The 60,000-nt window shown below is 45.0% G+C and overlaps 1 protein-coding gene across 1 annotated transcript; it reads right to left on the bottom strand.

The window, feature by feature from the left end:
- Positions 1-9,319: 9,319 nt before the first annotated feature.
- Positions 9,320-40,455, bottom strand: LOC139764089 (tyrosine-protein kinase Src42A-like). The gene is given in 11 exon segments (XM_071690579.1): positions 9,320-15,838; positions 23,885-24,041; positions 24,350-24,528; positions 30,936-31,094; positions 32,141-32,309; positions 34,565-34,728; positions 38,282-38,403; positions 39,495-39,552; positions 39,555-39,606; positions 39,839-39,986; positions 40,344-40,455. Coding segments are annotated over 10 exon segments (1,338 nt in total). The 5' UTR covers positions 39,914-39,986; positions 40,344-40,455; the 3' UTR covers positions 9,320-15,635.
- Positions 40,456-60,000: the final 19,545 nt, after the last annotated feature.

The following is a 60,000-nucleotide window of genomic DNA, read 5'->3' on the forward strand; positions in this document are numbered from 1 at the left end:
GATCGACAGGTTAGGGTGCGTCTGGTGTGCTAGGTGGCTGATCGACAGGTTAGGGTGCGTCTGGTGTGCTAGGTGGCTGATCGACAGGTTAGGATGCGTCTGGTGTGCTTGGTGGCTGATCGACAGCTTAGGGTGCGTCTGGTGTGCTTGGTGGCTGATCGACAGGTTAGGGTGCGTCTGGTGTGCTAGGTGGCTGATCGACAGGTTAGGGTGCGTCTGGTGTGCTAGGTGGCTGATCGACAGGTTAGGGTGCGTCTGGTGTGCTTGGTGGCTGATCGACAGGTTAGGGTGCGTCTGGTGTGCTAGGTGGCTGATCGACAGGTTAGGGTGCGTCTGGTGTGCTAGGTGGCTGATCGACAGGTTAGGATGCGTCTGGTGTGCTTAGTGGCTGATCGACAGGTTAGGGTGCGTCTGGTGTGCTTGGTGGCTGATCGACAGATTAGGGTGCGTCTGGTGTGCTAGGTGGCTGATCGACAGGTTAGGGTGCGTCTGGTGTGCTAGGTTGCTGATCGACAGGTTAGGGTGCGTCTGGTGTACTTGGTGGCTGATCGACAGGTTAGGGTGCGTCTGGTGTGCTAGGTGGCTGATCGACAGGTTAGGGTGCGTCTGGTGTGCTAGGTGGCTGATCGACAGGTTAGGGTGCGTCTGGTGTGCTAGGTGGCTGATCGACAGGTTAGGATGCGTCTGGTGTGCTAGGTGGCTGATCGACAGGTTAGGATGCGTCTGGTGTGCTAGGTGGGTGATCGACAGGTTAGGGTGCGTCTGGTGTGCTAGGTGGCTGATCGACAGGTTAGGGTGCGTCTGGTGTGCTTGGTGGCTGATCGACAGGTTAGGGTGCGTCTGGTGTGCTAGGTGGCTGATCGACAGGTTAGGGTGCGTCTGGTGTGCTTGGTGGCTGATCGACAGGTTAGGGTGCGTCTGGTGTGCTAGGTGGCTGATCGACAAGTTAGGGTGCGTCTGGTGTGCTAGGTGGCTGATCGACAGGTTAGAGTGCGTCTGGTGTGCTAGGTGGGTGATCGACAGGTTAGGGTGCGTCTGGTGTCCTTGGTGGCTGATCGACAGGTTAGAGTGCGTCTGGTGTGCTAGGTGGCTGATCGACAGGTTAGGGTGCGACTGGTGTGCTAGGTGGATGATCGACAGGTTAGGGTTCGTCTGGTGTGCTAGGTGGCTGATCGACAGGTTAGGGTGCGTCTGGTGTGCTAGGTGGCTGATCGACAGGTTAGGGTGCGTCTGGTGTGCTTGGTAGCTGATCGACAGGTTAGGGTACGTCTGGTGTGCTAGGTGGCTGATCGACAAGTTAAGGTGCGTCTGGTGTGCTTGGTGGCTGATCGACAGGTTAGGGTGCGTCTGGTGTGCTAGGTGGCTGATCGACAGGTTAGGGTGCGTCTGGTGTGCTTGGTGGCTGATCGACAGGTTAGGGTGCGTCTGGTGTGCTTGGTGGCTGATCGACGGTTAGGGTGCGTCTGGTTTGCTAGGTGGCTGATCGACAGGTTAGGGTGCGTCTGGTGTGCTTGGTGGCTGATCGACAGGTTAGAGTGCGTCTGGTGTGCTATGTGGCTGATCGACAGGTTAGGATGCGTCTGGTGTGCTTGGTGGCTGATCGACAGGTTAGAGTGCGTCTGGTGTGCTAGGTGGCTGATCGATAGGTTAGGGTGCGTCTGGTGTGCTAGGTGGCTGATCGACAGGTTAGAGTGCGTCTGGTGTGCTAGGTGGCTGATCGACAGGTTAGAGTGCGTCTGGTGTGCTTGGTGGGTGATCGACAGGTTAGGGTGCGTCTTGTGTGCTAGGTGGCTGATCAACAGGTTAGGGTGCGTTGGAGTTGCTTCAGGAGTGTTGAGAGTATGAGTGTGTCAGTCAGAGTAACACTTGAAGAATTTTGCACTGTCCGTGGGAGTCACAGTTGTAGTTAACATTACCTGTCCGTGGGAGTCAGAGCTGTAGTTAACATTAACTGTCTGTGGGAGTCAGAGCTGTAGTTAACATTAACTGTCCGTGGGAGTCAGAGCTGTAGTTAACATTACCTGTCTGTGGGAGTCAGAGTTGTAGTTAACATTACCTGTCCGTGGGAGGCAGACCTGTAGTTAACATTAACTGTCTGTGGGAGTCAGAGTTGTAGTTAACATTACCTGTCCGTGGGAGGCAGACCTGTAGTTAACATTAACTGTCTGTGGGAGTCAGAGTTGTAGTTAACATTAACTGTCCGTGGGAGGCAGACCTGTAGTTAACATTAACTGTCTGTGGGAGTCAGAGTTGTAGTTAACATTAACTGTCTGTGGGAGTCAGAGTTGTAGTTAACATTAACTGTCCGTGGGAGTCAGAGCTGTAGTTAACATTAACTGTCCGTGGGAGTCAGAGCTGTAGTTAACATTACCTGTCCGTGGGAGTCAGAGCTGTAGTTAACATTAACTGTCCGTGGGAGTCAGAGCTGTAGTTAACATTAACTGTCCTGTGGGAGTCAGTTACAGTTAACGTTCAGGTCTTGGGTATTAGGACGTCGTGTGGGTATCCGGGAGTTTCCACTATAGATTCCTTCTCTTTTTATTCACATATTTGATTAATACAACGTTCCCTCCTGCTGACATCCAACACATGGCTATACCCAGCTGAGGGGGTTTTGACATGATAATACATCACGTATGATATTTTGCAAGACGTTATATCTAATGTGGACGATGTATCCAGAATTCTCTACAGGTTTCTCTCTCACATCTACTCACAAATTCATTTTGAGTGGTACATCTGCCATGTATAAGTTACAGTATGATTTTCCGTGAGGCAATTACTTTATACATGTAGAGTAGGTCATTAGCCACTACATAGGAAATGATTCTCATGATTTGGTTTACACAAAGCAGATCATAACCCACTGTACAACATCCCTTGTCCTCTCCACTACTGGGATCGACCACCCTGACACTCCTAGAGCCACGCTTGTCCTCTCCACTGCTAGGATGGACCATTCTGACACTCCTAGAGCCACGCTTGTCCTCTCCACTGCTAGGATGGACCATTCTGACACCCCCAGAACCAACCTTGTCCTCTCTACTGCTAGGATGGACCATCCTGATGGCCCCTCGCAGTTGGGAAGAATCACCTGGTTCTCCCATCAGTCTGCAGGCGCCCCATCTGCCGCCCTTCCTCCCAGAGTGGGTAGATATGTCCCAGCGCCCCAGCATCCTGGAGGAGTATACCCTTTCGTGCCCCCTCACTCCTGCCTGGAATGACCAGTCCTATCACAGACCACAGACCTGACGGAGGGACCAGTGCAGGTGTCCTCCAGAGACGGTCATGGTTGTGCGTTATTATACAATGGAATGGCATCTATGTATTTAGAGAGGGAGATGTCGTATGGTAGCATCGAAAGATGATGTATTCTGGTGTCATTCGGAGACAGATGTGCTGTTGTATGGTGTCATCTACGGACAGTTACTGTAGTCTGAAGACATACTACAGTAGAAGAAGTCATTGCAGTGCAGATGTTGCAGTGTGGTGTAATTGTTTCAATCCTCTTGCGGCAGTTAGTGTGTGGTGGAGGTCAGTAAAAGCGTCGTTAACACGAAATGACTGTAACTTCCCGCCCTGCCTTGCCATGAAGACTACACACTGCACAAGCTTGTGCTGTGCACAGTAATCTCGAGGCATTTTTTTTTTTGTCTTACAGCAAAAAGTGACGAGTCACTTGTACATCACCGGTGAGCAGTGGATACAGAACCACTGTATATATGTGTTGTAGATATGATGACTCTCGTCCGATGAGCTAGTAGAAATGGACGCTGTCGACTTTGTCCCCTCGAAGCTGTGATTCAGTCCATTTGCATTTGATTGTTTTCCTGGATGGTGTAGCCTTCTGACGCCCTGGTGAACGTGGCAGACAAGGAACACGGACGACCATTGGGGGAAATGGTTGCTTTTTCAAGTGGAGTCGCTGATGTTGGCAGAGGTGACACGTTATCCCCTTCAGCAGAACGTCGCCAGCCAGGGTATGACGCCCTGGTTTTAGAGAGCAGGTCATTATATATACCATCATGCTCAAGGGTGGTTGTATGATTACCAGTTGTCCCTCCATCATGCTCAAGAGTCGTACGGTCATGCGCCAGGTGTTAATCCAACGTGAGACACAAGCAACAGGTTGAAGTGACAGGTGTACATGTTGACCATGTACACACCTGGTGCTGTTAACTCTGGCTCACCTGTGGCAGTGTTAGGGCGTCACATTACTTAAACTACCGCCATTACACTTCACCATCACTCCTGTAGACTGTACAGTTACTACCGTTACTTAGATACTACACCATCACTCCTGTAGACTGTACAGTTACTACCGTTACTTAGATACTACACCACCAATCCTGTAGACTGTACAGTTACTACCGTTACTTAGATACTTCACCACCACTCCTGTAGACTGTACAGTTACTACCGTTAATCTAAGTATGATAAACAGAAACACGTGATATATTTGACGGTTTTTTAGTATTTCCGAAAATTTGATAATTACGTTACATATGCCTAATAACCAACATCGTTTATTTAGTGATATATATATATATATATATATATATATATATATATATATATATATATATATATATATATATATATATATATATATATATATATTTTTTTTTTTTTTTTTTATACTTTGTCGCTGTCTCCCGCGTTTGCGAGGTAGCGCAAGGAAACAGACGAAAGAAATGGCCCAACCCCCCCCCCCCCCCATACACATGTACATACACACGTCCACACACGCAAATATACATACCTACACAGCTTTCCAGACGCTTCACATGCCTTGATTCACTCCACTGACAGCACGTCAACCCCTGTATACCACATCGCTCCAATTCACTCTATTCCTTGCCCTCCTTTCACCCTCCTGCATGTTCAGGCCCCGATCACACAAAATCTTTTTCACTCCATCTTTCCACCTCCAATTTGGTCTCCCTCTTCTCCTCGTTCCCTCCACCTCCGACACATATATCCTCTTGGTCAATCTTTCCTCACTCATTCTCTCCATGTGCCCAAACCATTTCAAAACACCCTCTTCTGCTCTCTCAACCACGCTCTTTTTATTTCCACACATCTCTCTTACCCTTACGTTACTTACTCGATCAAACCACCTCACACCACACATTGTCCTCAAACATCTCATTTCCAGCACATCCATCCTCCTGCGCACAACTCTATCCATAGCCCACGCCTCGCAACCATACAACATTGTTGGAACCACTATTCCTTCAAACATACCCATTTTTGCTTTCCGAGATAATGTTCTCGACTTCCACACATTTTTCAAGGCTCCCAAAATTTTCGCCCCCTCCCCCACCCTATGATCCACTTCCGCTTCCATGGTTCCATCCGCTGACAGATCCACTCCCAGATATCTAAAACACTTCACTTCCTCCAGTTTTTCTCCATTCAAACTCACCTCCCAATTGACTTGACCCTCAACCCTACTGTACCTAATAACCTTGCTCTTATTCACATTTACTCTTAACTTTCTTCTTCCACACACTTTACCAAACTCAGTCACCAGCTTCTGCAGTTTCTCACATGAATCAGTCACCAGCGCTGTATCATCAGCGAACAACAACTGACTCACTTCCCAAGCTCTCTCATCCCCAACAGACTTCATACTTGCCCCTCTTTCCAGGACTCTTGCATTTACCTCCCTAACAACCCCATCCATAAACAAATTAAACAACCATGGAGACATCACACACCCCTGCCGCAAACCTACATTCACTGAGAACCAATCACTTTCCTTTCTTCCTACACGTACACATATATATATATATATTGTACTTTGTCGCCGTCTCCCGCGTTAGTGAGGTAGCGCAAGGAAACAGATGAAAGAATGGCCCAACCCAACCACATACACATGTATATACATACACGTCCACACACGCACATATACATTCCTATACATTTCAACGTATACATATATATACATAGACATACGCATATATACTCATGTACATAATTCATGCTTGCTGCCTTTATTGATTCCCGTCGCCACCCCGCCACACACACACACACACACACACACACACACATATACATATATATATATATATATATATATATATATATATATATATATATATATAATTATTTTTTTTTTTATTATACTTTGTCGCTGTCTCCCGCGTTTGCGAGGTAGCGCAAGGAAACAGACGAAAGAAATGGCCCAACCCCCCCCCCCATACACATGCATATACATACGTCCACACACGCAAATATACATACCTACACAGCTTTCCATGGTTTACCCCAGACGCTTCACATGCCTTGATTCAATCCACTGACAGCACGTCAACCCCGGTATACCACATCGCTCCAATTCACTCTATTCCTTGCCCTCCTTTCACCCTCCTGCATGTTCAGGCCCCGATCACACAAAATCTTTTTCACTCCATCTTTCCACCTCCAATTTGGTCTCCCTCTTCTCCTTCTCTATTATATATATTATTTTTATTATACTTTGTCGCTGTCTCCCGCGTTAGCGAGGTAGCGCAAGAAAACAGACGAAAGAATGGCCCAACCCACTCACATACACAGTATATACATAGACGTCCACGCACGCACACGTACATACCTATACATCTCAACGTATACACACACACACACACACACACACACACATATATATATATATATATATATATATATATATATATATATATATATATATATATATATATATATATATATATACACAGACATATACATATATACACATGTACATGATCTCACAACACATATTGTCCTCAAACATCTCATTTCCAGCACATCCACCCTCCTCAGCACAACTCTATCCATAGCCCACGCCTCGCAACCATATAACATTGTCGGAACCAATATTCCTTCAAACATACCCATTTTTGCTTTCCAAGATAACGTGCTCGACTTTCACACATTTTTCAACGCTCCCAGAACTTTCGCCCCTTCCCCCACCCTATGATTCACTTCCGCTTCCATGGTTCCATCCGCTGCCAAATCCACTCCCAGGTATCTAAAGCACTTCACTTCCTCCAGTTTTTCTCCATTTAAACTTACCTCCCAGTTGACTTGACCCTCAACCCTACTGTACCTAATAACCTTGCTCTTATTCACATTTACTCTCAGCTTTCTTCTTTCACACACCTCACCAAACTCAGTCACCAGCTTCTGCAGTTTCTCACCCGAATCAGCCACCAGTGCTGTATCATTAGCGAACAACTACTGACTCACTTCCCAAGCTCTCTCATCCACAACAGACTGCATACTTGCCCCTCTTTCCAAAACTCTTGCATTACCTCCCTAACAACCCCATCCATAAACAAATTAAACAACCATGGAGACATCACGCACCCCTGCGTTAGCGAGATAGCGTTAAGAACAGAGGACTGGGCCTTTGAGGGAATATCCTCACCTGGCCCTCTTCTCTGTTCCTTCTTTTGGAAAATTGAAAAAAAAAAAAAAAAAGAGGGGAGGATTTCCAGCCCCCCGTTCCTCCCCTTTTAGTCGCCTTCTATGACACGCAGGGAATACGTGGGAAGTATTCTTTCTCCCGTATCCCCAAGGAAATCCTCCTGGCGAATAATATGAAGGATATATATATATATATATATATATATATATATATATATATATATATATATATATATATATTAGCCTTTAACGGAGTGATGTAATGTTAGGTTGGTGGTATTTTCCCACACACCTGTGAGTCGACGAAGGAACTGTCATGGAGAGAAGTGTGCCATAATAGTAAGGTTCGAACCCCCGAGTCTGTGGTTACATAGGTGACGCGAACGTGGGCAAAGTTCACACCATTAAGACGCACCCAGCGTGGGGGTAACTAGTTACCTTACTGTTAACAATCCTTGTGTGTGAGGAATACCATACTCTGTGTTGTTGTTGGAGAGTTCCAGCCAGGGGAAAAATTAACCTCATTAAACCAAGTTTAACTGGAAATGGAGATCAATGATCCAATCTGAACTATTATATGTTTAAAAGACAGACCCTAGCTAGTATAAGGAGTTGACTGTGGTGTGTGCGTCCTGCCTGACACAGCCCAGTGTGGTGGCTGGGTTACGGGCTCTCCGTGTCGTCTCCATTAATATGGAGGTGATGTAGGGAACGTCTTATCCCGCACTGCTCCTCCATCACCTACTCATGTTAAGAACGGACTCAGGGATTATAATATTTCGTCTGTGGTCGTATTCAGCTACACACATAATATATATATATATATATATATATATATATATATATATATATATATATATATATATATATATATTATCCCTGGGGATAGGGGATTAAGAATACTTCCCACGTATTCCCTGCGTGTCGTAGAAGGCGACTAAAAGGGGAGGGAGCGGGGGGCTGGAAATCCTCCCCTCTCGTTTTTTTTTTTTTTTAATTTTCCAAAAGAAGGAACAGAGGGGGCCAGGTGAGGATATTCCAAAAAAGGCCCAGTCCTCTGTTCTTAACGCTACCTCGCTAACGCGGGAAATGGCGAATAGTTTAAAAGAAAGAGAAATATATATATATATATATATATATATATATATATATATATATATATATATATATATATATATATATATATATATATATATAAAATCTATTTATTTATTTATTTATTTATCTATTGTGGCGTCGATGCATTACATGTGACAGCTGCGCTACTTCCAGTAGCAGGGAAATGATGGACTTCTTTGGAATGAGAAGTTCGTAGATGAGACTATACTCCCAGTGATACAGCCTCATCTAAGGTCCGGTAACACACACACACACACACACACACACACACACACACACGCACATACACACACACACACACACACACACACACACACACACACACACACACACACATCTCCACAACGAGAGAAAAGGAGGACTAATTTTAGGCCGGTGTTTATAAAACGAAAATGAAACCTTAAAAACTTTTAGATCAAATGTTGGCAACGATATATGTGTGAGTTGAATTGGCACCTGAGCTGAGGGAGGTGTGTTGAGCGAGCCTCCCCGCTGCCGGCCTCACTCACCCACACCATCTTGCTTCGGCCGAGGATGTCACTCCATCATTATATTGTAGGGGGTGACGAAGAAGTGGAGGGGAGGGACACTGATGGTTGTATGGTATTGAACAGCTTTATTGAAGATACTATAAATAACACATTACACAGCTGTCTCCACAGCAGGAGGGAAACTCTACTGGTACTGGTTCTCACCGTGGGGGGGCCTGGCCGTACCGGGGCTTATTTTAAGGCTGGTACCGGCCACCGGGCTTTTCCTCATTTGCTTGTTGTTAGTCTCCTGTGTGCGAGAGAGAGAGAGAGAGAGAGAGAGAGAGAGAGAGAGAGAGAGAGAGAGAGAGAGAGAGAGAGAGAGAGAGAGAGAGAGAGTGTTACACTGGCCATAGTGTTCGTTACCGTTTCGTGACGTCCCGTAGACTGATCACGTACTAGCGTAAGGCTGGTATTCTGTACCTGAAAATCGTGGGGGATCCGTATCTGTGTCTTTGAGAGATCGTAATCAGCTGAGAGTATCTCCAATTTTTTCAGTGTCTACGGGGAAGAGAGAGAGAGAGAGAGAGAGAGAGAGAGAGAGAGAGAGAGAGAGAGAGAGAGAGAGAGAGAGTGTGTGTAAGCATTTGTGTATGTATTTTGTAATAGAATTCCACTCCTGCTAAGCATATTTTTACACGGCTCAGATTAATTCGTCCAACATATAATACATACAAGGTCAACACAGTAATGTAGAAGTATAAATAATCATGTGCTATAGAAAAAATAGTTCATATTAACAAACATTTTCCGTAAAAAGTCAGTCATGATGTACAAAATGGTACCGACGTGGAATGAGGACTCTGAGTGGGCAGGTCTCCCTCACACAAGGAGTTAGTTATTATAGGCTTACATGCATCACATATGTTGTTGTCATTATCACGCATGACAGTGCATCGCCCTGAGCAGGTCTGGTGAGAGACAACCAAGAGGGGTAGAGAAAAGTTGCAATCAGACACGTATATTAGGGTAGGTAGGCAGTGGCTCCTGCCCTTCCCATCTCAGCCGGTGAGTGAGGCACAGTTGGAGCACCAGCTGGAGACACAGGCACCTGCTGGCGAACACATGGCACTCACTGAGAGAAGGTATGACTTCAGTGTCTTGTGATCTGCTAGACACAGACCCTCCTGCCTTGGAAACATATATGTGAAGGTAATGATACATAGTATTGGTTGGAAGTTGGTTCTGTGTCATTATGCAAAGGTTTGGGCTATGCCTAAAGGTTAATGGAGGCTGGGGCCATGCTTAGGGGTTGATGGAGGCTGGAGCTATGCTTACAAATACTGTACACAAAGAGTGAATATATATATATATATATATATATATATATATATATATATATATATATATATATATATATTGGGAAGAATCACAATTTTGCGCGTAATCAAGATATTCCTATGAGTCCACGGGGAAAATGAAACACGATAAGGTTCCCAAATGCACTTTCGTGTAATAATTATATCATCAGGGGAGACACAAGAGAGAAACATAAGTCAGTTGATATACATCGAAGAGACGAAGCTAGGACGCCATTTGGTAAACATATGATTGTCCAAAACAAACAACGAGCGTTCATAAACTAATTTTACAAATTTGATCAACAATAAAGTTATCTAATTTGTATAGACCATCACCACTATTAAGATTATAATTCTTTGTGTATTTAATAATAGAAGATTCAATGATATTTCTCTTGGTAATCGAGTTAATAATTGTCCAAAACATACAACGAGCGTTCATAAACTTATCATTTTGCAGATTTTATCAACAATAAAGTTATCTAATTTGTATAGACCATCACTAATATTAAGATTATAATTCTCTGTGTATTAGATAATAGAAGATTCAATAATATTTCTCTTGGTAATAGAGTTAGGGTTAATAACTGAGATGGCGGTACTCCAGTCAATACAATGATCATAGTTTTTAACGTGATTAAACAAGGCATTTGATTCTTGTCCCGTTCTTATACTATATTTATGTTGCTTAAGTCTAACAGAAAGTTCTTGACCAGTCTGACCAACATAAAATTCATCATTTTCCACAAGGCACTTTATAGATGCATCCAAATGAATTTTCTGGTGAATCCCTGATTGAGATATTCTTTATAGTATTATTGTTGCTAAAGGTAACATTTACATTAAAGGGTTTAAGCAACATGGGAAGCCATTACTAAAGGATATTTTACCTTTTAATGCAATTTGGTTTAGGTATGATGATGTTCTTTGTGTTTGGCCAACAAATGAAAATTTTCAAATTTCTCCCCTTACTTAACAATTTAGTACCTTCCATCAAATTTACTGTAGAAAATGAAAATAATGGTATGTTACCATTTTCAGATTGCATGATCCATAGACAAGGAAACAAGTTTAAGTTTAGCTTATACAGAAAACCCACCAATGTATGTTCATATATTCATTATTACTCATCTCAACATGAAAGAGTCGAATTATCATCATTTCAATCTATGTTCCTTAGGGCATTACGTATTTGCAGTCCAGAGTTTATTGCTGATGAGTTTGAGATGATATATTCTATTGGATCTAAGTTAAAGTACCCTAGATCTTTCATTTATAAATCCCTTAAGTTAGCAAAGAAATCATTTTATAGAGTTGAGCCCAAACCTCCCATTGACACCAAGAATCTTTTAGTTCTCCCTTTTAATAATGATTTCACTTTGCTTCCCATTTTGCTTAAACCCTTTAGTGTAAATGTTGCCTTTAGCAACAATAATACTATAAAGAATATCTTACTCAGGAATTCACCAGAAAATTCACTTGGATGCATCTATAAAGTGCCTTGTGGAAAATGTGATAAATTATATGTTGGTCAGACTGGTAAAGAACTTTCTGTTAGACTTAAGCAACATAAATATAGTATAAGAACGGGACAAGAATCAAATGCCTTGTTTAATCACGTTAAAAACTATGATCATTGTATTGACTGAGTAACGCCATCTCAGTTATTAACTCTAACTCTATTACCAAGAGAAATATTATTGAATCTTCTGTTATCAAATGCTCAAAGAATTATAATCTTGATATTAGTGATGGTCTATACAAATTAGATAACTTTATTGTTGATAAAATCTGCAAAATGATAAGTTTATGAACGCTCGTTGTATGTTTTGGACAATCATTATTAGCTCTATTACCAAGAGAAATATCATTGAATCTTCTATTATTGAATACACAAAGAATTATAGTCTTAATATTAGTGATGGTCTATACAAATTAGATAACTTTATTGTTGATCAAATTTGTAAAATAATTAGTTTATGAACGCTTATTGTTTGTTTTGGACAATCATATGTTTACCAAATGGCGTCCTAGCTTCGTCTCTTCGATGTATATCAACTGACTTATATTTCTTTCTTGTGTCTCCCCTGATGATGTAATTATTACACGAAAGTGTACTTGGGAACCTTAACGTGTTCCATTTACCCCTTGGACTCATAGGAATATATATATATATATATATATATATATATATATATATATATATATATATATATATATATATATATATATATATATATATATATATATATACACACACACACACACAATCGCATGTGGCAGAAGGGTCATACGTGAGAGTTGTTGTAACATACAGACGATGATCAACACCTGTGATGAGGAAGGTGCCGTGTGTACGGTTGGGGATCAAAGAAACCCACCCTGGTAGCATGGACCACACGGCTGAGGGATGATGAGGACGACGTACTCTCCTCTCCCTCACTCTGTGTGTACACTACAGAATCTGACCGTTTCTGTGTTTCACTAGGCCGACATGCCATCGAAATATATATATATATATATATATATATATATATATATATATATATATATATATATATATATGCCCACATTTGTTGGCGTTACAGGACTCTGCCTGCTTGAGATCACACAGCGAGTGAAAATTTACCTTTAGGTAGTCTGTATCAACCTCATTTGACAAAAAAAATACAGTCTTGTCAAAACTTTCAGCTTCAGAGGAGCCCATACTGTTCCTGCTACTGAGTATAGTGCACCTTGGAGTTGTAGGAGCCCCTGGATAAGGGGTCGTGTTGTTATAGCCCAAGATCCTTTTCACTTCGGGGTCTTATAAGGGTTTTATAATACATACACTGGTGTGACATGCGCGTTTCAGGATTTTACCATTGGTTAATCGTGCTATTATTCAGTAATCATGAAATATTCCTTGGCCATCATCTTGTTGCGAAGGTTTCAAATATCGGCGCATTTTTGCCAAGATGTTGTACACTCAAGTCTGTTATGAGCAGCCGACTGGAGTATAGATGGAGACAATAAAAAGTCTGCCACAACTTGCTGATGCCGAGAGGAATCTTCAGTCTTCGCGGGAAGCCTTGAATGTCGTTGAAACGCAAAATCTATTTCCTGGTAAGGCTAAGTAGCCACATGAGCTCGTCCTCACACCGGTAGTTATTCCAACCTTTCTGCAGCCTCCCTTCTTTGCCTGGGATCGGCCGCTGTACTGCATGGCATCGGAGCTCCCAAGATTCTGTCGCAACAGAACCTCACAAAAGGTGTGTATGTATCTCGCCTGAGGTCATGAACTGAACAACGAGTCTGTGAAGGATCCCAGTGAGGCGATGGGACGCGTACGATTCACACCAACTCATTGAGGTGGATTGTGGCAGGCCAAGGGAGGAAAGTTTGCCAACGTACTCGGAGAGGCAGGACGTGGAAAGAGAGATCTTCCAGCTCCTTCCAGTGAAAAGATGTTGACCTTTCTACCTAACAAGTCTTTAAAAAAGCGATTAGATTATTTCTGTATATTCTGTACCCAGGAAGTCTTTAAAAAAGCGATTAGATTATTTCTGTATAATGTCGCTGTCTATGGTTACGTGCTTCATGAACTATTTTTCGGAAATTTCTGGCTCCGGAAACACATAACCTTCCCGACTAGGATACGATGGCTACACTCCGTCGCGCAGAGGCTGTGAGTTTTGACCAAGATTAACAGTGTTTCGAGGAGGTCATTTAGGTTGAAGGGTGTCTATTCCACAGAGCACTGAATATAATTCAGTATCTATCAGAAACCTCAGTCAGAGTCGAAGGCCACTGCCAGACAACAGTCAGCCGTCGTCATGAATGACTGTAATATCTTCAGCCAGTTCTATATAGCAAACAGTTTTCATGACAGAGACTTGGGGAAATGTTTCCATGAAAGTGAGCCCTGGTTACCCTTTACCAACCAAACATTGGTTCGCAGCCTCTCCGCCAAAAGAACTAAATCTGATCCTTTCCTCCGCCGCGAATGCAGATACCGTCCCTACCAACCTGTACACTGTTACCTGCGCTGCTCAGTTGGGCAAGAATGCATTTCTACACTGGAGTCAGGCAGCATCTTCGGAACATCAATAATCCAAGTAATAACAGCGTTCGAGAAATATGGGCGGCCGGTACAAGCTGAGGGTTTGGGTTCCAACATTACTGCTAAGTGCCATGATCTCGAACTCTTTGGATTAATCCAATTCCATCGCCTGAAGAGGTTGTAGTCATATTCTGTAACTTCACTGGTATGACGAGGCTGACCTTAGCATGTGCATACACATGGAAGACGCCCTAGAGGAAGGAGCCGTCGGGGATGTCCCATTTGGATGTGACTGATGTTGACGAAAGGATCACGGGTCCAGAAGGTGCCTCCTCCCTGTCACTGGAGTAGACGGGTCTTGACAGACATAATCCGTCACCTACTGACGAACACAACACCACCAGTTTACAATATGTTTGTCACGATTTTCGAAAAGTTAAGATAATTATGCAGAAAAGTTATAATTGCATTTATTTCACCATTTTCTGTTTTCCACGCAAGAGGACGTTGCTCATAAGTTATTATATTGCCTTATTTTATGTTTGTTACAAATTAGAGCAGTTTCACATTCCTGAAGTGGTCGTTTTGGTTGATTTAAATGCTCATCTTTTTCCCCACAAAAAATTGGTTTTCAGGAATTAAGTATTCTAATTCTGTATTCAACCTTGCCAAGAATCAAAACAGTCACTTGATTACATGGAAGAGTAAATATTTGTATTCCGCCACGAATATCGACGTTCATATGTTTCTGATGATGCTCAGGGAGAGCCTCGCCGTGTGTTGCCACAGGAAGTGTTTCCTGCCAGTTCTGTGCTGTTGTCCAAGTCTGCCATGATTTGATCTCGGCTTGCTGCTGGTGCCGTGTGTCGGGGCCGCCACTGACAGAGATCAATCACACACTTGCACATCACATATCCTGTTGCCGACTAATGCAATATTCATGGTAATGTGATCAGCCAAATATACTATGATACACCGTGTAATTATCCGTGTATATATATATATATATATATATATATATATATATATATATATATATATATATATATATATATATATATATATATATATATATATAACTGATGACATGGTGATTAACTCCCTACGTAGCATCGTGAAATGGTAGAGGAACATCTGTATGTGTGACATTTGATGTTGATTGACAAAGTAGCTCATTAATCTGTGGTAACGTGACGTGATATGTAGAAGATCCTAACATATGAATAATTGTTATATAACATCTCGATAATCTGACTCGTCGAGGGTGAAGAAGTCGTCCATCTTCCAGTGGAGGGTTTCGAAGGTGGGGCGTTTCATGGGGTCCCTGGCCCAGCACTCGAGCATGATGTTGTACAGGAGGCGAGGACACGACCTGGGTTGGGGCATGCGGTAACCATGCTCCACCTGCTGCACCACCTCCAGGTTCGTCATACCTGCCGGCGACACAGACACACACGCACACTTAAGATACAACCTCAGGGACGCTGACACAAATGTCTCGTTGCGAGTGCCTCCAGTCTGACCCGAACGTTCATCTGATTATCGTACGAATCTATCTGGAAAATGACTGTTTCTTATGACCATATTGGCTAACATATTTGACCCCTCGTGGTATTCTATTCATTCCAGGTTGTCCTAATTGAAAGTGAGACATATCAATGGATTTTATTGTACGTGAAAGCTGTTGTATTGTATTGTGTTCAAGTACTTAAACTTGGGTTCTACATGATGAATCGAAAACGTCTAATATTAGATATGATGGAGGAGTGTATTAGGATACAGTAGTAGTGTATCAGAATACAAGAGGAGTGTATCAGGATACAGGAGGAGTGCATCAGAATACAGGAGGAGTGCAGTGATAGGGTATCAGAATACAGGAGGAGTGCAGTAGTAGTGTATCAGAATACAGGAGTGTATCAGAATACAGTTGTAGTGTATCAGAATACAGGAGTGTATCAGCATACCACTGAGTGAGTGAGTGAGTACCATTTTCTGTATTTCTCCAGTCAGTGTGTGGCAGGCCTGACACAGATAAGGTATGGTCAGTGTGTGGCAGGCCTCACATAGCTAAGGTATGGTCAGTGTGTGGCAGGCCTCACACAGCTAAGGTATGGTCAGTGTGTGGCAGGCCTCACACTTGGGGGTCAGTGTTCCTCGTCCTCCTCAACATGACTTTGGTCTTAACTTCAGACGTGTGTATCAGGTACTCTCGACATTGTACACAGTGGTTTCAAAGCACAGCTAATAAGTGAATGGCATAAGACTCATTCATAACCTTAGTTTGGGTTTTGCCTGAGTTATACAAACCACTTATGAAAAGACTTAACCCATCACATCATTCAGCGTTTGAAGTTGACGCTTCATGATTCATCTTTAATCTTGCATGTAAAGACCCATAACTTCAGTTTGATTTAGAAATTAATCTGGCTTATACCTTGAATAGTCCACACCTGGCCATAAACGTCTTTGATATTTTCCAACCAATATTCCCAGCCATTCTCTTTTCACTCACACGAACTGCTGACAACACTCGTGTACCATGGATCATCCTTGTTGCCTCACTGTTACTGTATGATTCACATTCGACAAAAAAGGGAACCTAAGTAGATCAGAAATCTTATGTAAATGAACGAGAATATAGAACATTGCTCTGTGGCCCTAGACGTCTTGTGTGACTGTGTATCTTCTGGTCACGGTGTGTTGTGAGTGTGACTATGTTTACTCTCTGGTCACGATTTATTGTGAGTGTAACCAAGTCTGTCTACCCTCTGGTCACAGTGATTGTGAGTGTGACCAAGTCTGCCTACCCTCTGGTCACAGTGATTGCGAGTGTGACCAAGTTTGTCTCCCCTCTGGTCACAGTGATTGCGAGTGTGACCAAGTCTGCCTACCCTCTGGTCACAGTGATTGTGAGTGTGACCAAGTCTGTCTACCCTCTGGTCACAGTGATTGCGAGTGTGACCAAGTCTGCCTACCCTCTGGTCACAGTGATTGTGAGTGTGACCAAGTCTGCCTACCCTCTGGTCACAGTGATTGTGAGTGTGACCAAGTCTGTCTACCCTCTGGTCACAGTGATTGCGAGTGTGACCAAGTCTGTCTACCCTCTGGTCACAGTGATTGTGAGTGTGACCAAGTCTGTCTACCCTCTGGTCACAGTGATTGTGAGTGTGACCAAGTCTGCCTACCCTCTGGTCACAGTGATTGTGAGTGTGACCAAGTCTGTCTACCCTCTGGTCACAGTGATTGTGAGTGTGACCAAGTCTGTCTACCCTCTGGTCACAGTGATTGTGAGTGTGACCAAGTCTGCCTACCCTCTGGTCACAGTGATTGTGAGTGTGACCAAGTCTGTCTACCCTCTGGTCACAGTGATTGTGAGTGTGACCAAGTCTGCCTACCCTCTGGTCACAGTGATTGTGAGTGTGACCAAGTCTGCCTACCCTCTGGTCACAGTGATTGTGAGTGTGACCAAGTCTGCCTACCCTCTGGTCACAGTGATTGTGAGTGTGACCAAGTCTGCCTACCCTCTGGTCACAGTGATTGTGAGTGTGACCAAGTCTGCCTACCCTCTGGTCACAGTGATTGTGAGTGTGACCAAGTCTGCCTACCCTCTGGTCACAGTGATTGTGAGTGTGACCAAGTCTGCCTACCCTCTGGTCACAGTGATTGTGAGTGTGACCAAGTCTGCCTACCCTCTGGTCACAGTGATTGTGAGTGTGACCAAGTCTGCCTACCCTCTGGTCACAGTGATTGTGAGTGTGACCAAGTCTGCCTACCCTCTGGTCACAGTGATTGTGAGTGTGACCAAGTCTGCCTACCCTCTGGTCACAGTGATTGTGAGTGTGACCAAGTCTGCCTACCCTCTGGTCACAGTGATTGTGAGTGTGACCAAGTCTGCCTACCCTCTGGTCACAGTGATTGTGAGTGTGACCAAGTCTGCCTACCCTCTGGTCATGGCTGAACCATCCACGTATATTGTAGCAGTCACTGCGAGGGTTAACTGTGAAAGTTGTAGCGGTGTATGTCACTGGTGGGAGAGTAGGTGCGATGCATGGAGCACTATTAGGCCGGAGGTAACGGAAACCAGCAACCTCTAACATTAGGTAACTGTGAATATATTACAAGTGGAGTCGTGTCTGCAATGGTCAGTTGAAGGCCGTTACCCACCCATGTGTAGTGTAGTTGTCGTTGTAGCATTTGGACAACAGTAGCATTCACCTACCATACTGGCGTCGTGTACTTCCCCGTGAAAGACCTAATCACGTAGTGCATGAGACACCCGAGCCAGATGTGGAGTGAGAGTGTGTAACTCCAGGGTTGGCGTAATGTCTGGTTACCGTAGGTTAGGTGAGGTGAGGTTTCAATGTAGGTCAGGTGAAGTTTGGTTTAGGTTAGGTTGAGTCGGGTTTAGGTTTCGTTAGGTGGCTTAGTCTCAAGAGGATCAAGACGCCCTTCATCATATCCTGTATGTGGGATACAGGAGCAGCCCTCTTCCTGCATGCTGCTCTGCCCAGCCAGGAGACAGCCGGCTGTACACCCTGCCTGAACCTCTGCCCCTCACCTCACCTCACTGCCAGCTGGTATAAATCGTTAATGTCGTCCGTAAATATACATCCAGAACCTGACATTGTTGTTGGATGAAGGACGGTGGGATAAAAGGCCAAAGGCCTAGCTTTCATACACTCATCATTATCATCACCATCAGCAACACTCAGACACCATCATCATTAACCATGACCAGACACCTTCAACATCATCATCATCACCAGCCACACTCAGCACCTTCATCATCATCATCATCACCAGCCAAACTCAGACACCTTCATCATCGTCATCACCAGCCACACTCAGACACCTTCATCATCGTCATCACCAGCCACACTCGGACACCTTCATCATCATCATCATCATCATCATCACCAGTCACACTCAGACACCTTGATCATCATCATCATCATCACCAGCCACACTCGGACACCTTCATCATCATCATCATCATCATCATCATCACCAGCCACACTCGGACACCTTCATCATCATCATCATCATCATCATCACCAGTCACACTCAGACACCTTGATCATCATCATCATCATCATCACCAGTCACACTCAGACACGTTAATCATCATCATCATCATCATCATCATCATCACCAGCCACACTCAGACACCTTCATCATCATCATCATCATCATCATCATCATCATCATCATCACCAGTCACACTCAGACACGTTAATCATCATCATCATCATCATCATCATCATCACCAGCCACACTCAGACACCTTCATCATCATCATCATCATCATCATCACCACCAGTCACTCTCAGACACCTTCATCATCATCATCATCATCACCAGTCACACTCAGACACCTTCATCATTATCATCACCAGCAACATTCAGACACCTTCATCATCATCATCATCACCAGTCACACTCAGACACCTTCATCATCATCATCATCACCAGTCACACTCAGACACCATCATCATCATCACCAGTCACACTCAGACACCTTCATCATCATCATCATCATCATCATCATCATCATCATCACCAGTCACACTCAGACACCTTCATCATCATCATCATCATCATCATCATCATCATCATCATCATCATCACCAGCCACACTCAGACACCTTCATCATCATCATCATCATCATCATCATCATCATCATCATCATTACCAGCCACACTCAGACATTTTCATCATCGTCATCATCATCATCATCATCATCATCATCATCATCATCATCATCATCATCACCAGCCACACTCAGATACCTTCATCATCATCATCATCATCATCATCACCAGCCACACTCAGACACCTTCATCATCATCATCATCACCAGTCACACTCAGACACCTTCATCATCATCATCATCATCATCAGCCACACTCAGACACCTTCATCATCATCATCATCATCACCAGCCATACTCAGACACCTTCATCATCATCATCATCACCAGCCACACTCAGACACCTTCATCATCATCATCATCATCATCATCATCATCATCATCATCACCAGCCACACTCAGACACCTTCATCATCATCATCATCACCAGTCACACTCAGACACCTTCATCATCATCATCATCATCATCACCAGCCACACTCACACTCCTTCATCATCATCATCATCATCACCAGCCACACTCAGACACCTTCATCATCATCATCATCATCACCAGCCACACTCAGACACCTTCATCATCATCATCATCATCACCAGCCACACTCAGACACCTTCATCATCATCATCATCACCAGTCACACTCAGACACCTTCATCATCATCATCATCATCACCAGCCACACTCAGACACCTTCATCATCATCATCATCACCAGCCACACTCAGACACCTTCATCATCATCATCATCATCACCACCAGCCACACTCAGACACTTTCATCATCATCATCATCATCACAAGTCACACTCAGACACCTTCATCATCATCATCATCACCACCACCAGCCACACTCAGACACCTTCATCATCATCATCATCATCATCATCACCAGCCACACTCAGACACCTTCATCATCATCATCATCATCACCACCAGCCACACTCAGACACCTTCATCATCATCATCATCATCACCAGTCACACTCAGACACCTTCATCATCATCATCCTCACCAGCCACACTCAGACACCTTCATCATCATCATCATCATCATCATCACCAGTCACACTCAGATACCTTCATCATCATCATCACCAGTCACACTCAGACACCTTCATCATCATCATCATTATCACCAGCCACACTCAGACACCTTCATCATCATCATCATCACCAGTCACACTCAGACACCATCATCATCATCATGACCAGTCACACTCAGACACCTTCATCATCATCATCATCATCATCATCATCATCATCATCATCATCACCAGTCACACTGAGACACCTTCATCATCATCATCATCACCAGTCACACTCAGACACCTTCATCATCATCATCATCATCATCATCATCATCATCATCACCAGCCACACTCAGACACCTTCATCATGATCATCATCATCACCAGTCACACTCAGACACCTTCATCATCATCATCATCATCACCAGTCACACTCAGACACCTTCATCATCATCATCATCACCAGTCACACTCAGACACCTTCATCATCATCATCATCACCAGTCACACTCAGACACCTTCATCATCATCATCATCACCAGTCACACTCAGACACCTTCATCATCATCATCATCATCACCAGTCACACTCAGACACCTTCATCATCATCATCATCACCAGTCACACTCAGACACCTTCATCATCATCATCATCACCAGTCACACTCAGACACCTTCATCATCATCATCACATCAGTCACACTCAGACACCTCATCATCATCATCACCAGTCACACTCAGACACCTTCATCATCATCATATCACCAGTCACACTCAGACACCTTCATCATCATCATCATCACCAGCCACACTCAGACACCTTCATCATCATCATCATCACCAGTCACACTCAGACACCTTCATCATCATCATCATCACCAGTCACACTCAGACACCTTCATCATCATCATCATCATCACCAGTCACACTCAGACACCTTCATCATCATCATCATCACCAGTCACACTCAGACACCTTCATCATCATCATCATCATCACCAGTCACACTCAGACACCTTCATCATCATCATCATCATCATCATCATCATCATCATCATCATCATCACCAGCCACACTCAGACACCTTCATCATCATCATCATCATCACCAGTCACACTCAGATACCTTCATCATCATCATCATCACCAGTCACACTCAGACACCTTCACCATCATCATCATCATCGCCATCCACACTCAGACACCTTCATCATCATCATCATCATCATCATCATCATCATCGCCATCCACACTCAGACACCTTCATCATCACCATCATCATCATCATCATCACCAGCCACACTCAGACACCTTCATCATCATCATCATCATCACCAGCCACACTCAGACACCTTCATCATGATCATCATCATCACCAGCCACACTCAGACACCTTCATCATTATCATCATCACCAGCCACACTCAGACACCTTCATCATGATCATCATCATCACCAGTCACACTCAGACACCTTCATCATTATCATCATCACCAGTCACACTCAGACACCTTCATCATGATCATCATCACCAGTCACACTCAGACACCTTCATCATCATCATCATCATCATCACCAGTCACACTCAGACACCTTCATCATCATCATCATCACCAGTCACACTCAGACACCTTCATCATGATCATCATCACCAGCCACACTCAGACACCTTCATCATCATCATCACCAGCCACACTCAGACACCTTCATCATGATCATCATCATCACCAGTCACACTCAGACACCTTCATCATTATCATCATCATCACCAGCCACACTCAGACACCTTCATCATCATCATCACCAGTCACACTCAGACACCTTCATCATTATCATCATCACCAGTCACACTCAGACACCTTCATCATGATCATCATCACCAGTCACACTCAGACACCTTCATCATCATCATCACCAGCCACACTCAGACACCTTCATCATCATCATCATCATCACCAGCCACACTCAGACACCTTCATCATCATCATCACCAGTCACACTCAGACACCTTCATCATGATCATCATCATCATCAGTCACACTCAGACACCTTCATCATCATCATCATCATCATCATCAGCCACACTCAGACACCTTCATCTTCATCATCATCATCGCCATCCACCATCAGACACCTTCATCATCATCATCATCACCAGTCACACTCAGACACCTTCATCATCATCATCATCACCAGCCACACTCAGACACCTTCATCATCATCATCATCACCAGCCACACTCAGACACCTTCATCATCATCATCATCACCAGCCACACTCAGACACCTTCATCATCATCATCACCAGTCACACTCAGACACCTTCATCATGATCATCATCATCATCAGTCACACTCAGACACCTTCATCATCATCATCATCATCATCATCAGCCACACTCAGACACCTTCATCATCATCATCATCATCACCAGCCACACTCAGACACCTTCATCATCATCATCACCAGTCACACTCAGACACCTTCATCATGATCATCATCATCATCAGTCACACTCAGACACCTTCATCATCATCATCATCATCATCGCCATCCACACTCAGACACCTTCATCTTCATCATCATCACCAGTCACACTCAGACACCTTCATCATCATCATCATCACCATCAGTGCAGCCATCGGAACCAACAGTCATCACTAACACTCAGCTGACGTGTTGTCTGCTGCAAGACTCCCTCCACCTCCATCATTCACCAGGAGTCATATTCACCAAGAGAGTGACGTGATCATCACCAGTCACCCTCCCTAGGTAGCAACAGCCACTGCAGGAGCAGCACCAATCACCTGGGTATGGCGTGCTGCCAGACGTGACCACCTCCATGAGCAGGACGCCGAAGGACCACACGTCCGACTTGGTGCTGAACTTGTTGAAGCTGAGGGCCTCCGGGGCCGTCCATTTGATGGGGAACCGCGCACCTTCCTGCGCCTCGTACACCTCCTCCTGCAGGAAGGGGGGAGCGGTCTGAGTTACAGGGGGTATAGTGAGCCGTCTGGTTTAGAGGTAGAGGGAATAGACTGGTTACAGGGGGTGGAGGGAGATGTCTAATTAGAGGGAGGGAGTAAGGAGCATTGTGGTGAGACAGGAAAGTCATCTATATAGAGTCCAGATGAGACTTTGTCACCTGTGCTCTGGATAGAGAGACAGATTGTAAAGGTACGTGGTTCATCCGGCAAGAATTGACGAGCATTATAAACCAGCCAGCCGAGGCAAGAGCATTTCCCAGGTACACTCGTGGTAACAGCCCTCACCTGTACCAGCCGTGAGAGACCGAAGTCGGCCACCTTGACGTTGTTGTTGTCTCCCACGAGAACGTTCCTAGCGGCCAGGTCTCGGTGGATGAAGTTGTTGCTCTCGAGATACTCCATCCCCGAGGCCACCTGCGCCCCGATGTACACCTGGTCCGTCAGCGGCAGCCACCGCCCTCGACCTGCAGAGGTGTACCGTACGCTCTAGCCACTGTGGCCCAGGTGGTGATGATGGTGACTGTGATGGTGCCAGAGTAAGTGGTGGCTGTGAGATGCTGATGCTGGTCTGAGTGAGGGGAGTGGCGATAGTGACTGTGGTGTGGTAGTGGTTCAGGTGTTGGTTTGTGGTGCTGACTGTTCTGGTACTGGTACAGGTGGTAGTTGTGGTAGTACTGGTACAGATGGTGACTGACTGTTACCGGTGGTGGTTGTCATGGTGACTTTTCTGGTACTGGTACAGGTGGAAGTTGTGGTAGTACTGGTACAGATGGTGACTGACTGTTACCGGTGGTGGTTGTGATGGTGACTGTTTTGGTACTAGTACAGGTGGTAGTTGTGGTATTACTGGTACAGATGGTGACTGGTATTTGGTACAGATGGTGGTTGTGGTAGCACTGGTATATGGTTGATAAACATGAGAGTATCAGTAGTGGTGGCGATGATGTGGAGAATGCACTGGTGATAGTGATGATAATGAGTCGTGCATTGGTGATAGTGATGATAATGGATCGTGCACTGGTGATAGTGATGATAATGGGTCGTGCACTGGTGATAGTGATGACTGGAAAAACCAGTCATCATAACTTACAACCAATACATCCTACCTCAGGCGAATGATATTCGCCAAGTATGAGTTTTGATCAGCCATTGAGCACTTGCCACATAGGGAGAAGACCTTCAGATTCACAAACAAATCAGATGAACTATGACAGATTCAGCATAACAGAACACACTCTTCATAGCAAACCCTGGGAAAAATATAACTAATATCGTTATGAAGACAGACGAATCTATCTCAACCCGTCGCTAAAGGCGAACGAATCGATATAATGTGCTTGTGTCTTTGCTTGAGCCTGCAAGCACTCTGAGCGAGTAACATGATAAATATCATGGCCCATTTACTGTGCCTGAATTTGCTACTTCTCTTACTAGTGCCAAGAGGAAGTGCCCTTAGGGAGGATAGTATCACCTTAGAGCTGCGCGGCAATCACTAACAGCGTAAGGATTGACTCCCATTCAGTGAAAAGTTTCTCGACAGCATACAATTACGCAGCCTGGCCGAAGGTGACCTCTGTCATGCCTGTTGCCGGTTTGTATGTTATATGTGAAGTGCGCGTTCATATTAATTATAGTCGTATATATGTATATATATATATATATATATATATATATATATATATATATATATATATATATATATATATATATATATATTTTTTTTTTTTTTTTTTTTTTTTTTTTTTTTCTTTTGCTTTGTCGCTGTCTTCCGCGTTTGCGAGGTAGCGCAAGGAAACAGACGAAAGAAATGGCCCAACCCACCCCCATACACATGTATATACATACGTCCACACACGCAAATATACATACCTACACAGCTTTCCATGGTTTACCCAAGACACTTCACATGCCCTGATTCAATTCACTGACAGCACGTCAACCCCGGTATACCACATCGATCCAGTTCACTCTATTCCTTGCCCTCCTTTCACCCTCCTGCATGTTCAGGCCCCGATCACACAAAATCTTTTTCACTCCATCTTTCCACCTCCAATTTGGTCTCCCACTTCTCCTCGTTCCCTCCACCTCCGACACATATATCCTCTTGGTCAATCTTTCCTCACTCATTCTCTCCATGTGCCCAAACCATTTCAAAACACCCTCTTCTGCTCTCTCAACCACGCTCTTTTTATTTCCACACATCTCTCTTACCCTTACGTTACTTACTCGATCAAACCACCTCACACCACTTTTCTTTCGTCTGTTTCCTTGCGCTACCTCGCAAACGCGGGAGACAGCGACAAAGCAGAAAAAAAAGAAATATATATATATATATATATATATATATATATATATATATATATATATATATATATATATATATATATATATATTCTTTTCCTTCTTTCATACTATTCGTCATTTTCCGCGTTACCGAGGTAGCGTTAAGAACAGAGGACTGGACCTTTGAGAGAATATCCTCACCTGAACCCCTTCTCTGTTCCTTCTTTTGGAAAAGAAAAAAAAAAAAGAAAAAACCGAGAGGGGGGATATATATATATATATATATATATATATATATATATATATATATATATATATATATATATATATATATATATATGTATTTTTTTTTTTTTTTATACTTTGTCGCTGTCTCCCGCGTTTGCGAGGTAGCGCAAGGAAACAGACGAAAGAAATGGCCCAACCCACCCCCCCATACACATGTATATACACACGTCCACACACGCAAATATACATACCTACACAGCTTTCCATGGTTTACCCCACACGCTTCACCTGCCTTGATTCAATCCACTGACAGCACGTCAGCCCCGATATACCACATCGCTCCAATTCACTCTATTCCTTGCCCTCCTTTCACCCTCCTGCATGTTCAGGCCCCGATCACACAAAATCTTTTTCACTCCATCTTTCCACCTCCAATTTGGTCTCCCTCTTCTCCTTGTTCCCTCCACCTCCGACACATATATCCTCTTGGTCAATCTTTCCTCACTCATCCTCTCCATGTGCCCAAACCACTTCAAAACACCCTCTTCTGCTCTCTCAACCACGCTCTTTCTATTTCCACACATCTCTCTTACCCTTACGTTACTCACTCGATCAAACCACCTCACACCACACATTGTCCTCAAACATCTCATTTCCAGCACATCCATCCTCCTGCGCACAACTCTATCCATAGCCCACGCCTCGCAACCATACAACATTGTTGGAACCACTATTCCTTCAAACATACCCATTTTTGCTTTCCGAGATAATGTTCTCGACTTCCACACATTCTTCAAGGCCCCCAGAATTTTCGCCCCCTCCCCCACCCTATGATCCACTTCCGCTTCCATGGTTCCATCCGCTGCCAGATCCACTCCCAGATATCTAAAACACTTCACTTCCTCCAGTTTTTCTCCATTCAAACTCACCTCCCAATTGACTTGACCCTCAACCCTACTGTACCTAATAACCTTGCTCTTATTCACATTTACTCTTAACTTTCTTCTTCCACACACTTTACCAAACTCAGTCACCAGCTTCTGCAGTTTCACACATGAATCAGCCACCAGCGCTGTGTCATCAGCGAACAACAACTGACTCACTTCCCAAGCTCTCTCATCCCCAACAGACTTCATACTTGCCCCTCTTTCCAAAACTCTTGCATTTACCTCCCTAACAACCCCATCCATAAACAAATTAAACACCCATGGAGACATCACACACCCCTGTCGCAAACCTACATTCACTGAGAACCAATCACTTTCCTCTCTTCCTACACGTACACATGCCTAACATCCTCGATAAAAACTTTTCACTGCTTTTAACAACTTTCCTCCCACACCATATATTCTTAATACCTTCCACAGAGCATCTCTATCAACTCTATCATATGCCTTCTCCAGATCCATAAATGCTACATACAAATCCATTTGCTTTTCTAAGTATTTCTCACATACATTCTTCAAAGCAAACACCTGATCCACACATCCTCTACCACTTCTGAAACCACACTGCTCTTCCCCAATCTGATGCTCTGTACATGCCTTCACCCTCTCAATTAATACCCTCCCATATAATTTACCAGGAATACTCAACAAACTTATACCTCTGTAATTTGAGCACTCACTCTTATCCCCTTTGCCTTTGTACAATGGCACTATGCACGCATTCCGCCAATCCTCAGGCACCTCACCATGAGTCATACATACATTAAATAACCTTACCAACCAGTCAACAATACAGTCACCCCCTTTTTTAATAAATTCCACTGCAATACCATCCAAACCTGCTGCCTTGCCGGCTTTCATCTTCCGCAAAGCTTTCACTACCTCTTCTCTGTTTACCAAATCATTTTCCCTAACCCTCTCACTTTGCACACCACCTCGACCAAAACACCCTATATCTGCCACTCTATCATCAAACACATTCAACAAACCTTCGAAATACTCACTCCATCTCCTTCTCACATCACCACTACTTGTTATCACCTCCCCATATATATATATATATATATATATATATATATATATATATATATATATATATATATATATATTCCTATGAGTCCACGGAGAAAATGAAACATAAGTTCCCAAGTGCACTTTCGTGTAATAATCACATCATCAGGGGAAACACAAGAGAGAAATATGTCACGAAAGTGCACTTGGGAACTTATCGTGTTTCATTTTCCCCGTGGACTCATAGGAATATCTTGATCACGCGCAAATTTGTGATCCTTTCCAGCATATATATATATATATATATATATATATATATATATATATATATATATATATAGAGAGAGAGAGAGAGAGATGTTTATGGATGGGGTTGTTAGGGAGGTAAATGCAAGAGTTTTGGAAAGAGGGGCAAGTATGAAGTCTGTTGGGGATGAGAGAGCTTGGGAAGTGAGTCAGTTGTTGTTCGCTGATGACACAGCGCTGGTGGCTGATTCATGTGAGAAACTGCAGAAGCTGGTGACTGAGTTTGGTAAAGTGTGTGGAAGAAGAAAGTTAAGAGTAAATGTGAATAAGAGCAAGGTTATTAGGTACAGTAGGGTTGAGGGTCAAGTCAATTGGGAGGTGAGTTTGAATGGAGAAAAACTGGAGGAAGTGAAGTGTTTTAGATATCTGGGAGTGGATCTGGCAGCGGATGGAACCATGGAAGCGGAAGTGGATCATAGGGTGGGGGAGGGGGCGAAAATTCTGGGGGCCTTGAAGAATGTGTGGAAGTCGAGAACATTATCTCGGAAAGCAAAAATGGGTATGTTTGAAGGAATAGTGGTTCCAACAATGTTGTATGGTTGCGAGGCGTGGGCTATGGATAGAGTTGTGCGCAGGAGGATGGATGTGCTGGAAATGAGATGTTTGAGGACAATGTGTGGTGTGAGGTGGTTTGATCGAGTGAGTAACGTAAGGGTAAGAGAGATGTGTGGAAATAAAAAGAGCGTGGTTGAGAGAGCAGAAGAGGGTGTTTTGAAGTGGTTTGGGCACATGGAGAGGATGAGTGGGGAAAGATTGACCAGGGGGATGTGTGTGTCGGAGGTGGGGGGAACGAGGAGAGGAGGGAGACCAGATTGGAGGTGGAAAGATGGAGTGAAGGGGATTTTGTGTGATCGGGGCCTGAACGTGCGGGAGGGTGATGGGAGGGCGGGGAATAGAGTGAATTGGAGCGATGTGGTATACCGGGGCTGACGTGCTGTCAGTGGATTGAATCAGGGCATGTGGAGCGTCTGGGGTAAACCATGGAAAGCTGTGTAGGTATGTATATTTGCGTGTGTGGACGTATGTATATACATGTGTATGGGGGTGAGTTGGGCCATTTCTTTCGTCTGTTTCCTTGCGCTACCTCGCAAACGCGGGAGACAGCGACAAAGTATAAAAAAGAAAAAAAAATAGAGAGAGAGAGAGAGAGAGAGAGAGAGAGAGAGAGAGAGAGAGAGAGAGAGAGAGAGAGAGAGAGAGAGAGAGAGAGACGCAAAAACAAAGAAATTGTTTTTCTTGTGAGCCACCGTCGTCCATGGGGCTGGAAATTATTCTGACTACGACAAAAATGTCTCATAAACGCGATGGCCTGGAGGGCGGCTGACGTTAAAGTTGCATCAGTAAGGGAGGTGGGCCGAGCCAGGGGGTCGTGCAGGCCTGTGCCTTACACAACGCCCTGGTAGAGAAGAGTAAGACCCCTTAACAAAGGCTATTCAGACACTGGTGCGCCATGTGTTTGTACTGTATGATGCTCCGTGAGGGATGCCATGGGCGCGCCACGTTCACAACTGTATGTCCCTTGTAAAGACATACGGTGGCCCTCACTTCCCCCCCCCCCCCACAGACACACAGACACAGACACACACACACACACACACACACACACACACACACACACACACACACACACACACACACACACACAGATTCGTCCGCTTAATGAGTTGCATCGACTTGGACGTGCGTACTTCATTTCGTTGTTGCCTCGCGCGCGTGGGTGTGGGAGCTAACGCAGGGAAGCTCCAGACAGTTAGTCTCAGAAAGAGACACATATTTAGAGACAAGAGTAGATGTGTGTACCATACGTTGGTGTGCCTCGCGGGGATCTATAATGAGCAACACCAACGCACTCTGTGTGTGTGTGTGTGACCCAGGGGAGACGCTGTTGTTCAGTGTTTTCTTTTCTATTTTCTTTTTATTCTTTTTGCTGTCATTTTTCCCTTAAAGACCCAAAAGCTTCGTTCATCGTGTGAGGCCACACGTAAAGAGTGTGTACACACACACACACACACACACACACACACACACACCACACATGGGGAGGACAGTCACAGTAGGGAGCGTGACGGACTAACGAAGGTGGTGAGGACGAGCACCTCTTAGAAAATCGAGCAGTGCGCCGTTCCGCATGAGCTCCGTGATGATGTAGATGGGCTGCTCCTCTGTGGACACGGCGTACAGCTGCAGCAGCTTAGGATGACGGAGGCTCTTCAGCACCTGGGCCTCCGCCAAGAAGTCTTTAGGGTTCATTTTACCTGCAGGAGAAGCTGTGGTCAGTAGTGTGGTACACGGACAGTTACTAGGAACATCCACTTCGTTACCATCTAGTATAAGGTACATATTGCTATTGTGTCCCATTATGGCTATGCTCATGACATGACTTATAACACCGTGGGAGATTCGCTCATGTTTCTTAAGTGTTCATGGCATGTAACAGATATGACCCAACCTCTATATAAATGTAACATTTTCGTCTTGACATCTTTCAAGAACCCACAGCCTGTTTTCCAACTTCGTCAAAACCCACCAAGGTGTACCCCTGTGTATGTCAAAACCTCGTCAGAAGTGTCAAAGTATGGTCCAGTTTCATTAGAACATACCGCCGGGTATGTTCCGACTTCGTCTGGGGATTGTAGGTATGTGTGCACTCTTGGTCACACATCATATAGCTGCTACAACCAGCCCTGTCAGGAGGCATAAGATGTGTACTGGAAGCTTCAGTATGCACTGTGTGTGTCTCAAACTCATCATTTACACACCAACCTCGCTGGGACGTACCAAGTATGTCCCAATCTCGCCAGAACGTACCATATACGTCCCATCCTCGCCAGAACGTACCATATATGTCCCATCCTCGCTAGAACGTACCATATATGTCCCATCCTCGCTAGAATGTACCAGGTATGTCCCATGAACAACAATGTACCAGGTATGTCCCATCAACAACAATGTACCAGGTATGTCCCATGAACAACAATGTACCAGGTATGTCCCATCAACAACAATGTACCAGGTATGTCCCATGAACAACAATGTACCAGGTATGTCCCATCAACAACAATGTACCAGGTATGTCCCATCAACAACAATGTACCAGGTATGTCCCATCAACAACAATGTACCAGGTATGTCCCATCAACAACAATGTACCAGGTATGTCCCATCAACAACAATGTACCAGGTATGTCCCATCAACAACAGAACGTACCAGGTATGTCCTAGAGTAACCATGAACGTAGGAAGTAAGTCGCCGCCTATTGGGAACACACAGGGTGTTGTGACTGAGCCTCCCACAACTCACCAGGTTTCAGTGTCTTGACGGCCACGGGCACGGTTTTGTTCCAGAGGCCTTCGTACACCTCGCCGAAATTACCGGATCCCAGGAGACGGACGAGCTCGATCTGCTCCTTAGGGATCTCCCAGGCGTCGCGGGTGTTGTACGAGAGCCCGCCCGTCTCTGGCTTGTCCATCTGCAACAGTCAACCGTGATTTGATCACCTCCATCCATTGGCAGGGACGGAATCGATCAAGATATAAATTGGGGACAATTAATTGGGGGAATTAGAAGTATGTATACTCACCAGCTAGGAAAATAGAGGCAGATGGTTCACGTGATGAATTAATATATCATAGCATACAAGACAGAGTATGGCGGTACCGTCGCAGATGATGATACCTAACATCGAACCCACTAAAACTCTAACCAAAGCTTTAATTACAATATTGAGATTTCTGTATAGTCTGTCTGGTCATCATCGCTTACAGCCTCATTAACCACGTGTAAACAGCCGTCATGCTCTGCATACAAGACGTGACTTTAAAACCTTACATCCGGCAGCAACGTGAATAGATTGTCCTCTTTACCATGTGATAATTTGGTGCTTTACATTGAATATATTTAGATGTAAAAAGTGAGAGAAAGAGCACTCGAATATATGTTTAGATAAGTTATGCCTCAACACATTACTTTTATTTTCTATGGCAGTTGGAGTATTCCATTTTCTATGTTTTCCACAATGTAGGATGTTTGGGCTTTTCCTGTATATACGGCATAGTGAGAGTCTGGACCATATTCATTAATAAGAGGAAACATGAAAATTGGTTTGATGAAGACGGTCTTCCTTCGTATACGAGCAAATAAGACTAACTAAGAGGTGAGATGAGAGTTGTATAATGACAGCTTTAACCCAAGACCTTTCACGTACGATTAACTAATATATTTGCTCTGATATGATGAACAGTAGTCATCCCGAAGATAAGATTTTGATCCCGTCATATCACTTGTGTCCTTCTTGTAGTTCTGTCAGTGTCTAGGTGTTCAGTTTCGTCTCTTTAATTCTCTCTCTCTCTCTCTCTCTCTCTCTCTCTCTCTCTCTCTCTCTCTCTCTCTCTCTCTCTCTCTCTCTCTCTCTCTCTCTCTCTCTCTCTCTCTCTCTCTCTCTCTCTCTCTCTCTCTCTCTCTCTATATATATATATATATATATATATATATATCTTCTGGGGCTGCCTGCTAGTGTGGTGTACTCTCTGTAGCATCACTGTATCAGCTATTTGACTGTAAACACCATGTATTTTTTTTTTTTCGTATTTTCTCGTTGTCTTTAACCTGCTCGAATGGCTTGAGGTGTTTACTGGTCCCACTCACCACAGATATCTTCATCTTCAGTCACCTTGACACCCCAGAGATGAATTTCGTTCGCCCAGTAATCTATCCATAAAATTGATTACAAGAAAGCTGATACATGCAACTTGAAGACCACAGAATTATTTCCTCCAGTTTAAGGATAAGATCAGAATGATTACTTAACCCCTTGAGCCTAGCAATTTAGCCTATAAGGCCTCCCCAGCCTTGAACATTTTCTTCATGACTGGTCTATATCGCCTCAGTCCTTCTGAATCCACTCATAAGGTTGATATGTTTGGCTGTATGTGAAGGGTATCGTGCTACGTTTCCTATGAATTATCTTCACAAGACGATGGCTTCCCTCAGCGCCTCATGTTACTAGCCACATCATGAGGAAGACCAAACAATTGAAAATCAAAACATATGACTACCATATGTGTATCATTATTTAACCACCCCAGTACCACCCCTGAACACCCCAGTACCAACCCCCGAACACCCCAGTATCATCCCTGACCTCACAATTACCTCTGAACACCCTAGTATCACCCCTGAACACCCCAGTATCATCCCTGACCTCACAATTACCTCTGAACACCCTAGTATCACCCCTGAACACCCCAGTATCATCCCTGACCTCACAATTACCTCTGAACAACCTAGTACCACCCCTGAACACCCTAGTATCACCCCTGAACACCCCAGTATCATCCCTGACCTCACAATTACCTCTGAACAACCTAGTACCACCCCTGAACACCCCAGTACCACCCCTGAACACCCCAGTATCATCCCTGACCTCACAATTACCTCTGAACACCCTAGTATCACCCCTGAACACCCCAGTACCACCCCTGAACACCCCAGTACCATCCCTGACCTTACAATTACCCTTGAACACCCTAGTACCGCCCCTGAACAACCCAGTATCATCCCTTACCTCACAATTACCTCTGAACAACCTAGTACCACCCCTGAACACCCCAGTACCACCCCTGAACACCCCAGTACCATCCCTGAACACCTCACAACTACCCCTGACCTCCTCCTACCATCATGACGAGAGACTTGGTACGGGCGGCTCCCCGTGTGTCAGCTTACCCTGACGCAGGGTCTGGCGAGCTTGGTGCAGAGTCCGCCGTCCTCGTTGCTGTAGAAGGCAACCAGGTCGTGCAGGGAGGCGAACGGGTCCCTCCTGGAGATGAAGAAGCCACCATGGTCCCTGGGCCGAATCCTGTAGTGCCGCACCTTGTCGCCGTCACGCACTGCAGCGAGAGATAGAAGACTAGGATCATGAGAGGACCAGGGACTGCGGTCGTACCTGGGGCTCAGGTTAGGGTCAGGCGAGTGACACACCACAGGCAGGTTCGAAACAAAGAGCATAATCTGATGTACGTTTGTGTGTGTGTTTATTCGTTTTTGTGTAACAGTGAAGGAGCTATACACTCGTAATCCTCGAGTCTTAACCTTGTATATGTACCATGTCTTTATCCTTATATACACATACGTCAGCCGTTTTTGCACATTTCGATACATTTGACCAGCCCGGAGGGGAGGATGAACAGCTGGGTTAGTTGCGGGCCCACTGCCTTGTTCAGGAGTCTATGTATCACATTGTTTCTAACTCAGTCAGCCCTTCACACCACGTATTGTCCACAGGCATATCTTTACCAACACTTCCACTCTGTGGGCCACGCCTCGCATCCATACAGCACGGTCGGGACTCTACCATCACACATACCCATCTTTGCCCTGATACACAGTGCGTTCTCTTTCCACACAGTCATCAATGCACCCAGGTTTACTTCAGCTTCTATAGGTCAAGTCTCTGTCATTTTCATCAATCCAAGGGTATCTGAAACGCTCTACTTCCTGCAGGTGCTCTTTTCTCAAACTCATACTCCAACCCAGCCTCCCTCACTCCCTTGCTCAACATGATAACCTTACTTATGTTCACAATAACTCTCACGTCTTCTCTTATACAGTCTTCCAAACTCAGACATCAACTTCAGCAACAAGTTCTCACGCGAGTCTATCAACCGAGCGGTCAACACCTGATTCACCTTATTCGTATTTCCCGCGTTAGTGAGGTAGCGTCAGGAACAGACGATTGAACACTAAAGGAAAAATCATCTCTTGGCTATGTCTTCGGTTCCTTCTTTTGCTAAGTTATAATACAAGAGAGGAAGATTTCGAGCTACCTGCACCTTCTCCGAGAGTCACAATATGTCTGAAATGTCTGCCATACGTCTATGTGACATAGTTTATTAAAAAGAAAAAAAATCAATACATGGGATATAATGAGGGTGATATGTGACATAGTTTATAAAAAAAAAAGAAAAAATCAATAAATGGTATATAATTTGGGTGAAATAACACTTGCCAAGCCTAGCCTAGGTGTGCTAGGTATATCGAGACATTTTGTTCAGTCTTTGTATCCATGGTCATGTTGGGTTTTGTTTAAGCCTTTTCATTGTTCGGCGTATCTTGCTGGTGTTGTGTGTCAGGCGCTAATCATTTCTTTTAGTGTGGATATGATTCGCCCAACTACTTTATAACAATGGATGATTTACCATCTAGAAAAAATTTTCTAATTAGCTCTTCGAAAATGGAATGTTTAAAGTTTGCAGTGATTAACAGTTGAACCGTATCTGGTCACAGTAATTTATTCTGAAATCTTCAGCGTTCTACAGACATTGGTTTTTGAGGAAGAACCAAACCCAAACGTTCGGTCTGTGTACTTATTACAAATAATGCCTTTTAGGTAAAGACTCTGTAGCGACTGAACAGCGAGTCACCGAGCGTAGCGTAGCTAATTTTATCAGCTGTTGTATCTATGATGTATTCCACATACGGAAACACTGGCGCTGGTGATAACATGGGGAACAGCATCACTTAATACCAGCACCTCCACCTCATTATTTCACGCCCACTCGCTTCCCCCTTCTTTATTGACCTACAAATTATGGATTAAGTGACACTGTTGACCGGCTTGGGTTGGTAAAGGAGTGGCTAAGATCGTGAATGTGAGATTTATGGACTCGGAGGAATTATCTTCGTTATCAGTTTACTTTAGCTTGAGTGTGTTATCACCGGGAGTAGGCGTGTAGAGGGTGGCCTCATTGTGCTTGTGATTGCTTTATCACACCAGTGGAGAGAACGACCCATTCCACGCCGCTACACAGACGCCAGGACTGTCTGTGAGCTATCATTACCCAGTCACAAGCCGAACCCAGACCGTCTATATAGCTACACGGGAGAATGATCATACATATCCAGGTGTGAGCCTGACGGTTAATATATTTGGAAAGATTCGAGTTATAGGAAGTCTCCGACCGCCTGTATGTCTGTCCACAATATAGTTTCGGCAGGATAACTGCAGAACCTATGGTCCACTTTTGTCAATATTTGGCATGAAAACTCAAGGGTGCTACTGATTTATAGGATCAAAAGATTTCACTTCAACGCTTTTTATACGTTTAATTGATTTCTTGAGACGATATCGTTTCGGCGTATGAGATCATGTTTACTAGGTGGATTTCGACACAGCTTGAATGTTTCCCTGTTGATTTGTTCAAGGTGAACAGGTTCGAGGTCAAGATCATTGCATATTATGATATAAAGAATCACCGGATTCGTTAGTGATGGGTATCCATCACAAAGAATTCTCGTTTCACGTAAAAGAATCATAACAAGAAAAAGCTTTGAATTTCCAAATATATACATCCATCTTGCTGAATATAGTGCAGGACGGAGGTTCTCCACAGATTGTCTTAGCTAAGAAAGGTTCTCGAATCTTATTTCGCCATTATCATAGGTACTAAACCATAATTCTTCATAAAGAAAATCTTGTATTGAAAGCTTTGAATATAATACTTCAAACTATTATTAGCATTGGTTGAAAAATGTTTCCCCACATCTCGTCTGGTCGGCATATTAGGAAGAGAAACATAGTTTTATGTTAACAGTCTGTGGGTCATTTGGAAATTCAATGCTCTCCTTTCTATAGATATTTATCATCGTGATTAAATCTCCCCGTATGTTCTCAACCCAGGATGAGTACTAATACCTCATCTGGTGTAGAGAGTTTCCGTGTTAAAACAAAAGTTGTCACTTGAAAACTCTTAACAAACTTTTCTAATAAAATGATAAATGATGTTAACACTCAGCGATAACCATATGTGTAGCATTACCTACCGTGCGAGTAAGAATGTGTACACAAAGGAAAGTCTTTGTGTCTGGTTACAAAATTTCACTTTTTCGCTTCTCGAGTTCAACAAAATTCCATAGTGTAACATTTGCTTTTTTTCCTGTTATCATTTCTCATTATTATCGTCTTTTAGAACAGCAGTTTTCTTGAGGACCTATCGCGTATTTCAAGAACTGAGCACCTTATTGAAGTTGACACATAAGCTTATAATCGGTGTATCTTTGTGCCTCTGTTATTCTTTTGAATGTCATGTATCTTAAAAGACATTATTTCAAAATTCTTGGTCCATCTACACGAACTTTTGTATTCAAATAGGTGGCTGTTCGACGTTATTTTCATTTGAAATGAACCGACTTCTTATGGTTCTCTTTACTATGTATGAACTGATTTTTTTTAAGCTCTCTTAACTTGTTTTAGAACTTGTTGAATATTCAGGAGAGGTTTTTAATCACATTACTGACTGACCCACAGTATAGTCAAACACGTAAATCCTCCTCTGCGACGCTGACGTAGATTATTACGAGGTTGTAGCACACACACACACCACACACACACACACACTGACCTAACTAACCCTAGGATGACGGAGATGATGAAGGGTTACTCACCTGAGAGGGAAAACTCGTTCCTCCGGGATTCGGAGTTGCGGATGAGGAAGGATCCGTGGTCGTTGACGTCGGACAGGAGGCGCCGCTCACACTCGCCCCGCTTGATGTCCCCGAAGTACCACCTGTCACACATAGTATACATACACCTTATGTTCACCCCTGCTACTACCAGCACACGATCACTAACATTCTTCATCAAGACACCAGTGACATAAAACTTTCCACATACAAAAGAAAATCATGTACGTTGATTCTAGAACCGGTTTAAGCTGAACAGTAAGGATAAACATTGAGGTCGTGTAGGATAGAAAGGTCTTCAAGTCTTTATATATAATGTCTTGGATCGTGTTCAGGACTCTCACTATACACTACTAGCAGCAGTTTTAAAGTGAATCAGTTATATAATCTTTTGTAACACAGAAAGCGCCAAATTAAATTTACTTTTCCCGTTCTCTTCCCATTATTGTAGAGTCATGTGGTGAGCGATAATGATGTGATAACCCCCCAGGGTGGGAAAGCTATTGCCCTTGTGGTGGCTAACCATCTGATTGTACTTAAACGGAAAATTTGAATGAAAAATTTCATTATAAATCACTTATGTTAGGCTGTGTCAGGGAAAAGCTTTACTTGTATACACAGGTCAGTCACACTCAAATTTAACAACTGTTGCAAAATAACAAAAGATGATTTTCTTTGCATAGTGGGGCTAGTGTTTTCCAGGGAAGCCTGACAATCTATCTCAGTGGCTCACTGGACCACAGATCTGTCAGAACTGGAGGATAAAGACCAGAGCAGTCGGTAAGCATTAGACTGAAGTACTACAAATAATTGTGCCAGTTTGCTCCAGTCTCGGTCCCTTGAGCCAGACGGCAAGACCCGTAGGTTTAATGGCCTTTGACCTAACCCTTAAGGGTTAGGTCAAAGGCCTAACCCTTAAGGGTTAGGTCAAAGGTCATCCTATCATCCCTAAGGGTCGTCCCGTTGTTCTCTTGGAGCTAATACCATGGTGAGGAGGCGCCATCAACTCTAGTATGTCAGATTTAATGGTGTAGTGACTGCATTCTTTAGCTTCCCATTTTATGGAATCTCATGTCCAGTGAACCACTTAAGTTAACTATTAGACTTCCTTGAGAGATCATCTTCCAGATAGAGAGGGAAGTTCCACCTCGGGTCAGCGTGTGAGTAAGGGAGGCACAGAGGTTGAGGGACTCACGGCTCCGCCTCGATGCTCTTGAGTTTGGCGACGAAGGTGGCGGGGATGTAGCCCTCCAGCCCGTCACGTGACTCCTGGCGCGCCACCAGTCCTCTGACGTCTGCTCCACCACCTGCAAACCAACACTCATTTTACTTCTCCTTACTACTATATTCATACAGATAGATAAATAGTTGTATAAGTAGATAGATAATGTCATTAACGGCCATGGCATAATTAGCGTTAAGTTTCCTTTTTGCTCTTTATGATTTCCGAACACATGCTCTCTGATCTTGAGAATGACTGTGTGTGTGTGTGTGTGTGTGTGTGTGTGTTGTGGTAGGGACGTGTCGAGCAGTACTTGCCTCTAGGTGCTCGTTCTTCCTGAAGGAGAGGTCCTCGTCCGTGCGCGCCTCGTAGTCGTAGAGCGCCACAACCATCTTGCCGCTGGCTAGGCCCGCCACACTGGAGCAGCCCGGGGACCCCGTCAGCGTGTTGCTCCGGGTGCACTTCCTTCACACGTCAGGAAGAATATACCTTATTGTCATACACAAAGCCTCATGGTATATCGTGAGCCCCTTCGAGTATGACGTTAGACCCTAGAGCACGACGTTACAACCTTCAGCGTGAGATGTAGACCTTGGAGCATGACGTGTCGAGCCTTGAGAGTGATGGCTTGGTCCTCAAACCTGGGTTACGAAGGGTCGTTCCGTCGTGCTCAAAGGTCGTTCCGTCGTGCCCAAGAGCCCTAGGGTCGTAACGTGAAGCTCAGTAGCATTGTTATTCAGTACTATGAGCAAGTGGCAGACAGTATGAACTGTACAATACATACCTGGCTGTAGGGATGAAGGCCAAATTGTCAGGACCTACCTGAGGGAGTCGGAGTCCTCGGCGCTCCTCTGTGGGATGGGCACGTGGCTCTTGGTCTGAACGTCCAGCGACAGACTGCGACTCGGCCGAGGATGTACTACCTCACCACCACCTGCGGCCAGGACTCCTATGTTAGGTACACTGCGCTACTACACCTATTGTAGCTAGGCTATATACATTGCGTTACTACACCTATTGTAGCTAGGCTATATACATTGCGTTACTACACCTATTGTAGCTAGGCTAGATACATTGCGCTACTACACCTAGTTTAGGTAGGCTAGATACATTGCGTTACTACACCTAGTGTAGCTAGGCTAGATACATTGCGCTACTACACCTATTAGTAGTACTACACTTAGTGTAGCTAGGCTAGATACATTATCGTACTACACTTAGTTTAGGTAGGCTAGATACATTACAGAAATACACCTTGTGTAGCTAGGCTAGATACATTACGGTACCGCACCTAGTGTAGCTAGGTTAGATACATTACAGCACTGTACCTAGTGTAGCTAGGCTATATACATCAACAGGTGTTAGCCAGGTTGATGTAGGGTTGGCCACATTCTCCTTTAAGGTTTAGGTGAAATCTCAGATTCTTGCGTGGTTCTGGCTCTGCAACCTTACTTGACAGAGTGGAGTCGAAAGCGGTCCGACTTATATAAACTTTCTCAGGAGCAATACTCGGCAAACTGCTGCGTCACATGATTATTGTGTGACCGTTGGCAACTCAAAAGGTGGGCCATTTTGATAACTGTTTCTTTCACTACGCGTCGAAGCTTTGGAATTCTCTGTTTCTCACGTCTCTTCCGATAACTATGACCTGGTACATTCTAAAAGACAGTTTTTTTTTTTTTCACTTCCTCCAAAATTCGTAAATTCTCTCCCTTATCTCTTCTTTTTCCTTCCATATACCTCTACATTTCAATTAGGCCCGGCTTTGATGTGGACTTTTGTCCGTGGCTGGAGCCTTCAGCATAAAAAGAAAAGACTTTCCTCCAGATTAGGATGAAAAGTGTGTGAGGTTCCGGCAACGTCATCCGGTGATGAGTACATAAACTCGGCTGTGGGCAGTGATAATCTGGCATTCATTACTTATTACATTAGGAGGAAGTCAAATATTTTTATATGTTTATGATGAGTCACATCCGCCGCCTGCACCTACTCACTGCCGTGACTGAGATATTATCATCAGGCTGTATGGTGACTACAGAGGCTGTAAGATACATGGTGACCACATACAAAGGCTGTATGGTACATGGTGACCACAGAGGCTGTATGGTACATGGTGACTACAGAGGCTGTAAGATACGTGGTGACCACATACAAAGGCTGTAAGGTACATGGTGACCACAGAGGCTGTATGGTACATGGTGACTACAGAGGCTGAGATAAATGGTGACCACATACAGAGGCTGTATGGTACATGGTGACCACAGAGGCTGTATGGTACATGGTGACCACATACAGATGCTGTAAGGTACTTGGTGACCACATACAGAGGCTGTAAGGTACATGTTGATCATATACAGAGACTGTTTGGTATATGGTGACCTCATACAGAGGATGTATGGTACATGGTGACCACATACAAAGGCAGTATGGTATATGGTGACCATATGTACTTAGACAGTCTGGTACATGTTGACCACATACAGTCAGTTTAGTACATATTGACCACATATAGAGGCTGTATGGTATATAGTGACCACATACAGAGGCTGTATGGTATATGGTGACCTCATACGGAGGCTGTATGGTACATGGTGACCACATACAGAGGCTGTATGGTACATGTTCATCACATACAGAGTCTGTAAGGTACATGATACCCACATACAGAGGTTGTATGGTACATGATGACCACATACAGTGGCAGTATGGTACATGTTGACCACATACAGAGGTTGTATGGTACATGATGACCACATACAGTGGCAGTATGGTACATGTTGACCACATACAGAGGTTGTATGGTACATGATCACATACGGATGTTGTTTGGAACATGGTGACCACATACAGAGGCTGTATGGTACATGTTCATCACATACAGAGTCTGTAAGGTACATGATACCCACATACAGAGGTTGTATGGTACATGATGACCACATACAGTGGCAGTATGGTACATGTTGACCACATACAGAGGCTGTATGGTACATGATGACCAAATACAGAGGTTGTATGGTACAGATTGACCATATAGAGGCTGTATGGTACATGTTGACCACATACGGAGGCTGTATGGTACATGATGACCACGTACAGAGGCTGTATGGTACATGATGACCACGTACAGAGGCTGTATGGTACATGGTGATCACATACAGAGGTTGTATGGTACTTGGTGAATACATACAGAGGTTGTATGGTACATGATGACCACATACAGAGGTTGTATGGTACATGGTGACCACATACAGAGGTTGTATGGTACTTGGTGACACATACAGAGGTTGTATAGTACATGATGACCACATACAGAGGTTGTATGGTATAGATTGACCATATAGAGGCTGTATGGTACATGTTGACCACATACGGAGGCTGTATGGCATATCATGACCACGTACAGAGGCTGTATGGTACATGATGACCACATACAGAGGCTGTATGGTACTTGGTGAATACATACAGAGGCTGTATGGTACTTGGTGACCACATACAGAGGTTGTATGGTACTTGGTGACCACATACAGAGGTTGTATGGTATATGGTGACCACATACAGAGGCTGTATGGTACATGATGACCACATACAGAGGTTGTATGGTACTTGGTGACCACATACAGAGGTTGTATGGTACTTGGTGACCACATACAGAGGTTGTATGGTACTTGGTGACCACATACAGAGGTTGTATGGTACATGATAACCACATACAGAGGTTGTATGGTACATGATGACCACATACAGAGGCTGTATGGCACTTGGTGACCACATACAGAGGTTGTATGGTACATGATGACCACATACAAAGGTTATATGGTACATGATGACCACATACAGAGGCTTTATGGTACTTGGTGACCACATACAGAGGTTGTATGGTACATGGTGACCACACGAGCATGTGTTTACCTCAGCGCTTCTGTCATGGTTTGTGTCAAGCGTTCATTCCGTTGAACGTATCCGTTCCGGTCTAATCTTTTAAATCCAGCCCTCACAGATAAGATTACACATGTTTCCTGATGTTGCACGTGTACAGGTCCATGTGCCACTGTATATGAGATGTGTAGCGCACACACACACACACACACACACACACACCATCCGTTCAGACAACATGTACTGTGGAAAAATGATAAAATGCATAGTCAAAAAGTCTGGTTGTTTGTGCATCCTACAGTCTGCTGAAGAGTTTCAGAAATTTGGATGAAACAAAGAGAGGATAATGAGGCCCTGGTGATGGTGATTGGCGGTGGATGATATTGATAATGATAGATTTTAGGTGTGTGGTGTCTAAGTACACCAGCGTCCACATGGGGCAGATAAACATATGTGGAGACAAGTTTTATGAACGGGAAAAAAAAAAATCTCAAAGGCTCAGTCCGTTGTTCTTAACGCTACCTCCCTAACGCGAGAAATGGCGAATGTTTATGAGAAAAAAAAATTATATATATATATATATATATATATATATATATATATATATATATTTTTTTTTTTTTTTTTTTTTTTTTTTTTTTTTTTTTTTTTACTTTATCGCTGTCTCCCGCGTTTGCGAGGTAGCGCAAGGAAACAGACGAAAGAAATGGCCCAACCCCCCCATACACATGTACATACACACGTCCACACACGCAAATATACACACCTACACAGCTTTCCATGGTTCACCCCAGACGCTTCACATGCCTTGATTCAATCCACTGACAGCACGTCAACCCCTGTATACCACATCGCTCCAATTCACTCTATTCCTTGCCCTCCTTTCACCCTCCTGCATGTTCAGGCCCCGATCACACAAAATCCTTTTCACTCCATCTTTCCACCTCCAATTTGGTCTCCCTCTTCTCCTCGTTCCCTCCACCTCCGACACATATATCCTCTTGGTCAATCTTTCCTCACTCATTCTCTCCATGTGCCCAAACCATTTCAAAACACCCTCTTCTGCTCTCTCAACCACGCTCTTTTTATTTCCACACATCTCTTTTACCCTTACGTTACTTACTCGATCAAACCACCTCACACCACACATTGTCCTCAAACATCTCATTTCCAGCACATCCATCCTCCTGCGCACAACTCTATCCATAGCCCACGCCTCGCAACCATACAACATTGTTGGAACTACTATTCCTTCAAACATACCCATTTTTGCTTTCCGGGATAATGTTCTCGACTTCCACACATTTTTCAAGGCTCCCAAAATTTTCGCCCCCTCCCCCACCCTATGATCCACTTCCGCTTCCATGGTTCCATCCGCTGACAGATCCACTCCCAGATATCTAAAACACTTCACTTCCTCCAGTTTTTCACCATTCAAACTCACCTCCCAATTGACTTGACCCTCAACCCTACTGTACCTAATAACCTTGCTCTTATTCACATTTACTCTTAACTTTCTTCTTCCACACACTTTACCAAACTCCGTCACCAGCTTCTGCAGTTTCTCACATGAATCCGCCACCAGCGCTGTATCATCAGCGAACAACAACTGACTCACTTCCCAAGCTCTCTCATCCCCAACAGACTTCATACTTGCCCCTCTTTCCAAAACTCTTGCATTTACCTCCCTAACAACCCCATCCATAAACAAATTAAACAACCATGGAGACATCACACACCCCTGCCGCAAACCTACATTCACTGAGAACCAATCACTTTCCTCTCTTCCTACACGTACACATGCCTTACATCCTCGATATATATTCATTCCTATGAGTCCACGGGGAAAATGAAACACTATAAGTTCCCAAGTGCGTTTTCGTGTAATAATCACATCATCAGGGGAGACACAAGAGAGAAATATAACTCAGTTGATATATATCGAAGAGACGAAGCAAGGACACCATTTGGTAAACATGTGATTGTCCAAAACTTACAACGAGCGTTCATAAACTTATCATTTTACAAATTTTATCAACAATAAAGTTCTCTAATTTGTATAGACCATCACTAAGATTAAGATTATAATGCTTTGTGTATTTAGTAATAGAAGTACCCTAGATCTTTCATTGATAAATCCCTTAAGTTAGCAAAGAAATCATTTTATAGAGTTGAGCCCAAACCTCCCATTGACACCAAGAATCTTTTAGTTCTCCCTTTTATTAATAATTTCACTTTGCTTCCCATGTTGCTTAAATCCTTTAATGTAAATGTTGCCTTTAGCAACAATAATACTATAAAGAATATCTCAATCAGGAATTCACCAGAAAATTCTATTGGATGCATCTGTAAAGTGCCTTGTGGAAACAGTGATGTTTATGTTGGTCAGACTGGTAAGGATCTTTCTGTTAGACTGAAGCAACACAAATATAGTATAAGAACGGGACAAGAATCAAATGCCTTGTTTAATCACGTTAAAAACTATGATCATTGTATTGACTGGAGTAACGCCATCTCAGTTATTAACTCTAACTCTATTACCAAGAGAAATATTATTGAATCTTCTGTTATCAAATGCTCAAAGAATTATAATCTTGATATTAGTGAGGGTCTATACAAATTAGATAACTTTATTGTTGATAAAATCTGCAAAATGATAAGTTTATGAACGCTCGTTGTATGTTTTGGACAATCATTATTAGCTCTATTACCAAGAGAAATATCATTGAATCTTTTATTATTGAATACACAAAGAGTTATAATCATAATATTAGTGATGGTCTATACAAATTAGATAACTTTATTGTTGATAAAATTTGTAAAATGATAAGTTTATGAACGCTCGATGTATGTTTTGGACAATCACATGTTTACCCAATGGCGTCCTAGTTTCGTCTCTTCGATGTATATCAACTGACTTATATTTCTCTCTTGTGTCTCCCCAGATGATGTGATTAATACACGAAAGTGCACTAGGGAACTTATCGTGCTTCGTTTTCCCCGTGGACTCATAGGAATATCTTGATCACGCGCAAAATTGTGATCCTTCCAATATATAGGGGATAAGGGATAGTGGAGAAAGAATACTTCCCACGCATTCCTCACGTGTCGTAGAAGGCGACTTAAGGGGACGGGAGCGGGGGGCTGGAAACCCTCCCCTCCTTGTATTTTAACTTTCTAAAAGGGGAAACAGAAGAAGGAGTCACGCGGGGAGTGCTCATCCTCCTCGAAGGCTCAGATTGGGGTGTCTAAATGTGTGTGGATGTAACCAAGATGAGAAAAAAGGAGAGATAGGTAGTTTGTTTGAGGAAAGGAACCTGGATGTTTTGGCTCTGAGTGAAAGGAAGCTCAAGGGTAAAGGGGAAGAGTGGTTTGGGAATGTCTTGGGAGTAAAGTCAGGGGTTAGTGAGAGGACGAGAGCAAGGGAAGGAGTAGCACTACTCCTGAAACAGGAGTGGTGGGAGTATGTGATAGAGTGTAAGAAAGTAAATTCTAGATTGATATGGGTAAAACTGAAAGTTGATGGAGAGAGATGGGTGATTATTGGTGCATATGCACCTGGGCATGAGAAGAAAGATCATGAGAGGCAAGTGTTTTGGGAGTAGCTGAATGAGTGTGTTCGTAGTTTTGATGCACGAGACCGGGTTACAGTGATGGGTGATTTGAATGCAAGGGTGAGTAATGTGGCAGTTGAGGGTATAATTGGTATACATGGGGTGTTCAGTGTTGTAAATGGAAATGGTGAAGAGCTTGTATATTTATGTGCTGAAAAAGGACTGGTGATTGGGAATACCTGGTTTAAAAAGCGAGATATACGTAAGTATACGTATGTAAGTAGGAGAGATGGCCAGAGAGCGTTATTGGATTACGTGTTAATTGATAGGCGCGGGAAAGAGAGACTTTTGGATGTTAATGTGCTGAGAGGTGCAACTGGAGGGATGTCTGATCATTATCTTATGGAGGCGAAGGTGAAGATTTGTAGAGGTTTTCAGAAAAGAAGGGAGAATGTTGGGGTGAAGAGAGTGGTGAGAGTAAGAAAGCTTGGGAAGGAGACTTGTGTGAGGAAGTACCAGGAGAGACTGAGTACAGAATGGAAAAGGGTGAGAACAAAGGAGGTAAGGGGAGTGGGGGAGGAATGGGATGTATTTAGGGAAGCAGTGATAGCTTGCGCAAAAGATGCTTGTGGCATGAGAAGAGTGGGAGGTGGGTTGATTAGATAGGGTAGTGAGTGGTGGGATGAAGAAGTAAGATTATTAGTGAAAGAGAAGAGAGAGGCATTTGGACGATTTTTGCAGGGAAATAATGCAAATGAGTGGGAGATGTATAAAAGAAAGAGGCAGGAGGTCAAGAGAAAGGTGCAAGAGGTGGAAAAGGGGGCAAGTGAGAGTTGGGGTGAGACAGTATCATTAAATTCTAGAGAGAATAAAAAGATGTTTTGGAAGGGGGTAAAGTGCGTAAGACAAGGGAACAAATGGAAACCTCAGTGAAGGGGGCTAATGGGGAGGTGATAACAAGTAGTGGTGATGTGAGAAGGAGATGGAGTGAGTATTTTGAAGGTTTGTTGAATGTGTTTGATGATAGAGTGGCAGATATAGGGTGTTTTTGTCGAGGTGGTGTGCAAAGTGAGAGGGTTAGGGAGGATGATTTGGTAAACAGAGAAGAGGTAGTAAAAGATTTGCGGAAGATGAAAGCTGGCAAGGCAGCGGGGTTGGATGGTATTGCTGTGGAATTTATTAAAAAAGGCGGTGACTGTATTGTTGACTGGTTGGTAAGGTTATTTAACGTATGTATGATTCATGGTGAGGTGCCTAAGGATTGGCGGAATGCCTGCATAGTGCCATTGTACAAAGGCAAAGGGGACAAAGGTGAGTGCTCAAATTACAGAGGTATATGTCTGTTGAGTATTCCTGGTAAATTATATGGGAGGGTATTGATTGAGAGGGTGAAGGCATGTACAGAGCATGAGATTGGGGAAGAGCAGTGTGGTTTCAGAAGTGGTAGAGGATGTGTGGATCAGGTGTTTGCTTTGAAGAATGTATGTGAGAAATACTTAGAAAAGCAAATGGATTTGTATGTAGCATTTATGGATCTGGAGAAGGCATATGATAGAGTTGATAGAGATGCTCTGCGTAAGGTATTGAGAATATATGGTGTAGGAGGCAAGTTGTTAGAAGCAGTGAAAAGTTTTTATCGAGGATGTAAGGCATATGCACGTGTAGGAAGAGAGGAAAGTGATTGGTTCTCAGTGAATGTAGGTTTGCGCCAGGGGTGTGTGATGTCTCCATGGTTGTTTAATTTGTTTATGGATGGGGTTGTTAGGGAGGTGAATGCAAGAGTTTTGGAAAGAGGGGCAAGTATGAAGTCTGTTGTGGATGAGAGAGCTTGGGAAGTGAGTCAGTTGTTGTTCGCTGATGATACAGCGCTGGTGGCTGATTCATGTGAGAAACTGCAGAAGCTGGTGACTGAGTTTGGTAAAGTGTGTGAGAGAAGAAAGTTGAGAGTAAGTGTGAATAAGAGCAAGGTTATTAGGTACAGTAGGGTTGAGGGTCAAGCCAATTGGGAGGTAAGTTTTAATGGAGAAAAACTGGAGGAAGTGAAGTGTTTTAGATATCTGGGAGTGGATTTGGCAGCGGATGGAACCATGGAAGCGGAAGTGAATCATAGGGTGGGGGAGGGGGCGAAAATTCTGGGATCCTTGAAGAGTGTGTGGAAGTCGAGAACATTATCTCGGAAAGCAAGAATGGGTATGCTTGAAGGAATATTGGTTCCAACAATGTTGTGTGGTTGCGAGGCGTGGGCTATGGATAGAGTTGTGCGCAGGAGGGTGGATGTGCTGGAAATGAGATGCTTGAGGTCAATATGTGATGTGAGGTGGTTTGATCGAGTAAGTAATGATAGGGTAAGAGACATGTGTGGTAATAAAAAGAGTGTGGTTGAGAGAGCAGAAGAGGGTGTTTTGAAATGGTTTGGTCACATGGAGAGAATGAGTGAGGAAAGATTGACAAAGATGATATATGTGTCGGAGGTGGAGGGAACGAGGAGAAGTGGGAGACCAAATTGGAGGTGGAAAGATGGAGTGAAAAAGATTTTGAGTGGTCGGGGCCTGAACATGCAGGAAGGTGAAAGGCGTGCAAGGAAAAGAGTAAATTGGAACAATGTGGTATTCCGGGACCGACGTGCTCAATTGACTGAACCAGGGCATGTGAAGCGTCTGGGGTAAACCATGGAAAGTTGTGTGGGGCCTGGATGTGGAAAGGAAGCTGTGGTTTCGGTGCAATTATACATGACAGCTAGAGACTGAGTGTGAACGAATGGGGCCTTTGTTGTCTTTTCCTAGCACTACCTCGCACACATGAGTGGGGAGGGGGTTGTTATTACATGTGTGGCGAGGTGGCGATGGCAATGAATAAAGGCAGACAGTATGAATTATGTGCATGTGTATATATGTATATGTTGTGTGTGTATATATATGTATACGTTGAGATGTATAGGTATGTATATTTGCGTGTGTGGACGTGTATGTGTATACATGTGTATGTGGGTGGGTTGGGCCATTCTTTCGTCTGTTTCCTTGCGCTACCTCGCTAACGCGGGAGACAGCGACAAAGCAAAATAAAATGAATATATGTTAGGGAGGTGAATGCAAGAGTTTTGGAAAGAGGGGCAAGTATGAAGTCTGTTGGGGATGAGAGAGCTTGGGAAGTGAGTCAGTTGTTGTTCGCTGATGATACAGCGCTGGTGGCTGATTCATGTGAGAAACTGCAGAAGCTGGTGACTGAGTTTGGTAAAGTGTGTGAAAGAAGAAAGTTAAGAGTAAATGTGAATAAGAGCAAGGTTATTAGGTACAATAGGGTTGAGGGTCAAGTCAATTGGGAGGTAAGTTTGAATGGAGAAAAACTGGAGGAAGTAAAGTGTTTTAGATATCTGGGAGTGGATCTGGCAGCGGATGGAACCATAGAGGCGGAAGTGGATCATAGGGTGGGGGAGGGGGCGAAAATCCTGGGAGCCTTGAAGAATGTGTGGAAGTCGAGAACATTATCTCGGAAAGCAAAAATGGGTATGTTTGAAGGAATAGTTGTTCCAACAATGTTGTATGGTTGCGAGGCGTGGGCTATGGATAGAGTTGTGCGCAGGAGGATGGATGTGCTGGAAATGAGATGTTTGAGGACAGTGTGTGGTGTGAGGTGGTTTGATCGAGTAAGTAACGTAAGGGTAAGAGAGATGTGTGGAAATAAAAAGAGCGTGGTTGAGAGAGCAGAAGAGGGTGTTTTGAAATGGTTTGGTCACATGGAGAGAATGAGTGAGGAAAGATTGACCAAGAGGATATATGTGTCGGAGGTGGAGGGAACGAGGAGAAGTGGGAGACCAAATTGGAGGTGGAAAGATGGAGTGAAAAAGATTTTGTGTGATCGAGGCCTGAACATGCAGGAAGGTGAAAGGAGGGCAAGGAATAGAGTGAATTGGAGCGATGTGGTATACCGGGGTTGACGTGCTGTCAGTGGATTGAATCATGGCATGTGAAGCGTCTGGGGTAAACCATGGAAAGCTGTGTAGGTATGTATATTTGCGTGTGTGGACGTATGTATATACATGTGTATGGGGGTGGGTTGGGCCATTTCTTTCGTCTGTTTCCTTGCGCTACCTCGCAAACGCGGGAGACAGCGACAAAAAAAAGATATATATATATATATATATATATATATATATATATATATATATATATATATATATATATATATATTTTTTTTTTTTTTTATACTTTGTCGCTAGTGTTAGTGTTAAGCTTCGTTTCCTTTAGAGGACTACTGATAGTAATGCACTGTTTACACCAGGAAGTGTGGAACTGTGCTGAGTAACGTTTGAACTGACGTTGGCTGTTGCTAAAACAACGACTTCAAAGATCTGTTAAAGTCCCGCCCTCCTCGACCCCGTCCGTCATTATCTTCAGACATCATCATGAAGCCAGGACACATGTGAGCAGGAGAGAGCACGAGACCCATCTCCTGACACCAGGATCAGTGGACGGTGGCTACGCTAGTCAGGGTTCTCTCTCTCTCTCTCTCTCTCTCTCTCTCTCTCTCTCTCTCTCTCTCTCTCTCTCTCTCTCTCTCTCTCTCTCTCTCTCTCTCTCTCTCTCCAATTCCCGTGCCTAGTCCTCCTTCGGCTGGGTTAGGCAGCACCAGACGCGTCACTGTTGTTATTGTGTGAGCGTTGATGTCTTTCCTCCTGCAGGTGTGGGACTGTTTGCCTCCACGGTTCATGCAGTCCGTCTGCTTGCGAGGAGCAGGGGTACCAACACCTGGAGCACGACGGGTGACACTGTGTAAGCACAAGAACGACCCTGCTGTGCCTCAGGAGAGAACTCGCCTACGATGAGGGTGTGCTATTAGGAACCCAGTTCGACTTTATATATATATATACCTAAAGTCGAGCTCGAGTGCGGGTAATGTCCAGCAGGCGACCCAGCATAGATGACTAGATGGTCGAGCGGACATGACATTGCTTCCACCGACAGTGTGACGTGTCTCGCTACATCATCGTCTGACATACTGGATCCGCCACTGTGGTATACGTTGACCTCAGTGCCTCAAGGTTATGCCCACATCTTGGTGAATCATACGCAGTTATTTTGAGCATCGAAATGTGAGGGCGGTTGTCGCCCTGAGGGTTGGCAGTGACGGTAGCGCTAGATATGTTCCTGTGTTGGTGGGGTGACCGACTTGTGTCTTGATGAGGAAGGACAGATATGATTGTATGGGACGCCCCCGACTCCACCTTCGTAGAGGATCAGTAGTCTGGCTGAGTCATCTACCGTTCCTTATCACTCGCTGTCTCCTTAACTTACCACAGATAACACTTCTCTCATTTCCCACCTGTCACTCAAAACGCTGGCATTATCTGAAGAAGAATTAGATGGCTAAATGACCCGTCTAGACTAGAGCAGACTACCCCGGGTGAGACGGGCGAGGAGCTGAGACGACCAGAGATGGTCGACTTTGCGAGGTGGGTAAACCTTCAGGAATCACACACACACACACACACACACACACACACACACACACACACACACACACACACACACACACACAAATTAGAAAAAAAGATGGTTCATTGAAAATTGTCATAATGCGAAGACATTCGCAATGTGCTCTGAAGACACAGTCGTCACCTCAGCCAACCAGAATTTGCGAGGAACGAGTAAAGCAAGACAATAAAGAAAGGACAAAGAAGCTTTGAAGAGAATATTGTGGACCAGGAAGGAGGAAATCAAGAATTTTCCTCACATTCATCAGCAGCAAATTGCTACTGAAGGGGCACGTAACCAGGTTGAGGCATTCACAGTGAAGATCTGTAGTGGAAGATGCAGAAACATGTGAGGCACTAAATGACAAGTTTAAGAGTGTTTTCCCAGTGGAGGACACGGCAGCCCCAACACCACTGAGAGAGAATGGGGAGGAAGTCTTCAGAAAATAATTGAAAAGACATTAAGAGAACACTTAAGGATCTAAACCTGTGCAAGACATGAAATTTAGCCTCTGGCTCAACCATGGACTGGTCATTCGTAGAAGGTGGGAGACATGCGATGAAATATGCCAGAGACAACACGCACTGGAGGATAGTGTACTGTCTGGCATCAGACCTACGCCAGCTGGAGTCGTGTGGGAATGCCTAGCGAGGTAACCAGAGGCATCTGGAGTCACACAGGTGAGCAGCATCACTGGCCGCCGCTCGCTCAGCCCATGGCAAACCCTCGTCTTTAATGTGTATGTAAAACAGATCGAAGTATCTTTAGTCTTTGATAAACCCGGTGTGTCAGTCAGTCATACATCCGGGGGTCTTCGCGCGTGTCATGACCGCGACTCAGCAACATCGCCACACGGCTGATCCGAACGTCAACATCGCCACACGACTGATCCGAACGTCAACAACGCCACACAGCTGATCCGAACGTCAACATCGCCACACAGCTGATCCGAACGTCAACATCGCCACACAGCTGATCCGAACATCAACATCGCCACACAGCTGATCCGAACATCAACATCGCCACACAGCTGATCCGAACGTCAACATCGCCACACGACTGATCCGAACATCAACATCGCCACACAGCTGATCCGAACATCAACATCGCCACACAGCTGATCCGAACATCAACATCGCCACACAGCTGATCCGAACATCAACATCGCCACACAGCTGATCCGAACGTCAACATCGCCACACGGCTGATCCGAACGTCAACATCGCCACACGACTGATCCGAACATCAACATCGCCACACAGCTGATCCGAACGTCAACATCGCCACACAGCTGATCCGAACGTCAACATCGCCACACGACTGATCCGAACATCAACATCGCCACACAGCTGATCCGAACATCAACATCGCCACACAGCTGATCCGAACGTCAACATCGCCACACAGCTGATCCGAACGTCAACATCGCCACACAGCTGATCCGAACGTCAACATCGCCACACGACTGATCTCAGGCAGAACATCTGTGTCTTCATAGTTCTGAGACACTTCCGCACGTGAACATCACCAGGGCACTGACCACATCGTCTCGAACCTAACATCACCATAGGCTCAGTCCAACCTAATGCATCAGTGTCATCACAAGACTGACCCAGTCCCAGATATTACTGAACCCACTGCAGAATATCAGTAGTACTACAGCCCTGACCCACTGCAGAATATCAACAGCACCACAGCTCTGACCCACTGCAAAATATCAGTAGCACCACAGCCCTGACCCACTGCAGATATCAACAGCACCATAACCCTGACCCACTGCAGAATATCAACAACACTACAACCCTGACCCACTGCAGAATATCAGTAGCACCACAACCCTGACCCACTGCAGAATATCAGTAGCACCACAGCCTTGACCCACTGCAGAATATCAACAATACCACAGCCCTGACCCACTGCAGAATATCAACAACACTACAACCCTGACCCACTGCAGAATATCAGTAGCACCACAGCCTTGACCCACTGCAGAATATCAACAATACCACAGCCTTGACCCACTGCAGAATATCAGCAGCACCGCAGCCCTGACCCACTGCAGAATATCAGCAGCACCGAAGCCCTGACCCACTGCAGATTATAAAAAAAAAAACAGTCTAATCCACTGCAGAGTATCAAAAGCACTACAGCCCTGCCCCACTGCAGAATATCAACAGCACCACAGCCCTGACCCACTGCAGAATATCGACAGCACCACAGCCCTGAACTCTTGCAGAATATCGACAGCACCACAGCCCTGACCCACTGCAGAATATCAACAACACTACAACCCTGACCCACTGCAGAATATCAGTAGCACCACAGCCTTGACCCACTGCAGAATATCAACAGCATCACAGCCCTGACCCACTGCAGATATCAACAACACCACAACCCTGACCCACTACAGATATCAACAACACCACAACCCTGACCCACTGCAGAGTATCAACAACACGAGCCCTGACCCACTGCAGAATATCAACAGCACCACAGCCCTGACCCACTGCAGATATCAACAACACCACAACCCTGACCCACTGCAGAGTATCAACAACACCACAGCCCTGACCCACTGCAAAATATCAACAACACCACAACCCTGACCCACTGCAGAATACCAACAACACCACAGCCCTGAACCCCTGCAGAATATCGACAGCACCACAGCCCTGACCCACTGCAGAATATCGACAGCACCACAGCCCTGACCCACTGCAGAATATCAACAGCACCACAGCCCTGACCCACTGCAGATATCAACAACACCACAACCCTGACCCACTGCAGAATATCAACAACACCACAACCCTGACCCACTGCAGAGTATCAACAACACCACAGCCCTGACCCACTGCAGAATATCGACAGCACCACAGCCCTGACCCACTGCAGAATATCAACAACACTACAACCCTGGCCCACTGCAGAATATCAGTAGCACCACAGCCTTGACCCACTGCAGAATATCAACAATACCACAGCCCTGACCCACTGCAGAATATCAACAACACTACAACCCTGACCGACTGCAGAATATCAGTAGCACCACAGCCTTGACCCACTGCAGAATATCAGCAGCACCACAGCCCTGACCCACTGCAGAATATCAACAACACCACAGCCCTGACCCACTGTAGAATATCAACAACACTACAACCCTGACCCACTGCAGATATCAACAACACCACAACCCTGACCCACTGCAGAATATCGACAGCACCACAGCCTTGACCCACTGCAGAATATCAGCAGCACCACAACCCTGACCCACTGCAGATATCAACAACACCACAGCCCTGACCCACTGCAGATATCAACAACACCACAACCCTGACCCACTGCAGATATCAACAACACCACAACCCTGACCCACTGCAGAGTATCAACAACACCACAGCCCTGATCCACTGCAGAATATCAGCAGCACCACAGCCCTGACCCACTGCAGAATATCAACAACACTACAACCCTGATCCACTGCAGAATATCAGTAGCACCACAACCCTGACCCACTGTAGAATATCAACAACACTACAACCCTGACCCACTGCAGAATATCAGTAGCACCGCAACCCTGACCCACTGTAGAATATCAACAACACCACAACCCTGACCCACAGCAGAATATCAACAACACCACAGCCCTGACCCACTGCAGAATATCGACAGCACCACAGCCCTGACCCACTGCAGAATATCGACAGCACCACAGACCTGAACCCCTGCAGAATATCGACAGCACCATAGCCCTGACCCACTGCAGAATATCGACAGCACCACAGCCCTGACCCACTGCAGAATATCAACAGCACCACAGCCCTGACCCACTGCAGAATATCGACAGCACCACAGCCCTGACCCACTGCAGAATATCAGTAACACCACAGCCCTGACCCACTGCAGAATATCGACAGCACCACAGCCCTGACCCACTGCAGAATATCAGTAACACCACAGCCCTGACCCACTGCAGAATATCAACAGCACCACAGCCCTGCCCCACTGCAGAGTATCAGTAGCACCACAGCCCTGACCCACTGCAGAATATCGACAGCACCACAGCCCTGACCCACTGCAGAATATCGACAGCACCACAGCCCTGACCCACTGCAGAATATCAACAGCACCACAGCCCTGACCCACTGCAGAATATCGACAGCACCACAGCCCTGACCCACTGCAGAATATCAACAGCACCACAGCCCTGACCCACTGCAGAATATCAACACACCACAGCCCTGACCCACTGCAGAATATCAACAACACCACAGCCCTGACCCACTGCAGAATATCAACAACACCACAGCCCTGACCCACTGCAGAATATCAACAACACCACAGCCCTGACCCACTGCAGAATACCAACAACACCACAGCCCTGACCCACTGCAGAATATCAACAACACCACAGCCCTGACCCACTGCAGAATATCAACAACACCACAGCCCTGACCCACTGCAGAATAGCAGCACCACAGCCTAACCCCACTGCAGCATATTAACAACACCACAGCCCTGACGCACTGCAGAATATCAACAACACCCACAGCCCTGACCCACTGCAGAATATCAACAACACCACAGCCTGACCCACTGCAGAATATCCAATACACCACAGCCCTGACCCACTGCAGAATATCAACAACACCACAGGCCCTGACCCACTGCAGAATATCAACAACACCATAGCCCTGACCCCTGCAGAATATCAACAACACCACAGCCCAGACCCACTGGCAGTATTACCAATAACACCACAGCCCCTGACCCACTGCAGAATATCAAAACACCACAGCCCCTGGGACCCACTGCAGAATATCAACAACACACAGCCCTGACCCACTGCAGAATATCAACAACACCACAGCCCTGACCCACTGCAGATTCCAACAACACACAGCCCTGACCCACTGCAGAATATCGACAGCACCACAGCCTTGACCCACTGCAGAATACCAACAACACCACAGCCCTGCCCCACTGCAGAATATCAACAACACTACAACCCTGAACCCACTGCAGAATATCATAGCACCACAGCCCTGGACCCACTGCAGAATATCAGCAGCACCACAGCCCTGGACCCACTGCAGAATATCGACAGCACCACACCCTGACCCACTGCAGATATCAACAGCACCACAGCCCTGACCCACTGCAGATATCAACAGCACCACAGCCCTACCCACTGCAGAATATCAGTAACACCACAGCCCTGACCCACGCAGAATATCAACAACACCACAGCCCTGATCCACTGCAGAATATCAGTAGCACCACAACCCTGACCCACTGTAGAATATCAACAACACACAGCCCTGACCCACTGCAGAATATCATAGCACCACAACCCTGACCACTGCAGATATCAACAACACCATAGCCCTGACCCACTGCAGAATAATCAACAACACCACAGCCTGACCCACTGCAGATATCGACAGCACCACAGCCCTGACCCACTGCAGAATATCATAGCACCACAGCCCTGGACCCACTGCAGAATATCAGCAGCACCACAGCCTGACCACTGCAGAATATCAGTAGCACCACAGCCCTGGACCCACTGCAGAATATCAACAATACCACAGCCCTGACCCCTGCAGAATATCGACAGCACCACACCCTGACCCACTGCAAGAATATCAACAACACCACAGCCCTGATCCACTGCAGAATATCAGTAGCACCACAGCCTTGACCCACTGCAGAATAATCAACAACACCACAGCCTGACCACTGCAGAATATCAACACACCACAGCCCTGACCCACTGCAGAATATCATAGCACCACAGCCCTGACCACTGCAGAATATCAGCAGCACCACAGCCCTGAACCCACTGCAGAATATCAGCAGCACCGAAGCCCTGACCCACTGCAGAATATCGACAGCACCACAGCCCGACCCACTGCAGAATATCGACAGCACCATAGCCCTGACCCACTGCAGATATCAACAGCACCACAGCACCTGACTCCTGGCTGGTCACTGCCCTCTCAGTCAACTACAGCACCTGATGCCTGGCTGGTCAATGCTCTCGCAGACAACTCCTGCACCTGACGCCTGGCCGGTCACTGCCCTTTCAGTCAACTACAGCACCTGACACCTGGCCGGTCACTGCCCTTTCAGTCAACTATAGCACCTGGTGCCTGGCTGGCCACTGCTCTCTCAGCCAACTACAGCACCTTACACCTGGCTGGTCACTGCTCTCTCTCTCTCTCTCTCTCTCTCTCTCTCTCTCTCTCCTCTCTCTCCTCTCTCTTCTCTCTCTCTCTCTCTCTCTCTCTCTCTCTCTCTCTCTCTCTCTCTCTGCAAACTACAGCAGACGACTCCTGGCTGGTCACTGCCCTCTCAGTCAACAACAGTACCTGATGCTTGGCTGGTCACTGCCCTCTGAGCCAACTACAGCACCTGACTCCTGGCTGGTCACTGCCCTATCAATCAACTACAGCACCTGACTCCTGGCTGGTCACTGCTCTCTCAGTCAACTACAGCACCTGACTCCTGCCTTATCACTGCCCTCTCAGTCAGCAACAGCACCTGACGCCTGGCTGGTCACTGCCCTATCAATCAACCACAGCACCTGATGCCTGGCTGGTCACTGCCCTCTCAGTCAACTACAGCACCTGATGCCTGGCTGGTCACTGCCCTCTCAGTCAACTTCACCACCTGATGCCTGGTTGGTCACTGCCCTCTCAGTCAACTACACCACCTGACTCCTGGCTGGTCACTGCCCTCTCAGTCAACTACACCACCTGATGCCTGGCTGGTCACTGCCCTCTCAGTCAACTACACCACCTGATGCCTGGTTGGTCACTGCCCTCTCAGTCAACTACACCACCTGATGCCTGGTTGGTCACTGCCCTCTCAGTCAACTACACCACCTGATGCCTGGTTGGTCACTGCTCTCTCAGTCAACTACACCACCTGACTCCTGGCTGGTCACTGCCCTCTCAGTCAACTACACCACCTGATGCCTGGCTGGTCACTGCCTTCTCAGTCAACTACACCACCTGACTCCTGGCTGGTCACTGCCTATGTTCACCCTCCTCCCTTAGTGAAAGGAGGAGTGGTCAGTGCCCCGTCCACTAGTTGACCAGTCCTCCCACCTAAACTGTGAGCTTGGTGGGCAGTTGACTGTGGCTCCAGGGAGTGAGAGTGGGGCTGGAGGAGGGCGTGTGGAACGCGCGCTGTGGGGAAGAGAAACGAAGAAAAGTGAGACAGGAGCCAAAACCCATTATACCTACACAGGTCGACCATCTGTCTCAGAATGGAGGTCTTCAGTTGATGCCATATTTCTGTTTAACACCGCTGTAATCAAGGCAGGACATCAACGCTGTTCCTTATGACTTGAAAAGAAAAGGTCTATGTAGAGTAGTGGTAGATCGTTATGGAATAAGATTACTATTGAGAGACGCCTCCTTGACACAGTTTCCTCTGTTGACATTTGACCTGAAGATGTCAGGGTCTGATTACAGGAAATCGAACAAGACTAATCGTATTCACGAGGGAATTGACGGAGGAGTTTAACATTATTATTGGTGAACTGGGAGGGTTTTAAGTCCAGGTTGT

This window comes from Panulirus ornatus, chromosome 48, assembly GCF_036320965.1.
Source record: "Panulirus ornatus isolate Po-2019 chromosome 48, ASM3632096v1, whole genome shotgun sequence".
NCBI classification, from domain to species: Eukaryota; Metazoa; Arthropoda; class Malacostraca; order Decapoda; family Palinuridae; genus Panulirus; species Panulirus ornatus.